Source organism: Ursus arctos, unplaced genomic scaffold (genome assembly GCF_023065955.2).
Source record: "Ursus arctos isolate Adak ecotype North America unplaced genomic scaffold, UrsArc2.0 scaffold_11, whole genome shotgun sequence".
In the NCBI taxonomy this organism is placed as follows: Eukaryota; Metazoa; Chordata; class Mammalia; order Carnivora; family Ursidae; genus Ursus; species Ursus arctos.
In genome coordinates, this window is record NW_026622775.1 from 69254572 (window position 1) to 69326388 (window position 71817).

The 71817-nt window shown below is 43.1% G+C and overlaps 2 protein-coding genes across 3 annotated transcripts; both read left to right on the forward strand.

The window, feature by feature from the left end:
* Window positions 1-20911: 20911 nt before the first annotated feature.
* On the forward strand, window positions 20912-57395 carry ENTPD4 (ectonucleoside triphosphate diphosphohydrolase 4). Of its 2 annotated transcripts, none has more exons than XM_026518985.4 (13): window positions 20912-21114; window positions 29297-29396; window positions 30574-30771; window positions 31281-31486; window positions 34578-34728; window positions 35277-35380; window positions 42366-42425; window positions 42901-43055; window positions 44901-45067; window positions 48435-48759; window positions 50731-50816; window positions 51719-51880; window positions 53035-57395. In XM_026518985.4, the coding sequence occupies exons 2-13, from the start codon at window positions 29389-29391 to the stop codon at window positions 53261-53263; spliced, it is 1851 nt and encodes a 616-aa protein (XP_026374770.3). In that variant the 5' UTR covers window positions 20912-21114; window positions 29297-29388; the 3' UTR covers window positions 53264-57395. The 2 variants fall into 2 exon arrangements, with proteins under 2 accessions (XP_026374770.3, XP_026374771.3); XM_026518986.4 differs by having other exon boundaries at window positions 20928-21114; window positions 42901-43031.
* LOC113269984 (ubiquinol-cytochrome-c reductase complex assembly factor 2-like) lies at window positions 45079-46684 on the forward strand. Its single transcript, XM_057310202.1, has one exon. It carries the CDS (start codon window positions 45624-45626, stop codon window positions 46011-46013), a length of 390 nt encoding a protein of 129 aa, XP_057166185.1. The 5' UTR covers window positions 45079-45623; the 3' UTR covers window positions 46014-46684.
* Window positions 57396-71817: the final 14422 nt, after the last annotated feature.

The following is a 71817-nucleotide window of genomic DNA, read 5'->3' on the forward strand; positions in this document are numbered from 1 at the left end:
GCTCGGCGCAGAGGCCTGGGACCAGCTCTCAGGGGGAACCACTCCTGGAGATTCAGGAGCACACTTTGCACGTGGCCTCTGCACTAAGGGGGCATACGGCACAATCCACTTGGGGAACTTAACAACAGAACGTCCTCTGAGACCTGGCATGCATCGGGCCTTGCTTCGCCCGTTCTCAGACCCCTACCAGGAGCCCAGGGGAACTCACTCTAGCCAACTGAGGCTTATTGACTCTACATCCGGTCTACGGACAGTGCACTGAGTGCTGGAGACACGCTAGGAATGCGATCCGTTCCCTGCCCTCCGGCAGCTCCCAACTCGTATCTATTTTACAGAGGAAGAACCTGAAACTATATGTGATAGCATGAACACGTCCACGTGTTCTTTCTCTCATTCATTTGTTCAGAAAACTTCTTGCGTTCACATGAGGTGTCAGGCCCTGTGCTAGGTGCTGCGGCTGATACAGAGAAAAGTCAGGCACATTCTGCCCCACGACGGACACCTAAGACGGTGACAAATAAACGGACACTCTGGAGTTTACATTTTGGTTGTGCACTGCAGCCTTGTGACTTACCTGTATCGCTTCAGTTTGGTCATATAAATGCCATTCAGAGGGGTAATGGGAGAATGCCATGGGGTGGGGGGGGGTACACGCAAAGGCCACTGAAATTGCTGCCTCGGATCTCAGGGAGCTGGGGGGAGAAGGATGACTGGAGGGTGATGTGGGAAAAGACAGCCCTAGCCAGTGATGGGGTCGTACCTGTAGGAGGAGGGGGAGACAGGACCGCCTGGAGCCGAGGCTGGGGACGCAACCTGCATCATGATGGTCCAGCGCGGACCAGGGATAGTCGATTAGATCCGCCGCTTACTAGCTGTGGGATCTCGAGGAAATGGCCTAATCTCTCTAAATCTCAGCTTCCTGATCTGTAAAACGGTGGAGGGTGAGTCTGCATATCTCTCAAGGGTGCACAGACTTCACTGTGAGGATTCATATCACTGGCATATTCTAGGAACTCAGTAAGCTATTCGTCAGCATCAGCATCGATATCCAAAGTGTCCCATGCGGAAGGAGTTAGGAGAAGGTACAATGAGTGAACAAGGGGCTTTTTCTGAGTGGATAGAAGGCGCCCTCCCTATCTCTCTGGGGGTTTCAAGCACCTGTGGGGGAGACCTACATTGCGGACCAGACCTTGGGGGCCCAGGCTGTGTGGGGCTGGGACAGAGAAGGCTGCATCTGACAATGAGTGAGTGACTGGGGCCCCGGAGCCCCCAGTCTGGGGTGCGGCGCTGGGGCCCTTGAATATTCAAGGACAGCAGTTATCAGTCCTGTCTCCCCACAACCCCACAAGGAGGCTCCTCAGAGAGAGATAAGCTCAACCCACCAGTCTCCCTCCCAGAAAGCAGGTACTTTTTAGTTTTAAATGTACATTTCTTTTCTATTTGCACAAACGCTCGTATTTGGAAAGTGTAGAAAAGTAGAAGTAACATTTCACAATGATCCTGAGCCTCGCCACCCAAAACAATCACTCTTCTATAGTCCAGATTATTTTTAGTGCTTTACTTTTTGCCTTTTTAAAAAAACAATAGAGTTGCAATCAGAATATAATTCTATTCTACTTTCTCACTTCATAAGCTTTTGTTGTTATAGACTTTACATACACAATTTCAAAAGTCTGCCTTTGTTTTAAGTAGATGATGTGTTTTTATCTTATCACTCCTGCATTGCTAGACTATTTCCAATGTTATACTTTTATAAATAACATCACATTCCCATCTTTGTAGGCCGCATATTCTGTAACTTGAATTATTTCTTTAGATTAAGTCCTCAAAATAACATTCATATAGTTAAAGGGCATAAACATTTATAAAGCTTTTCATGTTATAGGTATCTCCAAAAGTTTCCCAGGTTTTTAAAACTAGTATATGTAATATATACTCGTGTAAAGACGTCAAAACACAGAGCTAAATAAAATTAATGGAAAAAATTATAAATAATCCTACCATCCCAAAATAACCACTTTTGACAATTTCATCTACTTCCTTCCATATTGCTCAGGGATCATTTTTTAAATAAAATCATTATTTTCATTTATTTCTCCACATCATTAAGAATCTGTCTACCACATGAATTTTAATTACTGTGAAATAGCTCTTTATGTATGTATATCGTAATTTATATCCTATTGGTGGTTAATAGGGTTTCCTCCCAATGTCTAACTACTATAAATAACACTCAAGGGGATGACAAAAGACCACTACGTTCATGAGAAGGCCCCTACCTGGTGGGAGTCACAGAATTACAATCTCAAGCACTCGTGTACTTCAAGAGAGCCACTCATCCAGCGCCCTGCAACTAAATTCAAAACCACGATACCCTCGTTTTACAGACGGAAGATACTGCACACAGAGCACTGGAGTGGCCTGTGCGGGTTCATAGATCTAGTAAGTACCGAGATGAGAACTGAAACCTAATCTGTTGGGTCCTTCTTTTTTTTTTTTTTTTTCTAAAGATTATTTATTTATTTATTTGACAGAGATAGAGACAGGCAGCGAGAGAGGGAACACAAGCAGGGGGAGTGGGAGAGGAAGAAGCAGGCTCCCAGCAGAAGAGCCCGATGTGGGACTCGATCCCGGAATGCCGGGATCACGCCCTGAGCTGAAGGCAGACGCTTTAACGACTGCGCTACCCAGGCGCCCCTGTTGGGTCCTTCTATACATGAATCAATTTGATTATTTTCATTATTCTGAAACATTCTTTTTTGAGCAATTTGAGAGCAAGGTGTGCATAAGATGAGAATGTGCTAAGGGAAGTCTAAAGAGGATTGACTTCTATTCACATCAGCCTGAGGGAAGGTCTCTACCAGTGTGTCACAGATCTCTATCCTTGACTTTATCCTGTTCAGCACTTTTTTAAAGATTTTATTTATTTATTTGAGAGAGAGAGAGAGCATAAGTGGGTGGAGGGGCAGAGGGAGAGGGAGAAGCAGATTCCCCGCTAAGCAGGGAGCTGCTCAGGGACTCCGGGATCATGACCAGACACTCAACCGACTGAGCCACCCACGTCCCCTATCCCGTTCAGTGTTTTAATGAAAATGGAGAAAGCAGGCTTATCCAAATTTCAGGTAACCTGTAACTAAGGTGCTGAGTGACAAAAGCAAGATTCCAAACTCAGTGGACCTGAAGGATGGACCCAAACTCTTCTACGAAGAAGAAGTATAAAGATTTCTTTTCTATATAAAAAGGGGAGGGGGAATAGGAGAAGAGGAGAGGAGTAGGAGAAGAGGAGAAGAGGAAACTACACAGAGAAAGGAGGAAAACTGACTTAATAGCATGTCTATTAAAAATGTTTGAAAATGCATATAACTCCCCCTGCTTAGTGCTGGCCAACATGGGAGCCACCATGTTGCACAACTCCAGGGGGCCCCATTTACATGTACTTCAGTGAGGCAGCCTTAGATGTGGTTGCCAAAAATAGCAGTGGATTCAGGCTGTCTTAACAGAACTATAGGATCCTTAAAGAAATTTTCGTGATACTTGTTAAAGACTATATGGTCAGACTTTATTCAGCGAGGACATCTACAATGGAGTTTTGTAGTAAGGGAGAGAGCTTGGGCTCAACTCCAAATACAACAAGGACAAGTGAAGATTTATAGCCCAGGAGCAGAGGCAGTGGATGGAAAGTTACTAAGATGAAACATGAGGGGTAGAGGGGATTCCGGCTAAACCAACTTGACAGGATTTTTGCCGAAGGCAGGCCAGACTGGTGAGATATTGGGGAAGGGAGGGGTAAGAGGGTAAGGAATTTGCCCAGAAATCAAGGGTGGGAGTTTTGGCTCAATTGACCCAGAATTTTTGCTAAAACTTGACTAAGCAGAGACAAACACAGGAGCCCAAGAGTCAGGGCCTCGTTGAGAAGGGAGTTCAGAGTTGATGATAAAAGGCCTGAGAAACATGTCATGCTTATCTTTCAAAAGACACTGAGTACCTACTATGTGCCAGTTGAACAGTACAGACAACAAACTAAATTCCTGTCCCAAAGAATTTTACATTCTGGTGTGAATATAAGGAGATACTAAAAATAAGCTAGTATGTGAAAACAATAAGCAAGATAATTATAGTATGATAAATACTATGAAAGAAATAAAGGAGGGAAAATGGTGGAGTTGGATATCATCTCTAGAGCAATGAGTGAGGCAGAGGACAATGGAGTTTGGGGTGTCAGAGAGAGAGGAATCTCAGAAAATGGGGGAGGGGCTAATTGTGTTGAGTGCTGCTGGGAGCACACAAGAGCAGAACAGAGAAGTAGCCACAGAATTTGGCAACATGGAAGTCATTTGTGGCCATAATCCCAGAGCAGCTTTGGCTGGGATATTGAGAATGGAAGCCCAGTTGGAGTGGCTTGAAGACAGAATGGAAAGTGAGAAAGTAGAAACAACCTTTTCTAGATGTTTTGCTGTGATGGGGAGCAGAGAATGGGATGCACCCAGTGGAGGTTGTAGAGTCAAGGAAGGATGTACTTGAAAAGATGGAAGGTATGAGGACAAATGGGAAGGATCCAGAGAAGGGTAAGTGACGGTCAGGAGAGTAGAAGGAGAGGCATGTCATCTTTGAGCTGGCAAGCGGAGATGGGTCCAGAGCACAGAGGGTGGAGTCCACTGCCAGTAGGTTTGCAGGCTTGGCAGTAGGAAGATGTTACACGCTTCCATTTTCTGAATGAAGAATGAGCCTAAAGTTGGGTGGAGCAGAATGGAGGTATGAGAAGGGAAAGTTGTAAAATAAGTGCCTTGCAACTGACGGGGGAGGCACAGCAGGACTGCTGCGCGGAGCAGAGTGCCCATGTGAGTTTCCTGCAAGCCTCGGATATTGACTCTAGCTAAGTTAAGCAACAAATCTGTTGGAGGAATGGAGAGAGTTCACATGGTCCTAGGAAAAGCCAAAGGACCAGATTACCAGGGACTCCATAGCAAAAACTCATAGACAGCAGCTGTTGGGATGAGTGGGTTCCATCCCCCCCACATTCAGATTCCAAGGAGAGAGCATCTGATTGGCCAGATTGAGGCAATGGACAATGATTCTATTGTAAGACTCACCAAGCAATTCTATTGCTCAGTGGGAGGGGGATACTTCATCCAGCAAAACTGTGGTGTTATTACCTGAAGAAGATGGAAAGGATTCTGGACAGACAAAATCAGATGACTACTATGTAGTCATGAATTAAAGGATAACTAGTTAGTAGGATTGTGTGTTTTCTCCAGCAATACTTTTCTCTGGGGCAAGCTCAAAGAAAGTGTGTCATTGGGATTGAACTAAGTAAGCTTTCTGGAAAAAGGAGCTTATTATAGTAATTAGCACTTACACAATCTTGGGAGGAGCTGGGGAAGTAATAGTCCAAATTTGGAGCTGAGAGCTGAAGAATCAGAGAAAAGCCATGAACCAGCCCTAGCACTGGGGAATGAGTGGGCATCTGTAGGAATTCTGGAAGCTAGCCACATCTAGCTACTGCAGTAAGACCACAAAGGAGGCTGGTGTAGAAGTCCAAGGATGATTGTTGGTTCTCCACTGCTACTGTGTCTGTGAGTTCACACCGAAGTGTCTAGAGTGGGCCACCTGGTGTCACCTGATCAGCTATGCCAGCAGGTGGGAAAGGAGACCCAGACAGGGGAAGAGTCAGTACCACCTGGAACTTCTGGCACTTCTGTGTCTGCCTCTCACCAACAACAACTTTCAGGGCATGATGGCTGCTATTGCACTTTGCCTCCCAAATCTTGCACAACCTCACTTTTGACCAACTCTAACCCTGAGCCATTCAGCAAAAAGGATTCTGCCAGTGTAAATAAGTCATTAAAAAATACAACATGGTGAGTGTAATAGAAGAAAAGACAGCCAAGGAATTTAGGATTTTTTCGGGGGAGTGATTACAGTGATGGACCGTAGGATCCAGAATATGGGGGTGAATTTGTAGTCTTAAGGTCAAAGAATTTTGTACAGAGGTCTGCTGGTTAGGTGAGCTGTAAGGATAAAAGATGATAGGAAGTGGGATATGAATTTGAGATTTTTAGATGTGTTGTGGTTACGGTGATAAGGAGGTCTAGGGTGGCCCCAGTGATGAAGGCCCACGTGTTGGAAGAATCATTCGTGTGGCTGTTGAAGTTGCTGAGAATGACAGGGAGAGGGCCGGGGGGGGGGGGGGAGGTCAATGAGACAAGAGCTGAAGTCATCAGTGAGCAGTAAGGACAGGTGGACACCGAGCTCAAGCGAAGCTGGAGAGTTTGGAGTAGAAGGAAAAGCAGTGGTTTTTAAATGGCGGTAGAGAGCAAGACGAGCTCCTACCCACGTCCTGGCCCTGAGGGGTACACGTGAGGGGAAGGGAAATCAATCCGTCCTCCGAGAGTGCTGCAGGGAGCCAGTGTCCTGAAGGGGCGCCAGATTTCACTTAATGAAAGGGGGTGGGCGGGGCATTCAGGGAAGAGGTGAGAATATACCGGGGAATGTGGCAAGCTCTCAACATGTCTTCCAAGAGGGCGCAGTGAAATGTGCCCCCAGAGAAGAGAGCTGGGAGGGTGAGTCAGGTTAGGAATTATTTTAGGAGTTTTCAGTTTCAAATGTCAGAGATCCAACTCAAACTTAATTAAGCAAAAGAAAAGAGAAGTTATTTGCTCGCATACCTGAAGTCCAGCGGGACTGCTGGCTTTAGTCTCAGATGCATCAGGGACCCAAACAAGTGCTCAGGGGGCTTCCTCTGCGTTGGCTACATTCTCAGGCAGCTTCTCCCCACAGAGTAGTGGATGCTGTCCAACAGATAAACATGGTCTTCAGCCACTGCCTCTTCCCTTATCACACCAGTGAAATCCCAACCCCAACCATCCACTGTGGTTAGTGGGGAGGCATCTCTGATCGGCCAGGCCTGCATCCCGGGCCCGCTTATGGTGGACAGCACTCACCAGAACCACATGTTGGCAAGTAAGGAAATGGTTTTTCAAAGGAAAACTAATGCTGTCATCAAGAGAAGGAGGGCCGGTACTGGACAGGAATGTCCATGTCAGGTACATACAGACCAGGATTGTGATGAGAGCTAGGGTGGTCCTGAGTCACTGCAAATGCCTCTGGTGGCCACTGAGGAAAACGGATGCGACGCAAGATGGGGTTGGCACTGATAACTTCTTAGGGGAAGAGGGCAATCTTTATAGTAGTCTTAGAGGACCAGAGTGGGGCCTTGTCCTTAGCGCCATCTAGCGGTGCGCCATGGCATAGCCGGGAAGCTAAGGCGCAAGATGGCCTTCCGGCGATTGTTCGCTCGCTCTGCTCCAGATAGTTTGTGGTCTAAGAGAGGCAAGAGTCCTTTGAAAAAGTCTGAAAGCAGCGGGAACGTTAGGGGAGAAAAAGTTGAGAGAGATGTGATTGACAGGAGCTCTTCTCAATCTGAAGAACTGACTTCGGGAAGAGGGAGGAAACTTAATTTAAGGGTCTCCAGAGCAGAATCAGCACCAATGTGATCAAGGGAGGGACAAGTTTCCATCTCGTAATTACAATTCGAACTGTTTGACAAGAGGGGGGCTTTCTTCTGAGGTGGTGAGCTCCCTGTCCCTAAACGTACTTAAGCAGTGATTTGAATGCCCCTAGTCAGAGATATTATGTAAAGGCTTCTATTTTGGGTATGAGATCAAACCAGAACACTTTTAAAGTAGCTTCCAGATTTTTTTTTTAAAGATTTTATTTATTTATTTGACACAGAGAGAGACAGCCAGCGAGAGAGGGAACACAAGCAGGGGGAGTGGGAGAGGAAAAGTAGCTTCCAGATTTAAACTCTGTGACTTTATTCACACAAAGAAAGAGGGAAAAAAATCATCAGCCAAACGGTGCATTGGCTTAATGTTACCTTCAATATCTTCTCACTTCCCTTTTTTTTAATTCCTTTTTTCTGTCTCCAGGCACCTCCATCCCATCCCCAGAAGCTTCCTGCTCTCATGCTGTCTACTGGATTCCCACCCAAGTTGGCCCTGTAAGCACAGTGTCCCTGCTGCAAAATTAGTCTTCTTGTTTCTCATCAAAATGTCCAGCCTACTACCAACAGTACAGATGTAAACTAGCACTGTGAATGTCGGAATTTGAAAAGCTGAGCCCTGTTGGAGGAACTATAAACTGAATTATAAAGTCTGTACCATGCATTTTTAATCATTTTTAATTTATTGGCTTCTGCGCTCACTCTTTTTTTTTTTTTTTTTTTAAAGCAGGCTCCATGCCTAGTGAGGAATCCAGCACGAGGCTTGAACTCCGGACCCTGAGATCAAGACCTGAGCTGAAATCAAGAGTCAGCTGCTTCACCCACTGAGCCCCCCAGGTGCCCCTGTGCTTACTCTTAAATGTGCCTTGATTAATCTTGTCTCGTATAATCAGTCTATTAGAAACTTCAGGTAGGAGATACGATCTGCTGAGTCCTCTACAAAACTTGGTATTTCAGTAATAGGAGATTAGTCTAGTAAGGTGAGTGAGTTCTGTTCCTGAACTAGTTTGTTCATTTGTTCAAAGCACATGTGGAGGAGCGCCTACACGCCAGGCCCCAGGACCGCTGCGAGCGGACGCAGGTGCATGGGACAGAGCTCCTGCTCCATCTGGGGAAGAAGTGAGACAGAAAAGCGCCTGCCAAGTGCCGGGCACCGTGCTGAACACCTTGCGTCATTCTTCATTTTACTCTTTGCCAACCCCATCAGGCAGGGATGATTCATTTTAGAGGAAAACTGAGGCCCAGAAAGGACTGCCCAGAAGATGAGAGCCAAAGCTCAAACCCAAGTCAGTCTGGCTCCGTGTTGCCTATAAACAAATAAGCAAGACACAATTACAAAACAAATCGGTTTTCACACTTTCTTTCTGGAGCCCCAGGAATGAAAGGATCTTTTATTTATTTATTTATTTATTTATTTATTTATTTATTTATTTATTTATTTTAAGCCTATGATTGGATCCAGAGAATGAAGCAAAAACTGCCTCATTTGGTCCTGGTGGATACCAAAATGGAATTCAGCAAAACCAGGGACAGGAATTCAGCAAAACCAGGGACAGCAAAACTACTGTGTACGAAGTAGAACTTGGTGAGCGACCCTGTCTGTCCTGTAATGGGCCCTGCTCCACGGAGGGCATGGGCCTCAGACCACATGTTTCTGACCGCCTTGCTGCGCTGTGGGGGGAGAGCAGCAGATGGGGTGCCATCTAGTGGTGAGTCTGAAGTCTCGTTGCCGGGCTTGAGAAAGGATCTGGTGCCAACATGCCTTCAGGACAGGCGAGGAGCTAAGACTCGGTCAGCTGTACCGGCTGAGCCCTGAACCCCAGGCCCAGAGCCCATCATAGCATCCCCAGAGAAATTCACTGGCTGCTCATGTTGCCATCAGATCTATAACCCTGAACTCAGTGGCCTCTCTCAGCCCACACCTTGACCTTCCAGGCTTTCCAGAAAGAAATCTGAATGCCCTTCTATACTCTCCTTTGTACTTCCATTCATGTTAGTGACAAATGAAAAAAACAGGACTCAGTTAATCTCATCTTGCAGCTCCAACACACACACACACACACACACACACACACACACACACACACACACACGCTCGCACACCCGGGGTCATTCATCAGAGAGCCTCTCCAGGGGGCCATTTCCTAAACGTGAGATCCAGGTGGAAAAAATTCAGGAGCACGAGAAGGCCAAGGCATGAAGACCACCAAGGAAGAAAATGCTGTTCTTGCAAAAGGAGCCACCATAAACCAGAACCTAGCAAACAGGAGCCTCCTCAGCTCTCTCTCAAGGCTCCGGCTCCCTTCAGGTCCTCCCTCCAATTCTCCTGTCCTCTCTCTTTGCCTGGTGTGCCATGTTTCAGCTCCGGCCCCACCTTCCACGGGGCGGGCAGTAGTGCAGAGCCTGGACCTGGACAGGAGGGGAGACTGGCAGCTTCAATGGTCCAGAGCCGCGGGTTTGGAGAATCTACCTGGCGTCTGGAGGATTTTCTTGAATACAGCGGGGTGAGGAAGAGTTCTCCCTGCTCATGCTGACTTCGTACCTGATTCACCCAATTAATCATTCACGAATAATGTGATATATTCCGTGAATGCATGTATTTTAATTTAAAAATGTATTTCCATTTGAGGTCTTCTCAGTAGGCAGATTAACCCTCCCTCCAAAAATGTTCACATCTTTATTCCCAGGACATACGAATACATTACTTTGCATGTTGAATGAGACATTGCATATGTAATTAAGGTTAATGACCTTGAGATGGGGAGATTATCTTGGATGATTGAGGTGGGCCCAATCTAATCACATCAGCCCTTTAAAAGCAGAAACCCTTTCTAGACGATGGTCAGAGAGAGAGAGAGAGAACAATAGGAGATAAGTCTGAGAGATTTGACACACGGGATTTGAAGGCAGAGAAAGTGGGCCATGTATGAACCAAAGATTGTGGGCAGCCTCTAGAACCTGGAAGGAATGCAGCCCTGTGGACGTCTTGCTCTTAGCCCAGCGAGGCCATGCCAGACTTCTGCAGAGCTGGGAGATAATTTGCATTGTCGTCATTTGTGGCCACTTGTTAGAGGAGCCCTGCAAGCTAACGCAGGTCTCCTCCGGACTGGAGATCTCAGAGGCTCATTCGGCATCAAAGCAAGAATCGCCCGAAGCTATGCTTTGTCTCTCGGAGCCTTTGCTCTGATAGGGGCCAGGTTTGGGGATTTTATTTCAGGACCCGAGGGAAAGGCACCGTTTCTGTTCATAATCTGTTTTGTTATTCAGAAACCAAAACATTATTCAGCCCCACCTAGTGGGCCTCCAATAAATGTCTTCAGACTCTTCAAAGAGCTCTGAATTAGGGGGCTCTTGGGGATAGCTTCTGTGCCCCTCATCATCGACCTGGACACACTCCAGAAGTAGATATGTGGATATACACCGGAGAGCAGGCGTGAATGGATTGTCTCTACCAGAAAGCGCTGGCTCCCTAAGAAATCTTTATTGAATCATAAAGTTGTCCAAAGTTCCTAAACACACAGTAATTCCATTCTTGGGAATTTTTTGTTTGAAACAGATACCAAAAAAGCTAAATAAGATGTGCATTAAAAATTTCACGATAAGATTATCTGTAAGAGTAAAAGCAACGACAACAGAGGAAACCTCAAAATTCCGACATAAGGAAACCTTTAATAAATTCCTAGCCCATGCTATTGTGGAAGCATTAAAGACTGCAATTAGTCATGCTATGGAAACAAAGGGGAATGTTCTTATGATGCTAAATGGAAGCAGCATATTATAAAATAGTATTCATTCCATAACCCCTTATTGACCACACGCAATACACCAGGAATTGTACCAAGTGCCAAGCAATTAGGTGGAAGCAAAGTAGATACTACTCACGGCCTTTGTGGACTGAGGTATGCCATGATCGCAGAAATGTACAATGATCAATACACGTGGAAGGAGACGTGTCAAAAAAATGAAGCAAGGTGTTATGTTAGGGCATGGTAAATATTCTCCTTAACCTTCTCAAATTATCTTTCCAGTTAAAATCATTATATTAAAGGAGAGGAGAGGAAGAAATGTAAACCACTGGACCTAAGTCCCGATACGGAGCAGGAGTGGCAGCAGGCTCCTCGCAGAGGAAGCGGGGTTGGATCCACCATTTAAAAATACAACAAATGGGGGCACCTGGGTGGCTCAGTTGTTAAGCGTCTGCCTTGGGCTCAGGGTGTGATCCCAGCGTTCTGGGATCGAGCCCCACGTCGGGCTCCTCCTCTATGAGCCTGCTTCTTCCTCTCCCACTCCCCCTGCTTGTGTTCCCGCTCTCGCTGGCTGTCTCTCTCTCTCTCTGTCAAATAAATAAATAAAATCTTAAAAAAAAAAAAATACAACAAATGGGGATACCTGGGTGGCTCAGTGGGTTAAGCATCTGCCTTTGGCTCAGGTCATGATCCCAGGGTCCTGGGATCAAGCCCCGCATCGGGCTCCCTGCTCAGTGGGGAGCCTGCTTTTCCCTCTCCCTTTGCCCCTCCCCCTGCTCATGCTTGCTCACTCTCAAATAAATAAAGAAATCTTAAAAAAAAAAAAAAAAAACCACAGCAAACAGCAACCTGGCAGGTCAGGAGGCCAGGCTCTTTCCTGCCAGGGGAGCGGGAATCCAGCTGTACACACAGGTCCTTCCCAATGGCGTTAGCTCTGGGAGGCTGCACCTGAGCCTGACCTGAGCCTGACCTGAGCCTGACCTGAGCCTGACACCCTCAGTTCTGTGTTTGGGAAACTTCCACTACACTAGGCACGGCCCTGAGGGACACCACCTGTCTCTGCCCGTCTCCTCAGAGGCTGACATGTTAACTGTGAAAGCAGATGCTGCATTCATTACCCATCGCTTGTACGCTACTGTCTGTATCTGGCAGGCCACCTACACTGGGCCTGCCTCAGTTTCCCGGGGTGACCAAGGAAAGTCAGGGCTTGTTCACTTCTAAAGTGCCTTCTAAAGGCTGCAGCTGTGGGAGCTGTGCTGGGCTCTAGGCCAAGCGAAATGTATCCTAAGCAGGCACAGCCCTGACCATGAGCTTATAATCTGATGACACTTTTCTGATGGTGCAGGTCGGAAGACCACTTAGATGACTGAACCAGTGCAGAGCTCAGAACAAAAGTGAGAGAGAGAGAACTTGTTAGCGATGAACGTTAATTGCACAACGTGGATGTGTAGGGTAGGGTGTGGTTAGGAAAGGCGTTCACAGAGGTCTCAGCTTCTCTTTTGACTTGCCTTCTCCTATCAAGCCCGAAGTTGCTTTTAAGTAAAATGAAAATGACAAGTGTTGGCGAGGATGTGGAGAAAAATGGGACGCTTGTGCACTGTTGGTGGGAATGCAAACGTGCAGCCCTTACGGAACACAGTAGGGAGGTCCTCAAAAAAATTAACAGTAGACTTGCCATGTGATCCAGCAATCCAACTTCTGAGTATATATCCAAAAGAACAGAAAGCAGAGTCTCAAAGCAGTATCCGTACACTTGTGTTCGTAGCAGCATTATCCACCATGGCTAAAATGTGGTAGCATCCCAAGTGCCCCTCAATGGATGCGTGGATAGAGAAAATGTGGCCCATCCACACAAGGGGTATTACTCAGCCTGAAAAAGGAAGGACTTTCTGACACAGGCTACAACATGGATGAACTCTGAGGACATTACGCTAAGTGAAATAAACCAGTCGCAAACGAAAAACACCATAGGATTCCACTTATATGAGGTATTTAGTGTCGTCAGATCCACAGAAACAGGAAGTAGAGCGGTGGTTGCCAGGGGCTGGGGGAGGTGGGACTAGGGAGTTGTTATTTAATGGGTATAGAGTTTCAGTGTTGCAAGACAAAAATATTCTGGAGATTGGTTACACAACAACGTGAAGATATTTAACACTACTGAACGGTACACTGAAAAATGATTAAGATGGTAAATCTTACGTTGTATGTATTTTACCACAATAAAAAAAGAAAAAAGAGATCTTTCCTCTTCCTCGCCGTAATTGTTCCCTTTGTGTCCTCCATCCTATTTCATGCTACTTTTTTAAAGAGACTAATCCTTCTGTTTTCGCCCTTCCAGAATGGACACGAACATCTGTAGGACGGGCAGTAAGAGTACATGCATCTATTCAGAGATGCGGGAGATTACAAATCCAGATAACATACAAGTAAAGAGCGTGTTTGATCATCCTAACTTGAAAAATGTATCTTTATAACTACAAAATGGGAAAGTGTGTAAAGCTGTGGTTTCTAAAAGACTCTAAAAAAATAAGGCATGGATCTGAAACAGGGATGAATTTGGAGACCAGGCAAAGGTAGGATCATTGCAGCAGGAGTTGCGTGAAATCTCTTTCTGTCGTGGAAGGCAAGGTAGCTAGAGCCTTAGTTTTACAGGGCATGGGAGGAACACATCATGGACACACAAAATGTATTTGTTGAATTGAACTCATATTTGCTCCAGGCTAGGAATACACAGAGGAATAAGATATTAGCAAAGACCAACAGCAGTTATACCAAATGTTGGTGCTGAGCCATAAAGGAGAGAGAGTTTCTTGCCTGGGAGGTTAAGAACAACTTGACAATAACACAGCAGCAGAGGGGCAAGCTGAAGGATGAATAGATTTTTTTTCATAGGCAATCAAGAAAGAAGAAATTATTCCAGTCGTAGGAAATATGTGTAAAGACAGAGAGGCATGGAAATAAGGAACACTCTGGGAGCAAGCAACCAGTTAAGGATGTCAGAACCAGGGGATATGAAGAGACGTGTTAGCACTTGGCCTTAAAAGCTGGAGGGGACTCAGTCATGACCTTGGGGTGTCGTGCTCAGGAGGTAGCATGAGGCCAACCTGCCAATAACATCTAATCACCGACTGATTCCCAGAGATGATTCCCTACGAGTTACAACTCTACCCACAGCGTGATAAGGAATGAATGAAGGATGCGGAGGACAGTGGTATGTTAGCTGGAGTGAGGAAGGAACACAGAAGTGGTGAGATTCAGGGGGCCCAATAAATAACCCACTGCCTCCTGCCCAAGTCTGAACGGTTTGTGAAATGGAACAAAAACCACATGAAAACCACAATCTCATCCTTTCTGCAGATGGAGAAGGCGGCTTACGTTGATAAGAGTAGCGTGATGTTTCTGCCAATCACGGTGGTCAGGGGACGAAATTACTCTGCTTAATCAGGCCAGGGTCATGTGGTCTGACCCAAATGGACCCAGTGTGAGACGGGTGTATTCTTTCAGAAATGTGAGGTACCGTTCCCAAAAACAGAAGGTGGGTCCTGAGCAGCAACCATGTCCACTCACTCCCTACTTGTGTGTGTGTGTGTGTGTGTGTGTGTGTGTAATGACCCATATCTCACATGATCCCTTTATGTACAGTTGATCGTGCTGCTGTGAAGAGAAAAAGTTGAAGGAAACTCTGAATTGTGATGTTGCTTTAACTAAGTAACTTGCTCTTTCTGGAGCTCAAGCACTTTCTCTCCACAACAAAACACCATAAAATAAGAATTTTCTTGGCCGGTTCCCTGCCTTAGGAATGCTGAGCTTATAAATGAGGTCATGTCTGTCAAGTGCTATGATCTCCTTGAAGACAAATTCTGTACAAGGATATAGGATTATTAGCCAAGTTGCTCCAAAACTTGTCTGTGCGTGAATTATTAGAAGGCAAACATGACTAGGGGAGAACAATATGACTCAGCATTTCCAGGGGCCCCTTGGTTCCTTCGTTTCTGTGACACCCAACACCTCACAGTTACCTGCCCTGAACATCCACACTGCCTGGGGGGACCGTGTGGCCAACTTAGGCTCCCCGGAATGATGGGTTAAAACATTTGAAGAGCAAAGCCAGCAGGATGCCAAACAATTGCCGTGTTAAAGGGCTTTTTTTCGAGAGATAATTTAAAACAAATACTGTTTGGGTTTGAAATACTGATGGTTAAATACTGAGCCATTCATCAAGGTTCCCATATGCATAAATTGAAAGCAATCCAGAGTTCAATGAAAAGAGGAATGAGCTCTTTTATGTTTGATTTCATAGGGAGGGAGAGGAGGAGGAGGAGGAAGAGGAGGACCTTGTTCCTCGTCTTCTCTTTTGCCTCTTAGAAATTATGGATTTGAGACCTGAAAAGGACCTTAGAGGTCAGCCTAGCTACCTCCCCCCTCCCTTTTAAAAATAACATATTGATGGTGAGGACCAATGAGGTAAACTAAATTTTTCTGAGCTTACACGATCAACTGGCAGCATAGCAGGGGCTAGGGCTCACGTGTCCACCTCCCAGTTTCATATTCTCCACGTTCAACGATCCTGTCTCTTGGTCCTGGGATCTTGTGCAAGCTGCTTTGCCTCTGAGAGCCCAGCTGTCTCATCTATAAAATGTAAATAGACCCTACACTAACCAAAGAAAAGGCAGCTGGGAAATAAGACCTCTTGAAGGACCTTCTAGTTTTCAATCCACCAGTCCACAAATAGTTTTAAAGACCTTACAGCAAGTAATGCAATATCCAGCCAAAATTAATTTGAATAAATAAAGGCTTTTTTTCCCTCCCATTACAGGAAGTGAGGAGATAGACCCAGGAGCTGGTATTAGGGCAGTGGTTTCACGATGCCATGACAGACCCAAGCAACTCTTTCTATTTCATCATATTTAGTATTGCCTTCTTATCTGCATTACTGTTGCCTTATGGTTGCGAGATGGCTTCTGCAGTCCAGATGTCACATTCTTCTTCACTTTTAAAATACCAAACAGGTAATGAGGTATTTTGCTCTTGCAGCCATGTTAGCTATAGTTCTGTCGATGTATAGTTCTGTAGATTTTCCTATCAAACTGAGGAAGATCATTCCCTTTATAGTTGATGAGAGCTTTTTGGTTTAAATCATGAATGAGTGTTGAGCTTTGTCGAATGTTTTTTCTCCATTGACTGAGATCATGTGAATCATATGAATTGTCTCCTTTACACTGTTTAGGTAATGAATGACATTGACTGATTTTGAAAGGTTGAACCAGTCTTGCATTTCTTGAAGAAATTCCACTTAGGGGGCGTCTGGGTGGCACAGCGGTTGGGCGTCTGCCTTCGGCTCAGGGCATGATCCCGGCGTTATGGGATCGAGCCCCACATCAGGCTCCTCCGCTATGAGCCTGTCTCTTCCTCTCCCACTCCCCCTGTGTTCCCTCTCTCGCTGGCTGTCTCTATCTCTGTCAAATAAATATATAAAATCTTTAAAAAAAAAAAAAGAAATTCCACTTAGTTAAGCTATCTTACCCTTTTTTGGTTTTGCTGAATTTGACTTGCCAATATTTTATTAGAATTTTTGCATCTGTGTCCATAAAGGATATTGATGTGTAATTTTCTTTCCTTTTTGTTTGTTGGTATCAGGATCATTTTGACCTCCTCTTCTATTTCTCTGAATTTATATAAGATTGGCATAATTCCTTTCTTAAAAGGTTGATAAAATTTGCTTTTCTTATCCTAACTTCTCTCTTTTTGTGAGATTTTATTTATTTTAGAGAGAGAGAGTGAGGGAGCACATGAGCCAAGGGAGGAGCAAAGGAGAAAAGAATCTCAAGCAGACTCCCCGCTGAGCGTGGAGCCCATTGTGGGGCTTGATTCCATAATCCTGAGATCATGACCAGAGCCAAAACCAAGAGTCGGATGCTTAACTGACTGAGCCACCCAGGCACCCCTCTTATCCTAACTTCTTAAGATGGAAACTTAGAGAATTGATTTCAAACATTTTTTCATTACTAAAATAAACTTTTCAAGCTATACATTTCTTCCCCACTGCTACTTCAGCTGCATTCCATGAATTTTGATGTATTTTCATTATCATTCTATTTGAAATGTTTTCTAATACTCTAGAACTGTGCCTAGAATAAAGTACTCAGTAAATGTTATCTCCAGTTAGCTTAGTGGGTTTTTTTAAAGATTTTATTTATTTATTTGACAGAGAGAGAGACAGAGAGGGAACACAAGCAGGGGAGTGGGAGAGGGAGAAGCAGGCTTCCCGCTGAGCAGGGAGCCCAATGCAGGGCTCAATCGTAGGACCCCTGGAAGGGCTCGATCCCAGGACCCTGGGATCACGACCTGAGCCAAAGGCAGATGCTTAATGACTGAGCCACCCAGGCGCCCCTCTGGTTAGCTTAGTTTTTAGCTTCTTTTGTTAATAAGTGAGAATAAGTTGATGGATCACTCTGACAGTTGTGTTCCTTCCCCCTTCAGAGCATCTTTGCTGTTTCTACTGTACTACTTCTTCATATAGACCCAGATTTCATCCTTCTTCTAGTTAATTCCAGTTCATCTGACGGGTGTGACCTCAAATACCACTTCTTCAAAAAGGTCTTCCCTGACAAGACTGGGATGGTCCTCTCATGTACTGGCTGAATAGTGTCCCTCAAAAGTTCATATCCACCCAGAACCTGGGAATGTGACCTTATTTGGGAATAGTGTCTCTGCAGACGTAATTACATTAAGAAATCATATTGGATTATGTTGGGCCCTAAATCCGTTATGACTATAAGAAGAGGGGATACTGAGAGACACACAGGAGAACAGCACACAACAACAGAGACAGAGACTGGAGCGATGCATCTACAAACAGAAATGCCAAAGATAGCTGGGAACTACTAGGAACTAAGAAGAGGTAGGGAAACATCCTCTCCTAGAGTCTTCAGAGAGAGCATGGCCCTGCCAACACCTTGATTTCAGACCTCTGGCCTCTCGAACTGTGAAAGAAAAAAACTGCTGTCATTTTAGGCACCCAGTTTGGGGTAGTTTGTTAGGGAAGTTCTAGGAAATGAATACACCACATTACATGTTTTCATACGTTCTTTATACTTTTCTTTCCTAGCTTTTATGAGATCGTAATTACATATGAATTACCAAGAAATGCTAATAACACTAGTCTGTCATTTTAGTGGGGGCCTCCTTAAGAGAGACCACCGTAATCCAAATCAATATCTCAAATGCTAAGGACTTTGCAGGGCACATCATTTTGAGGGAGACTGGCCCTAAAATCACAACATGTTGGTAGCTAACTACTTCAGCTTCTAAAAACTATACTCCAGTATTACAGAGGTGTTTAATGTGTAAGCTATCCAAATGGGCATTTTTAAAATAGAAACAGATTGCCACAAATGAGCACTGATGTAGGAGTCAGAGCCATCGGTATAGCTTCACCCTTTGTGTCCAAGGATATTGGGCAAGTCGCTCAACCTCCCTGGGTCCAGGTTCCTCAGCAAAAGGAGGTCGTTTGGACCACAGTTTCTACAGTCCCTCTGGTTCGAACATTCTGTGGCTTTATGATTCTAATGTGGAGCAATAGTAAAAAGAAAGTATTTACCTTTTTTTTTTAAAGATTTATTTATTTATTTTAGAGAGAGCAGGAGGAGGGGCAGAGAGAGGTAGAGGGAGAGAGAGAATCCTAAGCAGACTCTCTGCTGAGCACAGAGCCCAACTCAGGACTCAATCCCAAGACCCTGAGATCATGACCTGAGCTGAAATCAAGTCAGATGCTTGACTGACTGAGCCACCCAGGCACCCCAAGACAGTATTTACCAGGCTCCCTGGTCACTACTGGCCTGCTTCCATGAACAGTATCAGAATCCAAGGATGAAACATTACTCCAAGGAGATGATCCAGGCTGGTGCTGGAACAAGAAGGATTCTGCTTGAAATATGTTAACTGTCCAAGTTTGTTTTACTTGACAGAAATAACGACGTAGATATTTCCAGGGCTTTCGTTTAAAAACAACAACAACAACAACAACAACATTTTAAAGTGGCTATGCTAGCTGGTCACTTCCTATCTTTGGACAGCCATGTATTCACCTGTAGAAAAAGAGGGAAAGGGGATGGAAGCTGTGATTTTCAATGCCTCTTCCAGCGCTGTGACTTCAAGGCAGTTTTTTGTCAAGCTAGATAGAGTGGCCTTGAACTAAGTACCAGGTCATCAGGTCAATCTCAGGAACTGGTGTTCACCCTACTATGTCTTCTCAGAACCACTGTGTGTGGGGGCAGTCTGTCTCCCCCAAAACATACTTTTGGCAAGGATGAAATCCTAACTCTTACCAATTATGCGGACCTTGACAGAGTCACTAGATGGTTTGAGCCTAGGCTTCCCCATCTGTAAAACAGGGATAGCTACTTATTTCGCTTAGCATAATACTCTCTAGCTCCATCCACCTTGTTGCAAGTGGCAAGATTTCATTCGTTCTTTATGGCTGAGAAATATTCCATCATATATATATGTATGTATCATATCTTCTTTATCCATTCACTTGGGCTGTTTCCGTAGTTTGGCTATTGTGAACATTGTTGCTATAAACATTGGGGTGGGTGTATCTGCTTGAATTAATATTTTTTTATTCTTTGGGTAAATACCTAGTTGTGCGATTGCTGGATCAGGCTAGTTCTATTTCTAAGTTTTAACAAACCTCCATACTGTTTTTCAGAGTGGCTGCACCACTTTGCATTGCCACCAATAGCACATGAGGGCTCCCCTTTCCCTACATCCTTGCTAACACCTGTTGTTTCTTGTGTCTTTGATTTTAGTCATTCTGACAGGTGGAGGTTGTATCTCATTGTGGTTTTGATTTGCATTTCCCTGATGATGAGTGATGTTGAGCATCTTTTCATGTGTCTGTTGGCCATCTGGATGTCTTCTTCGGAAAAATGTCTATTCATTTCTTCTGCCCCTTTTTAACTGGAATATTAGTTTTTTGGGTGTTGAGCTTTATAAGTTCTTTATAGAGTTTGGATACTGACCCTTTATCAGATACGCCATTTGCAAATATCTTCTCCCATTCCATAGGTTGCCTTTTAATTTGATTGTTTCCTTCACTGTGAAGAAGGTTTTATCTCGATGAAATCCAAATAGTTCATTTTTGCTTTTGTTTCCCCTGCCTCAGGAGACGTATCTAGTGACAAGTTGCTTTGGCTGATGTCAAAGATGTCACTGCCTGTGTTCTCTTCTTGGATTTTAATGGTTGAATCACTAAATTGTACATCTGAAACTAATATTACACTGTATGTTAATTAGAATTTAAATAAAGACTTAAAAAAAAAAACGGGGATAGCTACTGGTTAAGTTGTAAACATGACAAGAGTTGAGCTAAAATGCCTAGGTTTTCAAGTGTTATTTTCCATAATCCTTGGGGGCACAAAGGAAAGGTAACCGCGGTGTCGTGAGCACAGTGCGGCTCGCTGACTACCAAACCAGCTACGACTGGCGGTAACCAAGCCACACTACCCGTTACTCCTGCGCTACCCCTGTCACTTCTGACACTCACTGAGCCCAGCCGCGCTGGCATGATTACCCACAGCTCTGCACTCCACGTCACTCATCCCGGCTCAGGCCCCGCCCCTGGCTCAGGCCCTCTCCCGGAGCCGCGCTCCCCCGCCCCCCCGCCGGCGTGCGCGCTCCCTGTCCGGGCGGTGACGCGCACGGGTGGGCGCCGGGGCGGCGGTGCGGCTCCCGGAAAGGAGCGAAGCCTCCAGGAAGCCGGTTCCGTGTTGCCGCCGCCACCGCGTTGCGGTGGCCGTGATGCCCTCCGCTCACAGCTTTCCGCTGCCGGAAGCCCCGGCCGCCGAATCGAGCGCTGCCGAGCAGGTGAGGCGGCCTTACCGGCGCTGTGAGGGGAGGGCGGGGAAGCGGCCGGCGGACCTGGGACGGTTGAAGTGTGGGGCCCGGCGGGGCGGCGAGGGCCGCGGACGAACCCCTCTGTCCGGGGAGCCCTCCCCGCGCCTGCTGGCGGTCTTCCTGGCGTCCGCGCCGCCCCCGCCGCCCGGGCCGCGCGGCCACATCCGGGCGCCCCGGCGGTCAGCCCCCGTGACCCCCGGAGGCAGGTGCTGTCCCCCAGCCCCTGGCAGGAGAAACTGGCATGGTGCTGTCGCGCTTGCTTGGGTGACCACGCTGGATTTTCCCTCTCTCACGCGCAGTGTGGGCGGATCTGGCCCCCACTGGGGCGGGACCTGGTCAGGGAGAGGGGATGCTGCGCCTCTTGGCTGCAGCCTTGTCCTAGCACTGGTACTTTCAGCCTCGGTTTTGCTTTGCTCTGCTTTTACTAAGTTTTATGCTTTAGACTGCTCCTTGGAAAAATGGAACTAATTGAGCAATAAAGTGATAGCGAGAGCAGTGTTTTTCAAACTTGAGTGATGCGTGGACACCTTTTAAGGACACAGTTCTCATTCTGTAGAGTATGTCCCAGAACTTACAATGTTAGATGAACACTGGTGTAGAGGATTTTCAGAGAACATTTATCACTATTAGGAAAGAAAAGAGATGCTTTACAGTTCTGGAACTTCAATGCTAGAAGATAAACGAGAAATTATTAAAGAATTCAAAATTAGAGACTCAGATCCCTAGTTTGATTTCACATGGCAGCGTTTACCGTGTCTTGCTTTGCCTAATGAATTTTTTTCCAGCCTTGGAGGCTAAAACGAATCATATTCCTTGTGTTATCTTGTATTTGATGTTATCTTTTCTTTGTATTAGGTTTATTCAGTTTGACACATTAGCAGGATTTTAGAATGGGGTACTACTTTGCATAAGTGGTTTAATGATTTCTTTCTCTGTTTACCTTAACATTGATTAATCACTTGTGTCTGTTACATATTGAATCTATGGTTTTCATTCGTCCAGGTCTAATAGGAAGGCCTGATCCCAACTCTTGGTCTATAGTCTAGAAAGAAGAAAAAAAAAAAAGTTGATCTAAGGATTTATATTCTGTACGTTTTTATTCAATATGTTTATTTAAAATAAACTACACTTGGGGCGCCTGCCTGGCTCAGTCAGTAGAGCATGCGACTCTTGATCTCGGGGTCATCAGTTTAAGCCCCATGCTGGGCATGATCCCTACTTAAATAAATTAATTAACTAAAAAAAAAAACCAACTACACTTGAATTAAGAGAAGATTCAAAATGTGGGAAAACATTGGAAAGTAAAACAGGTTAAATCTTACCAAAGAAAAATATTGGACCAGTGCTTTGAAAGAAGTGTAATATTGAGAGTAGGACATACTAGGAGAAGTGATATTAGTAAAGGCCAGAGGCAAGAATTAGAAGAGTGTATGCGGGCAACAAGAAACCCACCTCACTACAGGAGAGCGGTGTTACCTGGGGCTGAGGAGAGAAGCTGATAAAATTAGATGGGACCAGTTGATGGATGTTAAGGTTTCAGATGCCACACAAGGAATTTGGTGTTGACCCATGGACTCCAGAATTTTCTTGAGCTGATCATATTTTGAAGGTAGCATTTTACACAGGTGTTTCTGAAGTGTGGTATTCAGCATAAAGGCAGAAGGTGGGTGATCTGCCTAGAATCTGCCTTGAGGTAGTGATGTCTGCTGTGGGGATTTTAGATGTGTGAACTAACTGATTTAGATGTGTGTTTGAAAAAGACTTGACAGGACCCAATGAACGATATAATATGTAGACACACAGATGAGTAGGATTCAAGGTTAAGAACCAGGTGACCCCAGTCAATAGTGATACCCACTTAGGCCTGGAGAATTTGGAAGGTGGTCTTAGTTTCTGCCAAACGATTGTGACCCCAGATTTGGACTAGACAAGTTGTAGTAACAGGGTGTCAGTAAGCTTACGATGTAGAATTGGAGCTTAAGGAAAGTCAGAGTTGCAGATTTCAGAAATTGCAGAGGTGATGCAGGAAAAGTGTGACCAGAAAAGGGTCATTTAAAATAGGGACCAGAATTTTGCAAATGAGTAGGAAGGGGTTTGATTAGGACTGGTTATTGAAAAATAAAATTTTTAACAATAAATATTGAAGAAACTAGATCATTAATGCAACTATGTGCATTCTTCTTGAAACAAAGGATGAATGAAGTTATTTTGATGTCTTTCCCCACAACCCAGTGAGGCACAGCATCCAGCACTTCACTTTGGCTTCTCACTCTCCCAAGGCAGTTGTTTCTTTTTCTTTTTTTAGTATTTTATTTTATTTGACAGAAAGAGAGTGCAAGCAGGGGGAACGGCAGAGAGAGGGAGAAGCAGGCTCCCTGCCGAGTAGGGTCCTGACGAGGGGCTCAATCCCAGGACGGAGGGATCAGGACCTGAGCCGAAGACAGATGCTTAATGAGCCACTCAGGTGCCCCCTGACCGTTGTTTCTTACAGAGTTCTGCCTAAGTGTTTGTGGGCCCTTTTGATTGTTCAGGGTCCTCCTAATCCTGTGATATTTATATCATTCTTTTCTTCATGTCATCTTACCTTTTCTTACGCAGGTCTAGCTCTTCCAGAGTCTCATTTGTCTATGATTTTGTTTGCTTGTGATTTGAGAATTTGCTAGTGTCTGTCTCATTGCATGCTGCATTTTTCACCAGAAGAGCCATTTCACTTTGCAACTGATTTATACTGTTTTCACTGTTTTCCTTAGGACTACCAGTGAGAAACTGACAGAGACATTGAACCATGACCTTATGGACTTTTTTCCAGTAGAGAATGTTCAGCTAAGGAGGGCCTTCCCACTAGCTGAAATCATGAATCAGTGTATCTCTCTGGTGGTAGGTCTAACACAATTTAGGTCTGTTAAAAACATGGCAGTTTTATGTAACATTAGAGTTTGCCTTCCTAAACTCTGGTGCCAAGATTCTTAGCCACAAATACAATTGGAGTTTACATTTTGAGATCAGATTACCATATTGCTGACTGCTGGGTAATACTCAGTCATACTTTTGTCCTAAATAAAAGTAATTACTTCAGCAGTTTATAAGCTGTCCTATTTTCCTCTCTCTTTAAGCACAAATTTTGTCATTTACAAAAATATCTATTTATCCTTTTTGTCAAAATCCTCGCGTATCTCAAAAAAAAGTTCTAAGACAAACACCAGATTAAATAACATTTACCAAGTTAGCTGTGATCATTCTAAACAGTGCAACTTCCTTGAAGTGTGTTCTCTTTTCCCTTCTCCCATTGAAAGTGTCCCTCTCACCTCCAAGAATCTTTTCCTGTTCCCTAGCCTCCTCTGTGCTCTTCTCCGAACTGTTATAGCAAGAGTCTGGGTAATTTAACATTGCCTTTCGTTATTTTCTTGATCATTTTATGGGTATTAGAATTTTCTCTGTAACCAATCTGCACACTCCTTGAAATCTGGAGCCAGGTTTGTTAATCCTCTGTGCCCTTCGTATCCCCTCCAAGTTCTCATCATTGAATCATTAAAGGTCTTTCTTCCCCGTAGGACCTTGACTTTAAGCTGTTAACTAGAATGTTCATACTTTCATTCTTAGTTCAGTTGTCACGTAATTATTGATTTTTTTAAAATGTTCAGATTCGAATTCCTATGTCATAGTTTTTGAGATAGGCTTTCTTGATATATCCAGAAGAGAATTTGATGCTGGAAACTGGAGATATCAGTTGAAGGTAGCTTGTTAAAAATAGTTGTGTTGTCTCTTCTGCTGAAAAAATTAATATATGCCCTTTAAGAAATAAAGGCAAACCTAGGGAAGAAATCCTAGAATCCGTTGTCTCACTACTTGGCAGTAACCAACCACTGTTAGCATTTTGGTTTTTGCCCTTCCATTCCTCTGCTCTATGCGTGATATGTTTTTTTCACTTAATATATCATGGATATCTGTCCATGTCAATAAATAAAGATTTGCATCATCACTTTTAATAATCATATCTTGTTCTACCACTGCAGAAATGGTCCATTGTAATCTACCCCATCCCCAAATGCACATCAGTAACCATTTTATGCTATTACACCCACTACTATCACAAATTTCTTTACACGTATTTTTTTTTAAATTTTATTTATTTGAGAGAGCCAGAGCAAGAGAGCACACAAGCAGGGGGAAGGGGCAGAGGGAGAGGGAAAAGCAGACTCCCTGCTGAGCAAGGAGCCCATTTCGGGACTTGATTCCAGGACCCTGGCATCATGACCTGAGCCCAAGGCAGACCCTTAACCAACTCAGCCACCCAGGCCTCCTACACATATTTTAGTGAATTTACCCTATTATCCTAAGATTGAATTTTTGTGTGATAGAGCACAGGGTAAGCATGTTTAAAATTTTCATATATGTTACCCATATGCCCATACCCCAGAAGGTTAGTAGCTGTTTAGATTCTCCGTGACAGTACTCCCCTTTGTTGGCAAAGTATTGTCAGACTTTAATATCCACCAATCTGATAGTGGCAAAGTCTTGTTTTTCTTTATGTTGCTCTAAATAAAAATGAAGTTATATCAGCCATTTGTATTTCTAATTTGGTTAATTTCCAATTACCCTTGCTCATTTTTCTATTTCAGTGTTTCTCTTATTTATTGAGAAGAACCTTTTATATGTCAGGGATATTTACCTTTTGTTATGTATGTTTCAAGTAATTTTCCCAAGCCTTGTGTATTTGGGAAGGGATTTTTTTTAAACACTCAGAAGTCTTAAACTCATATGGTCTGTTTTCTTGCACTTATGGATTAAGACATGATGTCAATTGTAGAAAAGTCTTACTCATTCTGAGTTGGGTACATTTTCATCTTACATTTTGTGCATATTTTTAACATTTGAATTTTTGAACCATTGGAATTGTCATAAAAGTTGTGATGTAGTAATCTCACCATATTTGAATGCTAAAAGATAGCTACTTTATAAAAACATATTAAAATTCATTTAAACATCTCAGTAATTGACATTTTTCTTCTTTTTTGTGTAAACTTTTAAATCACAAATATTGTTTGTCCCAAGTTTGTCCCAAAACTTTGTATCATGGCATGATACGAATATCATATTGAAACCTGAACGAATTAAAGTAATCTCCCCTTTTGTCAAGTAGGCATTATTAATACTTTTTACTCTAATATCTGTTTGCGTGTGTGTGTGTGTGTGTGTGTGTGTATGTGTTTTATCCCCTCTACTGCATTATAAATTATTTCAGGGCTGGGTCCATACTTGATTCATCTTTACTTCTCCCATTCTCAGCCATCCATGAAGCAGACAATGCTTCTGTGACAGGCTCTGGTCATTGGGGAAACAGAGGAGGCTGCCCCTGCCAATGAGAGTCTTCCCATGTCATGAGAAAGTCAACCACAAGTATAATACAATAGCCCACTGATGTGATGAGCAAATGCCCTGGGGATGTGAGGACTAGGGATGCTTTCACAGAGGAATCAGGCCTGACTTGTGTCACAGGGAATACATAGGAGCACCAACAGATGGACCCGAAAGAGAGAGGCATTCTGAAAAGGCGGAGGAATGTGGGGCATTTCAGTGACTTGCTGCTTGTGTTTAGTACGGCTAAAGCAGAGGGTACATATCTGTCTAGTCTGTTGGGATAGGACTAGAAAGACAGGGATGAGATAATGCAGCAGCTCCATGCGCCTGTTGAGCACTTGAAACGTGGCTAGTGCAACTGAGGAACTGCATTTTTCATTTTAATTACTTTAAATAGCCACACATGGCAATGGCTACCCTGTTGAACAGCACAAGACTAGGCCATGAGAGCCCTCCTTTACCATTCTAAGGAGTTAGGACTTCTTCCTGAGTGGGAGAGAAAAGCAGGGAGGTGGGGAAAAAATGGGGTGCCTGGGTGGCTCACTGGGTTAAGCATCTGACTTTTGATTTCGGCTCAAGTCATGATCTCGGTTGTGGGATTGAGCCCCGCGTCAGACTCGATGCTCAGTGCAGAGTCTGCTTGTCTTTCTCCCTCTGCCCCTCCCCCTGTTCATGCTCTCTCTCTCTTTCAAATAAATAAATAAAATCTTAAAAAAAAAAAGAAAGAAAAGTTGGTTGGTGGGGAGGTGTCAGGATAACCAGTTGTTTTGCACAGATCACTCTAGTGTGTAAGTTCATAACCTTTTTGGGTCCCAGTTGACTTTTTGCCAGGCACTTTCTTAGGGTTTTTCGGTACTGGGAACACAGCCGTCAACCAAGTTGACAGAAATCTGGCCCCTTGTGGAGCTTGATACACGAGCAAGAGAAATGCAAACACACACACAGCATGTTAGAGCACAAGGATAAGAGTGTGGGTTCTCATGCTGGAATCTCAGCTTTTTTGTATACGATCATCTTCTGTTAGCTGTGTGACCTTAGGCAAGTTACTTAGCCTTTCCGCCTCTCCTGTAAAATGTTACACAAATAGTGCCTACCTTGTGGGTTATAAAGAGGAATAAATTAATATTTGTAAGTCAGCACCTGGCACATAATAAGCTCTATATAACTATTTCATAAATAAGTAAAAGCTAAGGGAAAAAATAAAAGAGATGGGTGGAGAGGACAGCTTGATAGATTGGGTGGCCAGGGAAGGCCTCCCTGGGAAGGTGACACTGAGTGAAGACCTGGGAGGAGTGAGAAGGTGAGTTGCCCAGATGATTTCTAAGCAGAGGGAGCAGCACGTCCAGAGGCCCGGACACCAGACAGCACCCGGCATGTTTGAAGACAGCCGGGATGCCAGTATGGCTGGTATGGAGTGAAAAGGGAGAGCAGACGATGAAATCAGAGCAGTGACAGGTGGCGACGTCCCATGGACACGGATGTCAGAGTAAAGCCTTCGGCACTTACTCTGAGTGTGATGGGAGGCACTGGAGGATATCAAGTATGAGAGTAACAGGATCACAGGCCTGAGCAGGGACGGGGTGAATGTCAACTTCAGCTGAAGAATCTGTGCCTAAACGTCTTGGATGAAGTATTGGAGAGCCACTGGGTTGACACTGCAGGTAGGAGGCTAACTCGTTAGGCTGCTGTTCTGATAGACTGGGCAAGAGATGAGAAAATGAACAGATTTTAGATAAAGTGAGGTTAAAAAAATGGAGGGAGGAATCTAAGAAACTGGCTGTGCTTCAAGGTGAAGGAGAACAGGGGGTCAGGCCTGACTCCCTCGTTTCTGGTTTGAGCAGCTTGGAGGAATTGAGACTGAGGCTGCAGGGTGTGGCAGGTTAAGGGAGAAGGGAAGGAGGAATGCAGTACAAGCGTGGCGTTTCGAACTGTTTTTCATGGGCCCGTGCAGTGTTGGAAGCTGGAGGTATCCGTAGGTGCTTGAAGATCTCTGCATGTGTTGCTCGAAGAGAAGCTGGGGATGGAGAAAGAAGTGTTTGAGCGATCTACTGACTGACGCTGTCAATGAGGTTGAGCAGGAGCAGAGATCAGAGCTGGGGGACGGAGCCAAGCCAGGCAGAAGCCCAGCACATGGCGGAGCAGCCAGGCCTTTAGGAAGGAGACCTGGGGGCGTCCTGAGAAGGAGCTGCTCAAGAGCTAGGAAGCCGGGGGCGGGGGGGGGGGGGGACGGCTGTCTTGAGAGGCCTGGTAAAGCCACAGAACCAAGGAAGATGGATGGATCCAGTAGGTCAGAAGGAGGCCGTGGCTGTTAGCCCGGCTGGCCTTTGTTTTCCCTGTAAGTTGAGGCTTGGGGGCTGGAGGAGCGCAAGGCAGCGGCAGCGGAAGCGCCGGAAGGGACTAAGAGCACGGCGCCTTGGGTGCTGCTTTGTGCGTAAGCTCACCTCCTCTCCTGTGAGTCCGTAGTTCAGATTCCGGTCAGTGAATCATTCTGCCTCCCGCCTACCCCCACCCCGAATCTTCCTTAATTTCTACCTATTTGATGAGCTGGTATTTTGGGGTCACTGATTGGCTTTTCGATAGAGAGCACTAACTAGTGCCAGACTGTTACCATCTCTTAAATTAGGCCTACATCTCTGACAGCCTGAAACTGACTTAGAAGCGCGGTGCTCAGAATAAGACCTTCTCACGGCTTCAGTGCAAGGTTCCTGTACCAGATTATGTGTGGTTGGTAAAAGAACATAGATGTCTTCTTGGATTGTGCCATCTTTGTGACTTTTCTCACTTTCTGGAACAGGACGTCTCTAACTCCAGGAGGACCCCATTATTTCTGTAAAGGTTGTGTGAGGACTGACTCCTAGAACGTTGCCTGATCTCTCGTCCGTCAGCATGGGGAGGTGAGTGATGGTGTCTCATCACGAGCACTTGTAAAACCCGAGGTTCTGGTACCACAGGAACAGATCTTGAAAGGAAAAAAAATTCCAAATTCCAAGTGAAAAGTGTTCAGAGTGATGCTCCACTTCTGTTTCATGCCTTTGTTCTTGCCGGCCTCACTGGGCACCTGGTACAGAAAGTGTCATGCCAGGTGCATTCTGCAGGGGTTGGCGTAGCTTACTGGGAAGGACAGGGGTGTTGGAATCTGTGAGGGCTTGTATTAAGCATAGGATAACTGTCTGGAAGCCTCAGGGGAGTGGCAGGGGATGACACATTCTGTGGAGTGGCCCAAGGGCCCACATGGAGACTAGATACTGCAGGTGGAAAACTGCATTGGGTTAGCAGCATATCTCCCCCTTCTGTGAGGTATTTTAGTCCAGGAAGCACTCTTTAAAGGGAAGAGTGTAGAAATTAACCACAAAACAATAACATTTATTCTAAAAGCAGGTTGTTTTAAGCCTAATAATAATAATCTCTTATTCCTAACATAAATGGAGAAGAAAAGAGTTTATTTGCAAAAATATCTCAGAAATAATTCTAAAAACACAGGACATACAAAACTCATTTATTGACTTTATTATGGAGACGTTAAAGATACTGCTTTTCTCCCATTTTCTCACTCATCAGGGAGTTGCCTTGGGATTCAGGGTTAAGAAAATCCTCCTCCTGAGCTGTTTTTATGTTTCTAATCTAATGGGCAAGGTTTTGGCCTCTAGGCCACCTTTACAGGCCTATCTTATTACATGTATTTCTTTGTACGGAGTTGTTTTTTGGCCTCATCATCCTTAAACCTGAGTTCATTACAGATTTATATATTTATCATATCGAACTTACTCTTGTCTCTGATTTTTTTTTTTTTTTGGAACAAAGCAGGGTACAAATAATAATCTACATAATATTGTCAAGAAAGGTTAAAAAATACAGATGTGTCATAACCATCAGGGTGTAATTCTCATTCATGTTGTTTTATAATAATGAGTAAAACAGCAGAATAGCAATAGGAAAGATGCTGGCATACAGCTACCTCCCAGCAGAACGGGGGTGGCTTTAGCCAAATGTCTTAACCTTCAGATCAGTTTAGGTGAGGAGAGGCCTCTTTGGAGCAGATTTGCTTTAAAATCAGTTTTTCTGGAATTTTAGGATCGGCATCTCCTGTCTTTTTCCTGCTTCCTGGCATTTTAGCATCTCTCCAGTGGGGTGTCCTCGAATTCTGAATACCAATTTACGCCAGATTATGGTCATTAGCATCCTGGCTGCTGCTGTTTCACTTATATACTTTTCTGTTGTTATAATCCGAAATAAGTATGGGCGGCTATCCAGAGACAAGAAGTTTCAAAGGTAAGAGAAAAAAACATTTCTAGATGGGGTGCTTCATTTCACAGCTTCAAGACTTTGGGGAGTAGGTTGCAATTGAAGGAGCGTGTGGCTGTAGGAAACAGAATCTGTACTGAATACAGCATGGCAGGAAAAGTTCAACTGTTGGAAACTGTTTAATCATTAACCACCAAATCCACATCGTAAGAGGATTTAAACATAAGCTTCTTCCGTGATATCTTTTAAGCTGATTTTTCAGTTAATGTCAATAGTTTGGGAATAGTTTTGCTTCTCAGAACTTGTTTGAACTTCTTAAAAGGAGTAGTGACTGTGAATCTGATTTAGATTATCTTTATCACTATCACTCGTTTTGTTTTCTTTTGACTCTCTAATCGTTTGGCAGTTGTAAAAATGCCACTGTGAATCAGCTCAGAATTCACGGACTTGGTGTGTATTTATTGCATTTGCTCTGCTAAGGTTCAGGATGATAGTCTCTGTCTCAGTAAAAGCATGTGTTCATTTTTCTGAACAAGGTACTTGGCACGAGTTACTGACATTGAAGCTACAGACACCAATAACCCCAATGTGAACTACGGTATCGTGGTGGACTGTGGTAGCAGTGGATCTCGAATATTCGTCTATTGCTGGCCAAGGCACAATGGCAATCCTCATGATCTGTTGGATATCAGACAAATGAGGGATAAAAACCGAAAGCCAGTGGTTATGAAAATAAAACCCGGTACGTAAAACATAAATATCTGATTGGTAACCAGGTTCTGTCTTTTATTCTCTGTGAGGTCTTTCATGTTCTTCACTCCTCTTCCCGAAATCATCGCCCTGGTTCAGAGCTCACACCGGGACCTGATTGTTTCACTTTCTTTCCCCTCTTCTGTCTGTCCCACATGAGGTGACTAACTCCTTGATAAAATACCCAAACCATGTCTTTCTTGTGTCTCCTGCAGCATTTATCACAGTTTCTTACTCATGTGTCTACTCAAGTGTTTGCTAGTTGACATTAATTATGGAGGGATTTTTTTTTCCTATTTGGTAGCCATTGGTCTCTATCCCTAAAAACAGGGTAATTTTAGATAACTCGTGGATATCTGTACTCTAATACATTGGCATATATTTCTCTTTTTTCCCCTCATTTTTAAAAAGTGACCCAATATATTTCTTTTTTTTTTAAGATTTTATTTATTTATTTGAGAGAGAGAGCACGTGCGCACACATGTGGGTGGGTGGAGGGGCAGAGGGAGAGAGAGAATCTCAAGCAGGCTCTGCTGAGTGCAGAGGGAGCCCTGAGATCATGACCTGAACCCAAAACAAGAGTCATATGCTTAACTGACTGATCCACCCGGGTGCGTCCCCCAATATATTTCTAATCGTCTAGATTATTTAATAAGAGTGACTATAGAACTTTGAAGAACTGATGTTATAATGTCCAGTTTTTAAAGATATCACAGTTTCTAAGTGTGTTATGTAAAAATTGGGATTTGCTTTCTCCATTAAACAATTTAAATCAGGCGTTCTCAACCTTTTTCTGTATGTTCACCGTTTCCATGGGGATTGCCCTTCTGTTAGAAGTATTAGGAATGGAAGATGTCCAGGAGTACCTTGCAATAGGCAGTTTATGTCTTGATAGTTGATAATCACTGATCTAAACAGTGGACCACGGGATGCCTGGCTGGCTCGGTTGGAAGAACATGTGACTCTTGATCTTAGGATCATGCATTCGAGCCCCATGTTGGATGTAGAGATTACTAAAACAATAAAGTAAACTTAAAAAAATAAGACAGTGGACCACAGATCTTAATTGAGATTCAGCACTTTTATTTCATCTTGCTAGTGTGTTAAATAGTAAAATATTAAACCCAAATAATCCAAGGAACTTATCTTGTAAAATATTAGAGAATGTTGATAAAAAAATAATTAGCTTAGCTTATTTTCTTCTTTTTCAAATATGAAAATGTAAAGGAGGTTCAGTTTTAATGATAAAATACCTTTCCTCATAAAATGGTTCCTAATGACATAGACTGTGGCTCTATTATTCTTCATTGATTAATTTAGGCCCCACTTCCTTCTTCAGTCAACCCTGAACAAGTTGATCATTCTTTGATGTTTGGGCAGGTGGGCACCAGCATATTGCTCAGAAAATCCAAAATGTCTACCTCGTTTCTTAGGTTAAAGAGAGGGAACTTAATCTCAGCCTCTCATATAAGCATGATTTTGATAACAAAGTACATTTCCATGAACAAAAATCATCTTTTTTTAATAAGTCTTAATGAATGACTATGAATTTTTAGTTTTCTGTTATCCCATTCCTTAAATTTTTTTTTTTTTTAAGATTTTATTTATTTATTTGACAGAGACAGCCCACGAGAGAGGGAACACAAGCAGGGGGAGTGGGAGAGGAAGAAGCAGGCTCCCAGCGGAAGAGCCTGATGTAGGGCTCGATCCCAGAATGCTGGGTTCACGCCCTGAGCCGAAGGCAGGTGCTTAACGACTGCACCACTCAGGCGCCCCCCATTCCTTAAATTTTGATGTACTCCTAATGTAGAAACATTTTCAGGGTTAAAGTAATGTTGATCAAATAAAAAATTCACCAGAAGATTGAAAAATAAAGCTCTGTAAAGCACACTGCATTTCATCTAGCTTCACTTACCAGGTTCCATCAGTGATTAAACTGCTCACTTGAAATAAGATAAAATCTTTCATGCCTTGGAGTCGTCCTTTGGGACATCATCCCAAGCTTAACATGGTTCTTTCTGATGCTACAGAAAGTGTTGGAAGTAGAAATTCAAGTACCTTTTTATGGCACTTCTCGGTCCTGAAGCAGGGACTCTCACGTACAGCATTTCATCAAAGTTCTCGAAATTTTCTTACTTAATAGATTATGGGTATGTTGGGGCTTGGTGTCTGTCGAAGCAGCATTGTATGTGGAGTTAAAAAAAAAATCTGGCTTTTGGTCTGTTCTTTGCTGATTGCTCTGACAAATCACTTAATCTTTCTGGATCCACAGTTTCCTAATCTGTGAAATGAGAAATTTTTGGACTAAAATTTAAAGCCAGGGAGATACCCTTTGCATAGGGAGTGGTCGAGGGATCGCCAAGACTGGACGTAGGATGTGCTGCATCAGGCTGCCAGAGGGATGAGGAGAAGTGAAATAATGTGAAAGGAAGCAGGGAGAGGTGATCCATGACACCCAGAACACACATTGGGAGAGGGAGAGGGGTTTTATCCAGAATCCTGGCTTGGGCTGCTGGTTGGCTAATGATGGTGGTCACTGGAGTCGGTAACAAGCAGTAAGAGTAGATTTGTAGTGGAAGTTGAGTTCAGGTTTGTATATGTATATATGTTGAGTTTGGGGGTCTGTGAGGAAAATCACCTGGCCGTGTCTAGGGGACAGTTCCCTCTTACTGATCTGGAGGTTGGGAACGCAATCTGGTGGCTGCTGGTGAGATTTGGAGATTGGAGACACAGAGATGGTGGTGGTAGCCAAAGGAGTGAGTGAGCTTGCCTGAACAAAGTGGGAACACGTTCTGGCGGGCAGGTGTGTGAGCTCACGTGCTGTCGATCCCAGCGTCTGACACATAGTAGTTGCGCAATTGGGCCTCAGTGTTTTGGAAACTGAGAAGAGAGCGTAAGACTGAACATTTGGTACCACCAGCACATAAGGAAGAGAGACTGTGGAAGTTGTCGCTAGAGGGCTAGGGAAAAACTAGGAGAGTGTGGTGTATAGCCAGAATTTCTCTCAAATGAGCCACATTGAAGAAACATAACTTAATAGTTAACTATCAGCTTGTTAACAGAAGTATCCTTTTTTCCTGTAGGCATTTCAGAATTTGCTACCTCTCCAGAGAAAGTCAGTGATTACATTTCCCCACTCTTGAACTTTGCTGCAGAGCATGTCCCACGGGCAAAACACAAAGAGACGCCTCTCTACATTCTCTGCACAGCTGGAATGAGAATCCTTCCTGAAAGGTGATCTTCCTCTTGGGGGCCGGGGAGGCCAGGCCAGGGCGGGGGGTCCATGGTGGTGGCGGTGGTGGTGGTGTATTCCCCCCCCTTCCTGTCCCTTTGCCTTCTCTTCCTCCTCTTCCATTACCATCACCAAAAGGAAGACAGTAAAAATTCTTTATTCAAATTTGGAATAGTACCAGAACTATTCCCTTAGCCCTAACTCACCAAAAATCTTTTCATGTTGTTTATTACTTTAAATAGTAAACTATAACATAAACAGTAAACTATAACCTATAAAGTGGTCATAAAAAACCCTGATTTTCTATGTTATTAATTTAAGGATTGCAGTTGTAGTTTTACATCTGGGAATCACGGAATTCACACAACTCATGAAATTCCTTCCTTAAATAGTTTTATTCAGTGAATTACTTTGGCTTTAAAGTTTACTGTTTTCATACAAGATATACCAGAGCCATAGTTTTTGTTTTGTTTTGTTTTGCTTTTTCTCTTTTTAAAACAGAAAAATGTAGGGTCCATTTTGATGTGTCAATTTTGGGGTTGTCTTGCAGCCAGCAGAAAGCCATCCTGGAGGACCTGCTGACTGATATCCCTGTACACTTTGACTTTCTGTTTTCTGACTCTCATGCAGAAGTCATTTCAGGGAAACAAGAAGGTTGGTATATTGGTCTTCAACTTGAAATTTGGGAAGTTATTCCTTTAAATCCTCCCCATTTTTCCCAGTGTACACTTTATTAAATTACTTTTACTATCTTAAAATTTGGGAAATCATAGCCTTGAAATATTATTTTTAAATGGCAAGATTTTTCTTATATGACTGGTCGTTATTATCCAAACATTAAGCCATTAGAAAAATAGCTTCGTTTGTCTTTACTGCATCTAGGAAACATGCATTGGATTCATTTTGATAGAAAAGGTTTGTGTTCCTTGCCTGAGGTATACAGCTTTTTGGAATCATGATAGTTACTGTGTTATTGGAGCCTACTTTTGATTTATTTGCTACAAAGGGGAAATTATTCTTGACTTTGATACACTGAGAAAATATTAGTTCTGTTTTCAAGTAAATGATTCTGCTTGAGAATGAAGTGACAAATCAGTGAAATATTCTTTGGGGAGTAGTTTGCTAGAAATGGAGAACAAAAGCATTTATTTCAAAATCATCTATCATTTCAGCAGATACCTCCTCTATCAAAGGCACTGTAGAAAATACAAACTGGGTGAAATTCAGATATTGCCATTGAGCTGTTTACAGACAAGTGAGGTACACAGTTAGCTGTCATATGAGGTGGAGTCTTAGGTGCCATAAGGAAGGTAAGGAAAAAGTACCATGGGAGTTTGAAAAAGGGAGATTTTTTTTCTTGGCTAGGGACATCATGGAGCAAGTGGCAGTTTAAACTGTGCCCCAGGGGATAGTCAGTTATAAGCATGCTGGAGCATGGTAAGGGTGGGGCTCTGAGCGAGGGATAGGAAGTACATTCCAAGCAGAAGAAATGATTTGAGTCAGTGTAGGTTAGAAAAGCTGCACTGTGGACAGGGGAACAAAAGTAGTTTGAGTGGCTTATGGCCCCTTTGAAAGGTGGTAGTAATATGAAAAGTTGGACAGGTCTTGGTGATGTCAGTGTCATGGCAGCATGAGTTGTTCCTTTTTTCTCTCCCTTTTGATTTAAAACTAATCAGACATCCATAACTCAGAAAAAGCAGCTCTGCAGGGGATACCCAACAGATCTATCCATCTGCAAATGGGTGGCTTGAACCTCAGAGGAGCCTATGGAGCCAGGCAAGTGGCGGCAGTGGCACCAGTGGTCCAACAAGATTTTTCTAGCAGAGGAGGTGGAGGGTGAAGGTGGTGCATTAGGGGTTTACCCGACAGCGCATGCCAGTGATCTCTCCGAGCAGAGATCGCGGTGACTGAGAGGAGGGAAAGGAAGAGGAGGAAGGCACAGAGAACTGAAGGAATGTGTTTCCTGCTGTCTGCCCCCAGGATTCTGGCAAGAGGATCACCCATGGACCTCTGGGAACCCCCCCCCCCACTCCCACTTGATCCCCTAACAGGCTGTGGGCACATTCAAAGCCCCAAGTACTAAGCACTCACCTCCACCAACTCTGTGGTCACCCTTTTTTAAAATTACCAACGTATTGAACTGTTAGAATCAAAGTAAAAAAAGCCATACCTAAATAAGAAAGGTGTCCACGGCTTGAAATGCAGCAGAAAGAGCACTTTTTATCAAACACTGAAAGATCATGTTAATATGGTATCACAAAAAGAACATGGCAGTTTTCCAATAATTGAGCCCAAAGACATGGAATATTTAAATCTAACTGATAAAGAATTTAAAATACTGTTATAAAGAAATTCAATGAGCTATAAGAAAACTCAAGCAAATACAGTGATCTCAGGAATAGAATTAATGATCAGAAGGAGTACTTTACTGAAGAGATTAAACTTCTAAAAAACCAAACATTCTGGAGCTGAAGAATTCAATACATGAGATGAAGAATGCACTAGAATGCATTGGAAATAGAGCAGATGGAGGAGAGAATAAGCAAGCTTGAGGACAGGAATATAGAAATGTTTCCCGTAGAAAGAGGAGCAAGAACTAAGATTTTTAAAAAGTGAAGAAACCCTATGAGAACTATCAGACTCCTTTAGAAGAGCCAACATAAGATTAGAGGGTATCCCAGAAGGAGAAGAAAGCATATTTAAAGAGGTAATAGAGAACTTCCCAAACCCAGGGAAGGAACTGGATATGCAAGTCTATGAAGCTAATAGACCACCTTATTTAACTCAGTGCAAAAAGACCTTCTCTAAGACACATTACATTAAAACTGTCAACGGTCAGTGATAAATTATTTTGAAGGAAGCTAGGGTAAAAAAAGACAGTAACCTACAAAAGAAGTCCCGTCAGAGTATCAGCAGATTTCTTAGCGGAAACTCTACAGGCTAGGAGAGAGTGGAATGACACTTTAAAGTATTGAAAAATACAAATTGCCAGCTGAGAATACTCTATCTGACAAAGTTATCCTTCGGATATAAAGGCGAAACAAAGGCTTTCCCAGACGGAAGCCAAGGGGGTTCACCACCCCCATACAACTTAGAAGAAATGTTGAAATGAAAAGCTGAAATGAAATGAGGAAGGTACACAAAAGTCTCATTAAGGTGATAAATAGAAAAACTAACTTTTTTTTTGGAATAATATATATTAAACAAGTAAAAAGGCTAAAGGAAAAAGCATTAAAAGTAACTGTAGCTACTACAACTTGGTCACAACATCACAGCATAAAAAAATAATTTGTGACATCAAAAATATAAAAGGGGAAGAGTAAAAGGATGGAAACTTTATAGGCGAACAAAGATAAATTGGTATCAGTAGAAAAAGGACTGTTCTACCTATGAGATGTTTTATGTAAATCTCATGGTAACCACAGAGCAACATCAGAGCAGAGAGACACGGAACATAAAAAAAGGGGAAGCTAAGCAAACTGTGGAAACCTTGGAAAACCACAAACTTACAAACGTAGACATTAACAGAAGGAAGAAAACAAGGGAGAGACAAAATAACCAGAAGGCAAAACATAAAATGGCAGTAGTAAATCCTTACATATCAGTAATCACCCTAAATGTAAACAGATTGAACTTACTAATCAAAAGTCAGAATGGCTGGATAGATTAAAAAAAAACAAGACCCAACTATATGCCACCTATGGGAGACTCAGCTCTGAAGACACACATACACTCAAAGTAAAAGGATGGCAGACAGTATTCCAAGCAGTGAAAACCAAAAGAAGGCAGACATAGCCATATTTATATCAGACAAAGTGGACTGGAAGGCTAAAGGGGTAACAAGAGATAAAGAAGGTCATTTTATGATGATAAACAGGCCAATACATGAGGAAGATAAAACATAAGTATATATGCTCCCAACACCCTGCCATTGAGATGTATTAAGCAAATACAGGTCTTAAGGGAGAAATAGAGAACAATACAATAATAGTAGGGGACTTCAGAATCCCACTATCAGCAATGGATGAATCATCCAGACAGAAAATCAACAAGGAAAAACATTGGAATTGAACCACATGTTAGCACAAATGGACTTAACAGATAAATACAGGACATTCCATCCAATAGCAGAATACACATCTTTTCAAGTGTACATGGAACATTCTCCAGGTTAGATCATACGACAAGACACAGAGGAAGTCTTAGCAAGTTTAAGAAGATTGAAATCCTGGCAACCATCATTTCTGAACACAATGGTATGAAACTAGAAATCAAGAGGAAGGTGAGAAAATCTACAAATATTTGGAAATTAAATAGCACACTTCTAAGCCAGTGGGTCAAAGAAGAATTCAAAAGGAAATTAAAAAATTAAATGAAAATGGAAATAGAACATAGCAAATATTGCAGGATGTAGCAAGAGCGGTTCTAAGAAGAAAATTTATAGCAATAAAGGCATATATTAAGAAGTTAGATCTCAATTAAACAACGTAACATTATACCTCAAGGAACCAGAAGAACAAATGAAGCCCAAAGTTAGCAGAAGGAAGGAAATAATAAAGATCAGAGTGGACGACATAAAATAAAAATCATGTGATCATCTCAAAAAAAATCATAGAAAAAGAACTTGACAAAATATAACATCCTTTCATGTTAAAAATCCTTAACAGAGTGGGTGTAGAAGAAACATACCTCAACATAATAAAAGACATATATAACAAACTCACAACTAACATTAGATTCAATGGAGAGAAATTGAAAGCGTTTCCTTTAAGGTCAGGAATAAGACAAGGATGCCTACTTTCATCACTCCTATTCAATATGGTACTGGAAGTCTTAGCTAGAGTAATTAGGCAAGACAAAAGGCATCCAGATCAGAAAGGAAAAAGTAAAATTGTCATTATCTACTGATAATATAATCTTATGTATAGAAAATCCTAAAGAGTCAGTAAAAAAAGCTGTCAATCATTGAATTAATCAACAGTTTCAATAAAGTGGCAAGATACAAAATCCACATACAGAAATCAGTTGCATTCCTGTACACTAATGATGAAGCATCTGAAAAAGAAATAAAGAAAATTAGCTCATTCACAGTGGCATCAAAATCAATAAAATAAGAATGAACTTAACCAAGGAAGTGGAAGATCTTTACAATAAAAACTACAAGACTTGACTGAAAGAAATAGAGGAAGACAATTGAAAGACAACCCATGTTCATGGACCAGAAGAATTAATTTTGTTAAAATTGCCATACTACTCAAAGCCATCTACAGATTTAATGCAATCCCCATCAAAATACGAAAAGCATTCTTCATAGACATAGAAGAAACAGTCCTAAAATTTGTGTGGAATCACAAAAGACCCCTAATAGCCAAAACAATCCTGAGAAAAAAGGACAAAGCTGGAGGTATCATGCTTCAATTTCAAACCATTCTACAAATCAATGTTAATAAAAACAATATGGTACTGGCACAAAAAAGGACCCGTCGACCAGTGGAACAGAATAGAGAGCTAGAATTAAATCGCAGCTTATATCACCAACTAATACTCAACAAGGGAGACAAGAACACCCAATGGGGGAAAGATAGTCTCTTCAACAAATGGTGCTGGGAAAACCGAAGAAACACATGCTAAACAGTGAAACTGGACCCCTAACTCCCATCACTTGCAAAAACTAATTCAAAAAGGATCGGAGAGTAAACATAAGACCTGATACCGTAAACTCTTAAAAGAAAATATAGGGAGGAAGCTCATCAATATTAGTCATGACAATGATTTTTTTAGGCATGACACCAACAGCACAAATAACAAAAGCAAAAACCAACAAATAGGACTATGTCAAACTCAAAAGCTTCTGCACAGTAAAAGAAATAACAAAATGAAAAAACAGCCTACACAATGGGAGAAAATTTTTGTAAGCTGTATGTTGTATAAGGGGTTAATATCCAAAATATAAAAAGATCTCATATGACTTTAAAAAATTAAGAGACAATTTGATTAAAAACTGAATAGACATGGGGTGTCTGGGTGGCTCAGTCAGTTGAGCATCAGATCTTGAATTCAGCTCAGGTCATGATCTCAGGGTCTTGAGATCGAGCCCCACATTGGGCTCTGTGCTCAGCAGGAGTCTGCTTGAGATTCTCCCTTTCCCCCTCCCCCCACACTCGCTCACTCTCTCTCAAATAAATTAAAAAAAAAAAAACAACAGACATTTTCCAAAGACATCAAAATGGCCAACGCACATAAAAAGAAGCTCAGCTCCACTAATCATCAAGGAAATTTAAATCAAAACCACAATGAGGTTTTATCTCATACCTGTTAGAATGGCTGTCATCGAGAAGAGAAGATAGCAGGTGTGGCAAGAATGTGGTGGAAAGGCCTTATACATTGTAGGTGGGAATGTAAATTGGTCCAGGCACCATAGAAAACAATGGAGGTTCCTCAGAAAATTGGAAATAGGTGTACCATTCAGTCCAGTTATTCCATTTCTGGGTATATACCCAAAGAGAACAAAAGCAGGATTTCAACAGGACGTTTGCACTCCTATGTTTATCGAAGCATTACAAGAACCAAAATAAACAATCCAGATGCCCATCAATGGATGAATGGTTAAAAAAAAATGTAGTACATATACACAATGGAATATTATTAAGCCACGAGAAAGGAGGATATCCTGCCGCTAGTGAGGAGATGGGCACACCTTGAGCACATTATCCTAAGTGAGATAAGACCAACAGAGAAAAGATAGTACCGTTTGATGTCACTTACTTATGGAATCTGAAAAGGTCAGACCTATTTAAAAAAACAATAAATGGTGGTTATCAGGGAATGGGGGGGTAAGATTGATAGTGTTTAAGGGTGCAAGCTTAGAACAAGTAATAAATAAGCCATTGAGTTCTAATGGGCAGTATAATGAGTATAGACAGTAATATTGTACTCTATGTAATGTGGTAAGTATCACTATAAGGGCAATCATACTACAGTGGATAGACCTATCAAAGTAACACAGTGTACACCTTAAACTTATACAATGTTACATGTCCAATTTATTCAATAAAAACAAGTTGGAGAGGTCTTGGATTGTCAGGCTGTGGAGTTTGGCCTTGTTCTGGAGGTCAGGCCAGTAGCAGAGAATAGCGTGGGTTGGAGTGCAGGAGGAGAGCAGGAAGATTGACTAGGTCTCGTGACAGCTTAAATCAAGGTGGAAATGAAAGTGGGTAAAGACTGGATAGAGGAAATGTTGTAAAAGGGGAACGAGGCTCGGCAACTGAGTGAAAGCAAGAGATGAAGGAACTGGAAGAGTCAGAGTTAATTTGTTTTTTCAACCTTGCAGTTGATAAGTTTAACTCCATAAAGTAAATACTCCATTATTTCAGAACAATTTCAAATGAAAGCTGGCACTGAGGGAATTCTATTTTTATGTACATGATAGGAAACTATAAATTTTAAAGTTGGGAGTTCTTGGAAAGCCACTAGGAAAATATAAAATACATCAGTAGGAATGCATTATTTCAAATAATGTGTCCACAGGTTGTCAGGGAGTAAAGTAAATGAGTTGTTTGCACTAACTGCGTTGATAAGAGTTGTACAAAGTATCTTAAAATTTTATCCTTCTTATCTTCCCCCTGTGAAATGTCTATAGGTGTATATGCTTGGATTGGCATTAATTTTGTCCTTGGACGATTCGAACATATTGAGGATGGTAAGTATCATGTTTCCAACCAACGTGTCTGACTGGAAATGATGGCTGTTCTGTCTACTCCCAAAGGATGAAAAAGGAGCTAAGTTTTTGTTTGGTTTTGTTTTAAAGATTTTATTTATTTATTTGTGATAGCATGAGCAGGGGGCAGAGGGAGAGGAAGAAGCAGATTCCCTGCTGAGCAGGGAGCCCAATGTGGGACTCGATCCCAGGACCATGGGATCATGACCTGAGCCGAAGGCAGATGCTTAACCAACCGAGCCACCCAGGTGCCCCAGGAGCAAAGATTTGTGACAGCTAAGTGTATAGAGTAGAGAGAGGAGCTGCTCTTTCCCACCATGAACTTGGTTTTAGGTGGGAGGAGTAGGCTGAGTTTGCCCCAATGGGCGTGAAAATGCCAGAAAAACAAGAGGACTCATCAGAGGATCCCCTTCTCCAGACTGGTTCTGTTCCAATGGCTGTTTCCTGTTCTTTGCAGATGAGGAGGCAGTTGTGGAGGTCAACATTCCTGGTAGCGAAAGCAGGGAAGCTATTCTCCGTAAAAGGACAGCCGGTATTCTGGACATGGGAGGCGTGTCAACTCAGATAGCGTACGAAGTTCCCAAAACTGTAAGCTTTGCCTCCTCACAGCAGGTTACTATCTGTACAAATTTTCTTCTGTTTGGTTTGGTTTACCTTTAACATGTCTCCATCCATTTTTGTTTTGTTTTCTGAGTCTGAACACATCTTTACTATGCTTGCTGAGGCCCTACCTTCCCAACCCAGGAGAACGGAGTCAGGAGGAAGCCACGCAAACCTCCGCTAAGCTGTTTGTGTTTGTTCATTGAAGTCAGCTGGTTTGTTTTCTGAACTGAGTGTTTTTGATTGGTATAAATTTTAGTCACATGCTTGGATTTTTGTTTCTATTTTCTCTTCAGTCACTTCTTTTTCAACAAATACTGTAAAACTTAATGTACTGGCATCATATTTCTGAAGTTATATTTGGGGAATGTACTGCGGTTTCTTCTAAGGCTCAGACAGCTTTTGACTTTCCTAGAAAGGATTGAGGTTTGTGTGCACTGCTTGCACATTTCTGAACTTAGGGTTTCCTCTGTTTTCTCCCATGCCTCTCAGAGCTCGCAGTCACTGCCTGTATTTTCCCAGTAGGCCAGGCAGCCTTGTATAAAGAGCACCAGAAAGGTTTCCACATGCGTTCCTGAAGTGCTACATGTCTTTATGACTCTGTTTCCACCCAGCTATAAATTACTACCAAAGCCTGGTTTCCTACACTTTCCCCTAGCAGGGTGTAGTGATTAAAAAAGTCTGGCCTCCATGGTCATGCTGGCCTCACTAGTTGTGTGACCTTAAGCGCACGTCACTTAGCTTCTTTGAGCTAGGTTCTTCATCTGTGAATGAATGCAGGCACCTCTCACACAGGGTTTTTAGAAAGCTGAAATGAGATAGCGCATATAATATCTCTGACGTATTGCCAGCCACCCAATGTTCACTCACTGAATTGGTATATGTATTACGCTGTTTACAAAAATGCTTTGTAAATTCAAATATTACAATTTGTGTATCCTGCTTCTCGTCCAGGCATGCCTCTAGAACTCTTACGTTTTTTGTTAATAGTCATGTTTTCCCCCTCAAGACAAAGTAAAAGATACATAGAAAGTGAGTTTGGAAAAAATACTGAAAAATCAGGGTTAAAACTTTTCCATGGGTGCATCATCCAAAAAAATCATTGTTAGCATTTTGGTGTATTTCTTTTCATTCATTTTTCCATATTTATAGTTTTTTTTCCAAATATGGTTGTTGTAATCTTATTGTTTATACAATTTTGTGTCCCTTGTTTAACAGTGCATAAGCATGTTCCTCCATAAACTATTGATTACCATAATTAACTAAATCTTCCTTGGAGTTGTAGATTTACTTTAAAAAAATTTTTTTCAAAGATTTTATTTATGAGAGAGAGTGCGCAGGAGCAGGGGGGAGGGGCAGAGGGAGAGGGAGAAGCAGACTGTGGGCTAAACAGGGAACCCAACGCGGGGCTCGATCCCAGGACCCTGGGACACTTAAGGCAGACACTTAACAACTGAGCCACCCAGGCATCCCACAGTGTAGATTTAGATCTCAGTTTTTTCTCTCACAGAACAGAGAGGTCATCTTTGTATGTAGAGACTTTTCGATGTTTAGAATTATTTCTAAAGCATAGGCTTCCATAATTATGTAGGTTTACTAGATCGGAGGATATGAACTATATTGCTAACTTCCCTTTACAAAAAGCAACAGCATCACAGATGTGCATCACATCTGGAATTTCTTACGTCAGAATTATCATATTGAATTTGGAGGATGCTTAGAAGGGTCCTTGGGAAATGCAGAAGCAGAAATTTTTGCTGCTTTTAGATGAGAATCTTTTTAGATCCTTCTTTTTCACAGGGGGTAATTGTTTTTGTATTGCTTAAAATAGTAAAGTTTTTTATCCTTGTCCTGCAGGAAGAAGTAGCTAAGAACTTGTTAGCTGAATTTAACTTGGGTTGTGATGTTCACCAAACTGAGCATGTGTACCGAGTCTATGTGGCCACATTTCTTGGGTTTGGTGGCAATGCTGCTCGACAGAGATATGAAGACCGAATATTTGCCAGCACAGTTCAAAAGAACAGGTAAAGCACCTTGCACTTCTCAGCATTCACTTTCAAACCTAGAGCTCTTCTCATAGAAAACGTATCCAGGCAAAGCAGGGAGACCTCAAGCAGGAGAAGTATACCCACACCGTCAGCTTTCGTCCCCCTTGTCAGCTGAGAAATGAAAGAACAGCAGGATCCTAGCTTTGGCCCTGAATCCTTCCAGGCTCCAAAGGAAGATCTCTCAGACTCATACCTCCCTGGATTAGACTTTCACTGTTAATGTGTTGAAATAGTTCTGAGCCCTGGGTAGTGTATTTCACGTTGCACAGTCCTTGGGAAACTCAGCACCTGGGCCACTGCAGATGTCCTGGAGGCCTGCGGTAAGTGACGAGCAAACTGTCAGTAAGTGATGAGGGAAGTGAATGATGTGCTATTCTGCTGATGTTCTGGAAAACTAGCCTGTGCAGTCATTTAGTGGATAAGACCATAGAGAAATTATTCAAGAGAAAGAAGTGATCTAGAAGTCTAAGTTAGTGCTTTTAAACATTTTTAGCAGTGAAACTTTTAAAAATGAGTTTATGGGCAGCCCAAAATGGCAGCCAGCCACTACCAGGATTTCCTTAAGCTCTGGGAGGACTGGCCAGTGGATGAGCGCAAATGGGGCTGGGACTTGGGCGCTTACCTGCGGCAGCGAGTAACACAGGCCTTTCAGGAGGGAGAGAATACCCAGATTCCAGAGCCTAAGGCCTGTGGTCAGATATATGAGAGCTTAGCACGACTCCATTCAAACTATTACAAACACAAGTACCCTCGTCCCAGAGACATGGAAGAGTACAAGCTGATCCTGTCCACAGACACCTTGGAAGAGCTTAAGGAAATGAATAAAGGCATGTGGAAGACATTGCAGGAGAAGTTTGCCCCCAGGAATCCCCAGGAGAAGCAGAAGGCCTGGGCTCAGGCTTTATCTCGCCCATGCATCTAAGCATGGAGTCTTGTACCTTGTCATCATAAATAAAACTGCCCTGATTTTTACCAAAAAAACTGAGTTTACAAAAAATTCTGCTACAGAAAATATATACAAATAAATAAATAAAAGCACTTTATTTTTTTAAGATTTTGTTTATTTATTTGTCAGAGAGAGAGCGAGTACAAGCAGTGGGAGAGGCAGGCAGAGGGAGAAGCAGACTCCCCACCGAGCAAAGAGCCTGACACGGGACTCAATCCCAGGACCCTGGGATCATGACCTGAGCCACCCAGGTGTCCCTAAAAGCAACACTTTAATCAGTTTAAATTTATAAGTTTAAGTATATAGCAATTATTTATTTGAAATTGGTCCATAAGAAGAGCAAAGCTGTTTGGATGAATGTCTGAAATCTGGGGTTATATAAAATATCCTATTAATTACTGTGTTTAGTTTTCTTTGTTTTGATGATCAGTTTTGAGGGGGGAAAATATCCCAATTCATAGAGATAAGTGATAGTATATAGTTCCTTGATCAATTTAATCTTAATAAACCTGTGGAGGCCTGAACTTTAAGAAAGACCAAGGCAGAGCCATTCAGTACCACATTTTCCAGAAATTCACATATGTGAATAGGAAGAACAAAAAAAACTTGTTCTTTTTCTGCTCCAGACATTCATTGAATGGTATTAGTTAAGATAATGGTAGTTCCGTAGTTTCTTTTAAATGTGGTATATTTTGGTATAATTATTTTTTATAATAGTCTTAAATAGAAATATTTTGTGTTGATTCAATTAGAACTTTGGAGAAACACCTGCAATGCTAATTTTTACTAATTGGTTTCAATGTCGAGAAACTTGTATAATGGACAGTTCAGTGGTCCTTCTTAATTTAGATGTAGGGCAACTAAAAACAGTAGTGTTGAAGTACATTTGTCTAGTCTTGGACTTTTTTTTTTTTAAGATTTTATTTATTTTTGAGAGAGCGAATGCATGTGAGCAGGGGGATGGGCAGAAGGAGAGAGACTCTCAAGCAGACTCTGCACTGAGTGGGGCCTGATGTGGGGCTGGATCTCACAACCCTGAGATCATGACCTGAGCTGAAATCAGGAGTTGGACGCTTAACTGACCGAGCCACCCAGGCTCCCCATCTTGGACTTTTATAATAATTGTAAACATTAGTCATCATTTTTTACACATTTCATGAATCGAACCTTAAAATGCATAGTTATCTCTTTGCCATCAGTAGCAACTGAGCTTTAGAAACAAGACATTTTTAATTAATGGCAAAGACCTTAATTTATTACATTCAGGTGCATTTTGAGTTGTCTTGATCTTAGGAATAAATAACTTGTCCGTTGAGTGACTGATAGTAATATTTAAACACCTTTTAGGCCCACGTGATATCACGGTATCAGACACTAACGTAAGCCTAGTTGTTGTGAGCTCTTTTCTGTTCCTCAGTTGCTTAGCGGGGAGTAGCGGGGAGTACATGCAGTGGGATGACAGATCTTAGTGCGGAGAAACTGCATCGGGGAGTCAGTCATAAGCGCAGTGCATTTCAGCAGACAGTTAAGATTTCTTTTCCATGGGACTTCTTAGAACCTTGTATTACAATAGAAACTCTCTTACCTGCAGCAATTGGAATCAATAGTTGACTAATTTTTAAAAATCCGTTAAAACAGAGAGTCCAAAATAGAATCAGCCTGCAGGCATTTTGTCTTAACTAAGGTATTCACCTGCCCGTCTTTGCTCCGGACGGAGGTCTTTTCTTGGGCTACACCCGTCATAGCCCTGGCATGCACTGCACCTGCTCGTCTCAGGGTCATTTTGGCTTCTTTAAAGACTACCAAGGGCTTAACAGACATTTGTGAAGCAATTTGATACCAGTTCTCGATTTTCCCCATTTTTTTAGACCTTTCTAATACTGAATTTGACAGCAGTTTTCAAGCACCTTGCCCTTATCTAAGGCATGGAGCCTGGCTTAGACAGGGCCAGTGACTTCTTTCCACGGTCACATTTCATCTCCGTATACTGAAACCCACAAGCTCTAGTGTCAGAACAGGATTGGAAACAAGGCAGTTGCTGGGCATTCAGCTGCAGTGAACTTGAAACCGAGAGATGCGTAGGAACCACTGCTCGGGCTGAGAGCGCCAGGTCACGTTCCAGGGTACAGAAAGCACTGGTCATCTGACGAGATAGCTGTTTCACTGGACCCTGTTGCAGTGTCCACTGTACACACATGTGGATGGATGGTAAATCTCCGAGAGGGGCTCAAGAACCTCTTTCCCTAACCTCCTGATCCCAGAACCCTTTGTCATTCCCACACAACACTTCGCAGAGCTCGCGGTCCACAGAATGTCTTGAGAAACACTGACTTGCAGCTACTTCTTCCAAACACGGTTTTCTGTCAGTCTCAAATCAAGTTTCTCTTTGTCCTGTAGGCTCCTGGGGAAGCAGACTGGTCTGGCTCCTGATACTCCGTACCTGGACCCCTGCTTACCCCTCGACATTAAAGATGAAATCCAGCAAAACGGACAGACCATGTACCTCCGGGGAACAGGAGACTTTGACCTGTGTCGAGAGACCATCCAGCCTTTCATGAATAAAACGAATGAGACACAGACCTCCCTCAACGGGGTCTACCAGCCCCCGATTCACTTCCAGAACAGTGAATTCTATGGCTTTTCGGAGTTCTACTATTGCACTGAAGATGTGTTACGAATGGGGGGGGATTACAATGCTGCTACTTTTACTAAAGCTGCAAAGGTAACCTTCAAAGGAACGCTCTTCCCCCGCATGCTTTTGAGAGACTGGTGTGGACAGTGGCAGCTTCTGTCCCTCCTGCACTTTGAGAGGCCTGGGTCAAGAGAAGGGGAAGGTGGAGGACGGGAGGGTGTAGTACACCCTGTTGGGGATCCTGTTCCCTTGGTTGAGCAAGAGACATAGTCCCAGCAGGAGTCAGAAGTCCCCAGTGAGCTGACTTCGGCCCACCACTCCATGAACCGCTCTGATCATCAGTGGTTTCCAGATGGCAGACTTGTATACTTCGGCGTAATAATGTAGCCATGATCTGGCCACACTCCTGGCAGCCTTCCTGTCCCTTAGATGCCAGGACCCCTGTTCTCTTGTTGGCCCTTGCCTTTCTGACGGTTGCTTAGGCTCTTTCAAGGGTTCCCCTGACCAACCCTGGGTGATGCCCAACTTCTACCTTCAGCCCTTGGACTACAGGCTCTTAGATGGTCTCATCCATGCTCATGGGTCACTGCTACTGCCCATCAGGAAGAGGCTCCAGGGGCGCCTGGGTGGCTTAGTCGGTTAAGCATCCGTCTTTGGCTCAGGTCATGGTCCCAGGACTCTGAGATCGAGCCCTGCATCGGGCTCCCTGCTCAGCAGGGAGCTTGCTTCTCCCTCTCCCTCTGCCGCTCCCCCTGCTTGTGCTCTCTCACGCTCTCTCTCTCCCTCAAAAAATAAATTCTTAAAAAAAAAAAAAAGGCTCCAGTCCTGACCCCTGCCTACTAGATTTCATGTCCCAAAACAAACTCGCCATTCTCTCTCTATTCCCCTTGTTCTATGATGTTGTGTGGGTTAATGGCCATCCAATCCACCTTCCAAAGCTCAGGAGTTCTAGACTTCTCCCTGCCATTCATTCCCACCTCGCTGCATGCACCCCATAATCAGTCAACAAGCATATAGCTTTATGCATAATCATTTCTGAAAGCCTTACCCACTCTGTCTTGCTCTCACTGCCCTAGTGAGGCCTGCAGCTGTCACCTGCACTACTGCACGAGCCTCCCAGTTGGTCTTCTTGCCTCTGGTCTCCCTTCATCATTCATCCCTCACGCCACTCCCGGAGAGTTCTATCGAAGATACAAGTCAGTCTCCTTTCCTTTTTTACGGTCTTCAGCGGCTTCTTTTTGTACCAGGATAAATTGCAAATGCTTTCAAATGTCATCCCCCCCCACCCAGGAGCCTCCTCTCCCCACCTAGCACACCCTTCCTCTCATCACTGCAGACAGCTCTTTGTTCCCCTAACATCTAAGCTACCTCCCTTCTCGTCTTTGTTCACAGTGTTTCCTCTGCCCTAAATAACTGTCCTTGCCTCTCACCCCCGACCGAGTGCTGTTCTGTGTTCCCTGTGGCACGTTTCACCATCTCGCAGAGCCTCAGTTTCTTCATCCTTGAACTGAGGTTGGAATCCTAGCCATGCCAAGGAATGGCTTTAAGTATTACGTTCAGAAAAGGCACTTAGTGCTCAACAAATGTTAGCTATTAATATTATTACAAATAACTTCAGGAAAAGATGGCATCTCTTTTCCTTCTCCTAAGACAGGCCTTTTGTAATCATGTTGGTGTTCCCAGAGCCTTGCACCGAGGAGCACAGACATAGGTACCCACTCCGAACTAAAGTACAACTTCACTTTTCCAAAAGTTTATGACTGTCACAGGCAGTCACGCAGGGGGAAGCTTAAGCAGTTTTGAAGAGGTTGGTCATGGGCAGTAGAATTCTGTATAACAATAAGTAGCATTCGAAGACAGACCAGGCACTGTCTTTGCTCATCGGTAAGTATTTGCTGGAAGCTTGTGCATCTTGTCTTCATGTTACACATAGAAATTAAGCTTGTGTTGCCTAACTGGAAGGATCTGTTTGTCATGAATAGGTATTCAGTAAACTCTTTATAAAATGAAGAAACTGTTAAATCTTTGCCAATGACTGATTTGGGGTGAAATTTCTTCCAGGACTACTGTGCAACAAAGTGGTCAATCTTGCGGGAACGCTTTGACCGAGGACTCTACGCCTCCCATGCTGACCTCCACAGGCTAAAGTAAGCAGTTGGGGGGCTGAGCCCACGTGGTTTCGAGAGCCACAGCCTGGCTTGCTGTGCCTGGCCCCATCCTACTTTTGCATCCTCCTCAATCGCTGTTTCTCCTCATCTACCCTGGACTCCTTTCAAACGGGACAACAGAGACTTGTGTCCAAACATATCTGACAGTTTTTAACTCAGTTTTGCTCTTCCTTCCACCTGGAGTTCCCCTGTTCACCCCTTGCTTGTTGAAGTCCTGGCGAGACCTCAGAGTCAGGTCAGACTCTGTCCCTTTCGAGTCTCCCTCTGCCCATTCAATCAGACTCCATCTCTCTCGGTCTCCAGAGCACACATTATGTCTCCTTAGTGGTGTTTATCAGATTCTGCCTTATTTCATAATTATTTGTTGCTTTTTAAAAATCCTGTCATTATAAGTCATTTAACTACATGGGCCATCTTATTTGCTATCATATCTCATTACTAACTTAGTACTTTGCAATAAGTAAGCCTCCGATGAATATCTAGAATCATAGAATATCAGAGCTAAAAAGGACCCTTCTGCCTTCTCATTTTATAATAAAGAAACTGAGGTCCAAAGAAGTTGGAACTTGCTCCATATTTGTCAGAGAGTACATGATGGAAGGCCTGAGGAAAAAAATCTGTCATGGCAAAGATATAAAATCACACTGAGACCAAGTTTCATGCGTTAACCAGTTTTGGCAGGTGAACTGTTTCGGGTTGTGGGACAAGGGGTACAAACCAAGTCGATCAGCTGGAAGTGCACATGGTTGGTTTGGCTGCTCAGGGTGCTGGCCTGGTGAGGCCTTTGCAGCCACTGTGGCCGCGGGGGAAGGCCGTCTCGGTGTACGGTTCATTTTGACAAGTAAATGAATCCCACCTATGTTTGTGCTTGGTGTTTGTAGGTATCAGTGCTTCAAATCGGCCTGGATGTTCGAGGTGTTCCACAGGGGCTTTTCGTTTCCTGTCAACTATAAAAATTTAAAGACAGCCTTACAAGTTTATGACAAGGAGGTTCAGTGGACGCTCGGAGCAATCCTTTATAGGACCCGTTTTTTACCCTTAAGGTATGGCTATGAATTTGGTAACAAGAATCAAACAGAATAGGCTTTTCTGCATTACGATACAGCATAGCAGCTGTGGTTGCGGGTGTTTGGGGTGCGCGCTGGCCGTGGGCTGGACTATAGACCAAAGTTTGACTTTGGTTTTCCCCACCCATCCCATCACATGCAGCACAAAAGTGTTTGATTATTCTCAAGCGTCTTTCCCTAACCCCTGCACAGAAGGACTAATTCTGGGGTTCTTTACCTTTATGGCGTTGGACTCCTCCTCAAAATATTATTCTTAAGGTATAAAATAAATAACATAGGATACAGAGGAAACCACCGTATTGAAATATATTTATCAAAATAATACAGAAAACATGTCTGTAATATAGCAAGATGTGTTCTTTTTTGTTAACACGTGAAATAACCAATCTGGCAGCGGAGCTAGTACTTCTGTAATTTCAGTACAGTGACGTGTGTCGATATTTTGAGGCATCTGCAAACCACCACAGTGTGATCTAAAAGATCTTCGAGCTTCCCCACGATCAAAGTCACAAGTACTGCTGACACTACGGTAGTTGGTTGTCTGCATTCATGGTTAGTGGAAATGCCAGTCAGAGATTGGCCGATAAAGATGGACCTTTTCCCCAGTCACGTTCACAGACCTGGCTGTCCGCTGACCCCAACAAGAACCCCGGGGCCCTGATAAACGAGGAATCCGCTTTTGCGGTTTTCCCCCCTTCATGTAATTGAGCGTGTCCCAGCAGTCCGTTGAGCTGGGTTACCTGCAACCATTGTGAGTGGTGGGTATTGCTGCTCACAGACCGGTGCTCTCATTCCACACTGGCGTCCACGGGCTAGTGAAACTGTCACCGTTCTTTTACATTTCTCTGATGTTGCCCGTGTGACAGTGACGGTAAGGGCTGCAGACTCACGAGTGCACCGTCACGTGCTCTCTTGTTAGTACTTACAGCCAGCCTCTGTGAGGCCACGTAGCCTCCACCGTAGAGGTGAGGAGGCAGAGTGGCAGAGACGGCGGTGCCAGTTTCTGTCTGCAGCGCCGAGTCCTAGAGCAGCTCCCTGCGGCCCAGGTCCTGCGCACGTTGCGTCGCGCCGCTTGCCCGGTGAGTCCCGTTCTCTTACCGCGCTGTTTGCTTTTGTTTCCCTGCGGCCAGAGATATCCAGCAGGAGACCTTCCGGGCGAGTCACGCGCACTGGCGGGGCTTCTCCTTTGTCTACAATCACTACCTGTTCTCGGGCTGCTTCCTGGTGGTCGTGCTGTCCATCCTGCTCTACCTGCTGCGGCTCCGGCGCATTCACAGGCGGACGCTGCGCAGCACTTCCGCCGCCGCGCTCTGGCTGGAGGAGGGCCTTCCGGCCCAGAAGATGGCCGGGAGCCTGTGAGCGCAGGGAGACTGTCCGAAGGAAAAGCCATTTTGCCTCAGGGTTTCTCCTCTTTATTCTCATTTGGTGGTGTTTTTTCTTTCCCTTTTTGTTCCTTGAAACAAAAAGAAAATCCATGGTTTGTAAGCTCTGCTGTCCCAGAAGTATTGCGTGTAGCCGTCTGTCTACAGCTTTCAGTGGAGGAGCAGGGGGACGGGAGAATCACTGCGCTCCTGCTGCATAGGATAGCTACTAAGATTTTCTGTTGTTCTTGGAGGTACGTTAAATTTTAAACAGATGCACTTTGGTATTGGAGGGAGTGGCAGAGCTGTGTTCCATCAGAGGAGGTAGCGCTGACGAGTGATGCTTTCTGTGAACCGGAACCCGACTGGCTGAATCATAGTCCTCTTTTTGACTATCTCAAAAGCTCCGACCTGCACGGGGTGATGTGTAGTTTCTATTTATTGTTCAGGTCTGTCACTGTATGTTTTCTTCGTAGACTTAAAAAATCAAAACCATTCATATCCAAAATAGAAATATAGGTACAAGGAGGTAACTATTTTTAAAATCAATAGTCTTGGAAGATGTGAAATAATGACTAGAGCAGTGTGTGTGTGTGTGTGTGTGTGTGTAAAAGAGAGAAAGAATGTAGGTGTGAAAGAATGAATGTGTGTGAGAGAATGTGAGAGAATATGTGTGTGAGAGAGAGAATATGTGTGAGAGTATGTGTGAATATGTGTGTGAGAGAACGTGTGACATGTTTTTTTGTATGTGAGATGTTTGTGTCAGTGTGTGTGTGTGAGAGAGAAATGGTAAAGAGGATGAGAATGCAGCGCTCTTTCTTTTAAAAACACACACTTCAGAATTTATTGTTTCATTTCTTTTTATGTAGAAAAATCCCCATTACCATTGTCTTTCCTGACCACAGGTAATGAGTTTCTCAGTCCACCTTTCAGCAGCCCAAGAATATTATGTCTTTGAGTGAGTTGGAAAATCCATCAAGTTTCACTGGTTTCGATGTCATTGCAACGGGAGCTAGTGCCTACTGACAGGCAGACACGTCAGCGTTTCTTAGTGGTACATTTTTGCTGGTCTAATTGCGCTCCAGTTTCTTCCAACTTCAAGTCGCTGTTCCCCTCCTTAATGAAAAATGGTCTCAGCAGTTTTATCTTGGAGACCCCACACTTAATTTGACCAGTTGTCTTTCTTACAGTCATGGTTGAGGCTATGGGTGTAATGTCACTATAAATCCAAACTAAGAGAAGGGTCTGACTTTAATACAAGAAATAAACTCATATTTTGAGAGAACAAGTTCAACATTTTAAACAAAAACCTAAAGAGAGCAACTGGATTGGCTTATGTGAGATCAATTGTTTTTCACCTCTTCATTTAGTTTAGAGGCTTTGGGAATTCTCATACCTAGTTTTTTTAGATGAAGTTCTTTTTGTGAGTGTGTGTGTGCACACATGCTATTTCTTAATCCCAGAACAGTTAAATTCATCTGGTTGGTAGCAAATATGTATTTTGAGAACCAACAGCTGCTTCTCCAGACATCATTCATTAGAGAAAGGATTCAGATCTTGAAGCCCTTCTTTTACTTAAAAAATTGGATTTTTATCTTGTTTATTAACTATCTAAAGCAGGGCATACATCATAAGTGTATTGATGACTTGAAAAGACCACAAATATATAAAAGAAAGGCAAATTCTCTTTCTCTGCTCTTCAAAGTGAATATTCTAACAGAAAGTGATTGGCAGAATCTTTGTCTCTCGGATATCCAGAAGGTCGGAGGAGCTCGGTAGTGGTACAGCCTCTGATGTGTGCTCTTATGTTAGAGAGGAGAGAGGTAAATGTCCCTGTGGAAGATCCAGCTTCCAAACGCTGGTCTCCAGCTCTTGAAGGGCTTGGTCCCTGGTAAACACTGTTCCTTATCAAGACCCAGCCACAGATGAGCTGTGTTTTAGATACCCCAGGAGTAGAGTGAGCTGGCGTGCTTCCCCTTGAATCCTCGGACGGGGCTTGTTCTCTAGACTGGGTGGCATCAGTGGTGAAGAGGAAGTGTGTTTACACTTGAGCTTTTCTACCGCCATCCAGGTAGTAAGTAACCTGGAAATGAAACTTTTCAGGCACCTTGAGTATGTGATTTTGCCTTTAAAACAAGGCAAGGATTAGCCAGCTTAGCCCCAGATTTAAACGGGCCCAAATTAAGACTTCCTACCATAAGTAGCCACCTTTTAAATAAAGGGTGCCAGTTTGGTCCAGGTCTGTACCATTCGGGGAGCAGAATCGAGACAAATAGGAGTTCTGCTGTACTGGTCTAAGGATTCCTCGGCAAGGACCTACCTCACTGTCCAAAAGAAATCCCCAAAGCAGGGTTCCGAGGTCCAAACAGCATTATACTTTACATAGTTAAGTGCCCATGTTCTCCTGCCAAAGAACTCTTTGGCAAACTGTTGGCTACAGGGAAAATCTAGAAGACTCTTGAGCTGCGAGTCGTTTTTCAGTTTTGAAAGGGTTGTTAAAGAAAAAGAAGACTATGCAACAGAGACTATACGTGACCTGTAGAGCCTAAAATATTTACTAAACGTCCCTTTACAAGCAAACGTCCCTTTAAGATGTTCGCTGACCCCTGCACAAACAGCTCCATTCAAGAAAGAATATGTATTGGCATTCTCTTAATTCAGGAAGCTAGTTACCGTTTGTGGGCATGGAAAGACAGGCAAGAGAAGAGACCAAACTTTAATCTTAAAATATTTGAGTATGCACCAGAATTCCACTTCTTTATTTTTCCCTTTAGATTCTTTTTTCTTTTTTAAGATTTTATTTATTTATTTGACACAGAGATAGAGAGCACAAGTAGGCAGAGTGGCAGGCAGAGGGAGAGGAAGAAGCAGGCTCTCTGCTGAGCAGGGAGCCCGACACGGGCTGGGATCATGACCTGAGCCGAAGGCAGACGCTTAACAGACTGAACCACCCAGGCGCACCACCCCCCGCCCCTTTAGATTATTTTCAAGATCTGTTTTCTCATAAGCTGGCAAACATGCCCTACCCCACAGATTTAAAAAGTGCTGTTTGAGAGGGCCCACTATGTGATGCTGAGAGGGCTGTGTTCTTGAGAGGATCGCACATGGGTCTTTATGATGCTAGGGAGGGCCAGGCTGTGAGGCAAGTGTGGGAGGAGCTTAATTCAGGAGAAGAATTCATATCAATTAAGGGCTGGCCAAGAAGGCAGGGAACTGGGAATACTTGGAATAGGACACAAAAGAAATTGGACCAGTGGAAGCTTGCTAAGAGCCTTGTGGAAGAAAAGTGCTTTATGTTGAGCCTTGCTGGAATTGTGACAGAGGAAACACTGTTGTCCCATACTCCTACTGTGCGATGCTTCTTTCTAAACCTCCCGAGGACACTAGCAAGGATTTTATAGTCCATTGAAGGACATCACAGTAAAAGGACAAACATACCCATTTGTACTAGTGCTTTTTTGCATATTTTCGCACTAAACTGCTAGCATTAGGCCTGGGGGTAAGCTGGAGAGGCTGCCTGCGGCTAGGCCTGCCCCCCCATCCCCACCCCAGAGCCTGGGAAGGTCGCTCCTTGACCTCCCATTGTCCACATACCTGTGCACTCAGGTAGGCAAGCTCTAGATTGACAGATACTTAAATTTTAAATATCAGGCCTGCATAGTTTCCTTTAGAAGAAGCATGTGTCACTTAGCAAGAAACTCAAAAAGGCAAATGTGTTTTCTAAGCTTTAAAAAAAAAATCAGCTTTAGGATTTTGTGTGGTTATGTGCAATGCAGCAGAACTACCTACACACATAAATTATTTCGTTATTTATTTCTACTTCGGTGTTTTGTTTTTTATGATACTGATTTTCCTGTTCAGTAATGAATGATGTGACCAACCCAGGAGAATTCTTTGTTCTGTTACTGAGATGATATTTTACAGTTAGGAATTATAAAAACTAAGGGAGAACTTCTAAATGTTTGGGTTTTTTTTAATTTAAATGATGTTTTCCATCCAAGGTAAGAATAATTATTTTTGGGGTATTGTAGTGTCATATCATTTTCCATGTTCGGCCACCTCATGTTGCCACACTTAAATACAATGGGTGTCGAGAGCCAATAAAATCAAAGCTCATCTGCTGGCCCATAGACTCTGTGTGAGCTTGCTTTCTTATGACTGAAATAGATTTTTCTCTGCTGTTCGAATCTGGTTACCTGTTGAAATGCTTAGTTGAACTTGAATCTAAATTCAGTAAAATAAATCGTCTGAGTCTGACTTCACACACTTGCTATATTTATGTGCACATAACGAAGCCCTGCTGTCTGGGTTCTGGAGGGAATGTTCTCTGTGTCCTGCAGCACAAAAGCCAAGCATTACCCAAGGAGAAATATTTACCAAGGTGTAATATCCACCCGTGTGTCAACAGTAAAGGCCATGTGAGACAACTGTTGATAGGGTTATCATTTTAGAATACCTGTGAACTATGAATATAGCCCCAAAACTGAAATTAACCAACTTTTATGCATTTGTTCTTATAAAGAGCGATTACAATGCTAACTTTATATTACACAATTCTGCAGTTAGAGCTAGGCTTAAAGTCACTGGCTTACTTCCAGAGAAATGTGAATCTCACTCTTGTTAGTAGTAACTATTAGAAACTACAACTCTCTTTCAGCTACTTGAGAATATATAAAATAGAGGTTTTCCCTGGGGTGGGGGGGGATGGGCGTGAGGCATAACCCAAAAAACAGATGATAGAGACAGATGGAGAGGAAAGAGACCAGCTGTTAACAAAAAGAAGAGCCTAAGAAATATGTCTGGGAAGGGGTGAGGGACCAGCAGAGCAAAATGGGAGTGCCAGGTGAGCACAGAGTCACGGGGCTCGGAAGGCAGGAGGAATGGGATGATAATGTTGAAAGAGAACGGACTGAAATAATTTCTGAGGTAGTATAGTAAATGTAGGTCTTTAGGCCTGAGGGTAAATACACGAAATAGTCAAGCACATAAAGATGTCTTCAATTTTACTCCACTTGATTGAAGAGAAGTACCTGTTTCCGACCACCGCCATGTTACCAGGGCTGAAAGGCAGTGGTTTGGGATTTTTGTTTGTCTGTCACCTGTTCACATTTGTCCCATGAATCTGGAGTGTACCAGTAGCTCTTTTTTTTTTTTTGAGATCCTGAAATGCTGATGGTCTGCACAGGTTTTGACACTCACACTGGTCTGGGAGCAAAGACGCAAACGTCATCTCTATCACAGTCAGACTCTCTTCTTACGGAAGGGTCACCAGAGGACAGAGGAGTGTCCTTTTATCCCAGAGGCCTACATGGCAGATTGGGCCATTTGCCTGGAGCATCAGCGTCTGCATGAAACCAAATACCTTGAAGTGTCCTCCCAGCCCCACCTTGTCTGAGAGCCCAACGGCCTCACTGGGCCACCTCACCTCCTTGGAACAAAAGGAGAGGTGACCTGTTGAGGCATTTTCATTTGTTCTTCACAAGCTGTTCGTTCCTCCTGCCCGGTGCAGTGTTGCCTCCGTCTTGAATACGTCCATTAAGGCGGACTAAGCCCTTCCACAGCCCAGACGGGGCACTCTACCTTTCCCCATCACCCTTGATCCTGTTTGGCAGGTGAATTACCTCTGGGCTCCAGACTTCATGGCCACTTAAACATTTCTGTCAACAGCCTGTTGTGTGTCAGAGACCCAAATAAGAAGCCTAAACAAGAAAACCCAACCTTCAGAAGGATTTCTGCCCTGAGAAAAATACCAAAGGCTCCTCACAGAAGATAATGGTGATGGTCACAAAAAGACCGGCATCTTGTCTAAATACATATACTCAACTAAATGGAGGGAAAAGGAGACTTTTTTTTTTCTCCTGGAAAATGGAGAAGGGGGTAGAGTTGGTCTGTGGCCAACAGGAGACAGTCTCCTGCTCATTCCCCGTGTGGGATGAACTCTTTCACTGTATTATTTCTAGAAAGCACCCAGGCCGGCTCTTCTGGCCATTCTCACAGGCTTATAATTGGTAGTTTTGATAGCACCTTTCACCTTTTTTGGCCTCTATGGTCCTCAGGGTTTGAAGTGGGCAACTTTGGAAAGATGAATCATGCTTTCTGCCTGTGATTTCACAGCTTCAACTCCAAGAACCACACCCCACACTTTCTCCTAAAATGCCAGCTTTTCCACCAGCACAAGCTTTATTTATTACCTAGATCTAAGATTCAAAAAGGCCGAGACACGTAAATATTTAATGGGTTCTACTTAGCCTTGTGAAGTTTTTATTCGGTCATGGCAGCACAAGAGGATTTTCTGGAACTTCCTGGCCTTTCTCCATTCTGTTCAATTACATGTCTAAATCACTTTCAACCTTCTGTGGGCCCATGGTCCGTCAGTGTGTCTGCCGGCCCTGAAGCTCCTTGCACGTGGGGTCATGATGTGTTTACTTCCTGTATTTTTATATTTATAACTAAGGCGGTGAAGAAATACTTTGTAACATATAGTTCTTCCTAAATGTACTAATCAAAATCTGGTTTCTTTGTCACATCACCACTTTAGGTTCCCAGGGTTTGTGAAGCAGATCTTTTTACAAATCATTCATTCTCCATCTGCCTTCTTCTTTCAGGATCACTGAGCTTAGTGCAGGTTTAGCCCTGCACTCGGCATGATTCGCAGGGGGACACAGGCTCCAGCCTCTCAGCGACCCCTCCGCTTCCTCCTCCCAGCTCGAAGCTTACTAAGGGAGTGGTGCCTTTTAGAGCTCTGTTTACAAAAACTTAGGAAAATCAAAGTTACTTCAGGTGGCTTCCTTTCTTCTTAACCCATTCAGTCCTGAAGAGAGAAAGAAACCTCAGAATCAGGTAGAAGTGAGTAGGGGCAAAGTAAAAGATGGATGTTCTCCAAAGCCAGCTTAGAGGAAATAATTTCTGTATATTGATCTTACTCTAAGCATAACTTCAGCTTTTTTTTTTACTCAACCCTTAAAAGTCAGTCACTTTTTAACCCCGCCCCCCACCTCCTAAAGCACCAAATGTAAGGGAGAAAGGATGAATAAGGAAATATCAGAAGAGGGGCACCTGGGTGGTTCAGTAGGTTAAGCATCTGCCTTCGGCTCAAGTCATGATCTCAGGGTCCTGGGATCCAGCCCTGCGTCAGGGTCCCTGCTCAGCAGGGAGTCTACTTCTCCCTCTTCCTCTGCCCCTCCCCTGCTTGTGCTCTCTTCCTCTCAGACTCTCCCACTCAGGCTCTCACTCTCTCAAAAATTTTTCAAAAAAAAAGGGAAGAAAGAAAAAAACACCAGAAGTAAGGATTTCTGTTCAACAGCCACCATAGTCATAGCTAACAGATGGCAGACCAAGAAGGTATTTGCAGTGACTAAAATTGACAAGGGATTAATATATATTTATAAGGTTTCTTGCAAATCAACAAGAAAAAGGAAGAAGAAAAGTGGGCTATGGGTCTTAATAGGTGGCTCACAGAAGGGCAGGCCCAACTGGTTAACAAGAAGAGATCAATGAAGGAGCCAGAGAAATGCAAATGAAAATAAAGAGCCCCTCTAATGCCAAACTTTAAGGGTCAGCGGTGATGTGGGGACAGTCACTTCTGTATTGCTGGGAGTGAGGTAAACCGCTGCAGGCGCTCTAGAAAGCGAACTGGAGGCGCTTTAAAACTTGGCTGTGCCTATGTCCAAGGGCCAGTGCTCCCTGGAGAAATGTCTACTGGGCGCCGTAGGGCAGCTACAGAGGGATGCTCTCGGCAGTGTTCCTCAAGCTGCCGTGGCTGGAGGCAAGTGCGCGCTTGGGTCCGTAAGTGGCAGGTGCCTACAGTAGACTACTATACGGCTGTTACAAGCAAGTACAGCAACATGGGTGGATCTTGAAAACAGTGTTGAACACTTAACAAAGAAATGGGATTTGTAGCATATGCCGTTATGTAATTACGGCACACAACACTGTGTCATGCGGGTGTGAGATACACCCTCTGGGCATCTCTTGAACATTAAAATGGATGTTTTGAGGACACAGATTGGTTATGGCAGGAGGACAAAGGATAAAACTGGTCTCTGTTTTCGGCTGACCAACCACAGCTGTTTGCCCAGGTCTTTCCTGGTTTTAGTCCTAAGAGCCTGATGTCCCAGTGAAGCCTCAGTTCAGGGCCAACAGGGATGGTTGGTTACCCTAATCCCATCCCGTCCCTTCAGCGTGGCAGCCTTGAAAAACTTCATTCAGGTAATGACTTTTGTTCGGCAGCATCCAACCAGTTCGCTGTCTAAGTCACTCAAAGGAAGAACCGAAATTTTTGTAATGGTCTATGAGCATACAGAGTGTGCTTCCCCCAGCTGCACCCCTCTCTGACCACCTGTATTTTCTCTCCCCAACTCACTCTACTCCAGCCCCACTGGCCTTGGGACCTTCAATGACTTGCTGCCCCAAGAAGGCCCACCGACTACCTACTTAAAACTGATACTACTTCCTCTCCCCAGCACTTTCCATCCTCCTATCATTTCCCCCCCCATGGTACCACCTTCTAGCATACTCTACATTCATTATGCTCACTGTGAAGCTCTCTACTAGAATGTAATCCATGGGCACTGAGGGTTTCTGTGTTCATTCCGGTGTTCTATCCCCAGTGCCTGACCCAGGATCTGATACACAGTAAAGGCTCAATAAATATTTGTGGAATGAAAGAAAAAGAGATCCTTGTGGGAGGAGGTAACTGTGGGCTGAGAACTGAGGAATATTCTTAACTCCACCTTCTGCCCCCGGGGTGTGAGGCAGGAAGCAGGGCTCAGTCTTCTTCCTTTTCTGGGGAGAAAGAAAGTGCTTCCTGTACAGAATCATCCCAGCCGCATAATAGCGGTCTACAATGTGCCTGGCAGGCTGTTGAAACACGTTATGAATTTACGTGCTCTTGAAGACACCATGAGGAGGTGCGTGTAGGACGCCCATTTTATAGGTGGAGAAAGTGACACGGAGAGGTTACGTAACTTACCCATAGCTACGCAGCTAGTAAGATGGGGGCTTGGGTTTTGGAATCTGGCAGCCTGGTTCCTGTCTACTCGAGAGCTACACTGGCCAGTATGGCATATGCAATGTGGCCAGTCCTAGCTGAGATGGGCTATCAGCGCAAAATACACACCAGGTTTCAAAGACTCAGCACAAAAAATTAAGTAAAATATCTCAATTTGTTTTTATTGGTTATAAAAGACGTGATACTATTTTGGCTATATTGAATTAAATAAAAGATTATTGCCACCTATTTTTACTTTTTTAATATGGACACTAGAAACTTCAGTGACTTGTGCACTTACGTTTTTATTGGATGGCACTGCTCTAGGCCCTTCTCAAAGCACGGTCCCGGGACCAGTGGCATCAATATTACAGAAGCCTGATAGACATGCCCACTCAGGGCTGGTCTCAGACCTCCTGAACCAGACCTTTCATTTTACAAGGTCTCCAGGTCATTCGTAATGCACAGTGAAGGTGGAGAAGTGCTGTTCTAGCCCAGGAGTCAGCAAAATTTTTCACCAAAGGGCCAGCTAGTAAATACTGCAGCTTTGCAGACCATACGACTTCTGGCCAAAACTTACTTCACTGCTCTTGTAGTGTGAAATTGGTGATAAACCATACGTAAATGAATGGGTGTGGCTTTCTTCCAATAAAACTTTTTTTTTTCCTTCACAAAGAGCAGTGGTAGGCCAATTCTTCCCGTGGGCAGTAGTTTTCCAGCCCCTACTCTAGACCCTACACTATGCTGGGGCTAATTTTAAGAAAACATCCTGCCTCCAAGATCCCATCCTCTACCTTGTATTTCCTTCCAGACTTCTCTTGAGAGTTACAGACCCTGATTTCTGTTTCCTTCCAGACATTACTTAGGTGTCCCACAGGATCCTGAAACTCCTGTCCAAATATGAACCCCTCCTCCCCCATACCTCCTTTCTTTATGCACCAGCTGGTAACTCGGACCAGAAACCTGGAAACATTCTATTTGATTTGTTATCACACTCTCTCGCCATCAAATCAGTCACCGATCAAGTATCAGATCCACCATTTTTCCTGGATGTAAGTTTCCAGGTGCAGCTTCAGCCATCCCATCTGGAAAGTTTCCCCTAAGAGCCAGACCAGGGGCCTGAGTGGCAGGTGCCGAGGAGCCCCTGGTCAGGGATGGAGTCTGCCTGCGGACCAGCTACGGAAAGAGATGTCGCCACCTAGTGGCTGCTCTAACTCCCGCGCTCTCGTGCTCCCTGTGAGAACCTGAACTACCCTACTGAAGAAGCAATGTGGCCTTTGCAACATAATCCCAACCTAAAAGTGCTCATGTTATCGGTGGAAACCCAGAAATGTTGTGTGAATTGTACAAGGTGATAGCGATAGTGAATATGAAGGCTTCGAGGCTCTCACTTGGACTCCACCGTCATGGGGAACCAAAGAGAGGTGATAATGTGACCAGGTAGTTCGCACTGCTTGCTCCCCAGAGCAGAGCTTGGCCTGAGAAGACCTGGAGAGCTGAGCCTGAGCATGACAGACTCAGCCCGCACTCCCGCACAGAGGAGTTCTGAGCTGTGCCGGTGAGGTGTGAGCGGCAGGCTAGCAAGAAATCCACTTCAGGTCAGCCCATTGGAATAGCGGGCACATTAGATTCCAGTGGCTGCCCCAACAAATCACCACAAAATCGGGTGGCTTAAAACAACAGAAATGTACTGTCATGGTTCTGGAGGCTGAAAGCCCACGCTCTCCACCACGGCTCAGGAGAAGGGTCCCTCCTCACCTCTTCCCAGCTTCCGGGGTTTGCCTGAAAGCCTTGGTGCCCTTGGCTGTGACAGCATCACTCCGGCCCTGCCTCCATCTTCACATGGCCTTCTTCTCTGGGTCTCTTCCGTGTTTCAGATCTCTCCTTACAAGGACACTCATCATTTAGGGCCTACCCTAATCCAGTACAATCTCATTTTAAGTCCATTCCATCTGCCAAGACCTGATTTCCAAACAAGGTCAGGTTCACGGGTCCTGGTGTTAGGACCTCATCACATCTTTTTGGGGGACAGAACTTAACCCAGAACAGTGGGGGATCATTTGTTAAGTATCTTCTAGGAAGAAATGGTTCTTGAGATGACATGGTAAATTGGACAAATGTAGGGAATCCAGTGGGAGAAACGGGCAAATTCACTATGGCAGTAGATTTTAACAGTCCTCCTATTTATTAATAGATCAAGCAGTAAAAATCAGTTTACCGAGCTTGAATAACACGCCAAGCAAACTTAATACATGAACGTTTATAGAACACACACTTTTCAAGCCCATGTGGAACATTTACAAAATTTAAGCTTAGCAAATTTTGAGCAATTCATTTCATACCGGCCACGTTTTCTGACCACAATATCTTTATGTCAGAAATTAATAACAAAAGATAATTTTTAAACTCTTAATATTTGAAAAAGTAAAACACATTTTTTTAAAACATTTTATTTATTTATTTATTTGACAGAGACAGCCAGCAAGAGAAGGAACACAAGCAGGGGGAGTGGAAGAGGAAGAAGCAGGCTCATAGCGGAGGAGCCTGATGTGGGACTCGATCCCGGAGCGCCGGGATCATGCCCTGAGCCCAAGGCAGACGCTTAACAACTACGCTACCCAGGCACCCCGTAAAACACATTTCTAAGCAATCTGTGTACCAAAGAAGAAACCATACTGAGAATTAGAGAATAATTAGAGCTGACCATTAATGAAATACTACATCTAAAAACTTGCTGGGTGTGGCTAATGATCTGCTTAAGAAGAACATTTACAGCCTCAAAATGTATACGTTAGAAAGGCAGGAAAAAACTTAATAAGCTAAGTAGTAAAAAGGATAACAACGAAAAAATAGAATAAAGCAAACAAGCATAGAAATAGATCAGCAAAGCCAAAAGTTCATGCTTTGAAAAGACTGATGAACAAATCTTCAGCAAAATTGTTCAAGAAAAAAAGAGAAGGCACAAATAATTTTATGAATAAAAGAGAGCTGTAACTACAAATAAAGCAGATATTAAAAAGATCAGAGAAAATAGGAATATATTAATGCCACTATGTTTAAAAACTTAGATGAGGTGAACAAAATGCCATACAATTACAACTTTTTCAAAACTGATTCAAGAAGAAATAAGGAATTTGAATAGTCCTACATTCATAAACGAATGGATTGGTAATTGAAATCTTCTCACTGGGCCAGATACCTTTACAGGAAAATTCTACCAATATTCAAAGAACAGATAATTCCTGTCTTATGCAAACTTTTCCAGATAATATGAAATAGAGGGAACACTCCCCAACTCCTTCTGTGAGGCTAACCTAATGCTAAAAGTAGAAAAGGACAGTAGGAAAAGGAAAAACTAAGAAATGTATTTCTGTAATTCAATACCTTAATTAAAGACAAAGATCACATCAATAGGTACAAGAAATATATGTGACAAAATTCAACATACCTGTAATACTAAAATCTTCAGACAAACAAGAAACAGAAGGGAGTTCCCTGACCCTGTTAAAGGTTATGTACCCCAGCCTGCACCCAGCCCGATTTGTAACAGTGGAGAGTTACACATTCTCTCTACAATCAGAAACAAAACTAGAATTCCCACTACAGTCACCTCTACTCAGCCTCTTACTGAATGACCAGGTCTGTTTGTGAGGCCAAAGAAACAAACAAAATTATAAGAACTGGAAAGGAAGAAATAAAAGCATCATTTTCCACAAATAATATGCTTGCCTACATGGATTCTAATAAAAGGTTATTTGTTAGAATTAATAAGAGAGCTAGCAAGGTTTTCATATCCAAAGAACAATTGCATTTCTATACATTAGCAACAGAATTAGAAAATGTAATTTGAGGGTGCCTGAGTGGCTCAGTCGGTTAAGTGTCTGCCTTCAGCTCAGGTCGTGATCCTGGGGTCCTGGGATCGAGTCCCACGCTGGGTTCCCTGCTCCGCAGAGTCTGCTTCTCCCTCTGCCCCTCCTCCCACTCGTTCTATCTCTCTCTCAAATAAATAAAATCTTTAAAAAAAAGAAAAAGAAAAATGTTATTTGAAAAATGCCCATTTATAATAGCAATAAAAATGTAAAGTGCTTAGGATAAATGTTACAAAACATGAGCAAGACCTTTACAGAGAAAATTATACAATTTCAATGAGAAACCATAAGGAAGACCAAAAATCAAAAAATATACCCATTGGCAAAGATGCTTAAGATATCGATTATAAGAAATCGGTTCTCCCCAAATTGATCTATGGATTCAATGTAATTCCAACTAAAATTCTAAGAGGGTTTTAAATAGAAAAGCTGATTCTAAAATTTATATGGAGGAACCCGTGGTCAAGAAGAACCAAAATACTCTAAAAAAAACAAAGGTAAGACTTTTATCATAATGTCGTTGAGTCATATCATACATTACATGCTGTACGGTGCTCGTCTTAAGGGAGTTTGGAGGTGGTACTGCGTTCCAGCCTGGGCTCCTTTCCGCTTTCTCTTCCCATGGCTGTGACCACGTGGCCACGGGAGTGGTCTTCTGCTTCAGGGTCACTCTAAGGGGATCATTGAACCTGAAATACAGCCGGTTAACATGCCTAAATTTGAACACATCCAGCAGGATGGGCACATTAAGACAAACATTTAATTAATTAGGTTAAGTGATTGGTTTTTTTCTCATAGATTGGCAAATGTTCAAAACCAGTATCATCCAGTTCTGGCAAGGGCATGGCAAACTTGGCAGGTACTCTCATATGCCCTGCTTCCTGTGGGGGTATGAACTGCTGCAATCTTTGGGACGAGGAATCTGATAGTATCAACTCAAATTTAAAACACTCATCCCTTTTGGCTATGTCACCCCACTCCTAGAAATAAAATGTGTGTTGGGGCGCCGGGTGCAGGCGCCTAAGCATCAGACTCTTGGTTTCAGTTCAGGTCGTGATCTCAGGTCGTGAGATAGAGCCTGCATTGGGCTCTGCACCCAGCGGACTCCCTCTCGGGGCTCCTGGGTGGCTCAGTTGGTTAAGCATCTGCCTTCTGCTCAGGTCATGATCTCGGGGTCCTGAGATCCAGTCCCACATCGGGCTCCTTGCTCAGCGGGGAGCCTGCTTCTCCCTCTTCCTCTGCCCCTCCCCCTGCTTGTGCTCTCTCACGCGTGCTCTCTCTCTCTCAAATAAATAAAATCTTAAAAAAAAACCTCTCCCTCTGCTTTTCCCCTCTGTGTGTGCACATTTGCGTGCAAGCAGACTCTCTCTTGCTCTCTCTCTCTCTCTCTCAAATAAATAAACAAATCTTTTTAAAAATGTGTGTATAGGGGCGCCTGGGTGGCTCAGTCATTAAACGTCTGCCTCCGGCTCAGGTCATTATCTCAGGGTCCTGGGATCAAGCCCCGCATCAGGATCGCTGCTCCGCTGGGAGCCTGCTTCTTCCTCTCCCACTCCCCTTGCTTGTCTTCCCTCTCTCACTGGCTGTCTCTCTCTGTCAAATAAATAAAGTCTTTAAAAAAAAGTGTGTGTATATTACAGGATATATAGCTGACATTCCTGAGCTTTCGTGATGTAGCCAGACATGCCTCTACACTCCTCCTTCTGTGCATAACCTCATTTAATCCCTACAACAGTCCTACAAACAATGACAAGCAAGAGTTATTACTATCCCCATATTTCACATAAGGAATGAAACGTAAGTCTAGCGGCTTGGTAAAGCACATAGCTAGGGTGAAACTAGGATTCCAATGTAGGCAATCTGTCTCCATAGCAAACACTCCGAAACAGAATTGCTTGTGATCACAGAAATGGAATCTTCTGAGTGCTCGTCCACAGTGGAATGAATGGTTGAATAAATCATGAAACTACAAAATATTACAGTTACTAAAAGGAGTGAGTTAGGTTTAACTGTATTGTTTAGACCTTAGAAAGCTGTCTTTGATACATTTTTAAGTAGATGAGCAAGTTTCTGGTAATTCATATATTATTAAATGATTTCAAAAATATATGATCTATTTTTATGTATTTGTATAATAGATCAAACACTGAAGTTATTAATATTAGCATTTGGGAGCTATATTTGTTACAAATATCTTCTGGTTTGCAGGTTGTATTCTCACTTTCTTAAAGCTGTATTTTGATGGACAGAAATTCTTAATTTTAACACAATAAAATGTGGCTTATGCTTTCAGTTTTTAGTTTAAGAAATTCTTTCTCACCCCAAGGTTAGAAGGGTAATCCCCTTTACTGTCTTCTAAAAGTTTTTAACTTTTGACTTTGACCCTTATGTTATTAATACACTGGGACTGATTTTGTGTATGGTGATAACTGGGAATCTCATTCCATTTCTTCCATACAGATAACTAAATTTTCCAGCTTCATTCATTCATTCAATAGTCCCTTTCCCCTAGTCATCTGCTTGACTCTTTTCACAAATCAAAAACCTATACGTGAGTGGGATTGTTTGCAGGCTCTCTGTTCTGTTTCATTGTCAATTTGTCTACGCCTGTGCCAATACCACAATTCCTTAATAAATACACTTTACATTACAGCACATCTTTAAATCTGGTGAGTCAATTCTTCCCACTTCATTCATTTTGTTTGGAGGTATCTGCCCTATTCTTGATCAGTTGCTTTTCCATGTCATCTTCTAAAATTCCTGGTAGAATTTTTTACCCAAGTTGAAATAAACTTACAGAGCAACTTGGAGAGAATTAGCGTCTTTATGAGATTATCCTCTTAATTCATGAACATGGGACGTCTCAAAAATGACAAACAGCTCAGAGAAAATATGCGTCCAACAGTCCGAAGGGAAAAATGAATAGGCACAGGAGAAAAACCCATCTGGCGAATAAACATATGAAGAAATAAATACTCAGCCTCACTAGCAATCAGGGAAATGCAAACAAGATCACAATGAGATACCGTTCTACCCTCATTCAAATGGCAAAATTTAAGATGCCTGATAGATTTTGGTGAAGAAGTGGATTATTTCTAACTTACTGGTGGGAGGGAAACTGGTAAACATCCTGATATTATCATAGAAAGTTGATATTTCCACAATCTAGGACCCAGAAATGGCAGTCTAGGTCTCTATACACACTAGAGATAGGCACAAGCATGTTCCTGATAGCACTGTTTTTTCATTATATTAAACTGGAAACAATCCAGACCCATTGAAAGGCTAGAAAAATAAATTGTGGTGTAGGCACATAATTGAATATTATAGTACAGTGAGAATAAATGTACTTCAACTACACTCAACAGGATGAATTTCAGTAACATAAAATCGAATGAAAAAAGAAAGTTCCAGAAGATTGCATACAGTAGTATACCCTATTGAGAAACACAAAAACCAACCAGAATGATAGATAGATTGATGATAGATAGATAGATAATAGATAGATATTTAACAAGCAAAACAAGAATTATAAACTGACAAATACAGACTTCAGGATAGTGGTTGGCTCTGTGGAGGTATAGATCATAACAATATGAGAGAGCTGGGCTGTGTAGGTAAACGTAATTCATTGATAATGCTCCAGATCTTTGGCTGGTTGTTGTACTCATGAGTGTTCCTTTTATTAATAAATAATTAAACAAAAAAATAAGTAAATAAATACATAAATAAATGAAACAAAATAAACCTGGCCATGCACAATGGCCCAAGGATGTATGTCATGGTATGACGTCGTATGACCAGGGTATGTCATGAACCAGGGCTTATGAAGAGTTTGATTCTGGGCACCTGGAGTCCAAATTATAGCACACACATGGAAGGATACACAAATTTTACAGTGTTTACTTCAGGGAAGGATTTGGGGGGAAGAGGACTAATCTTTTTACCTATCTCCAAAAAGTTCAAACTGTTATAATGAGCTTGATGTGCCAATAAAATGCAGCACAGGGTCCATTAGGGTTCCTCCTGTCCCTTTGGGGGAAACTAAGCTACAGTGGTGAGGGTCTCTCACATCTGTCCTTCCTGGAGTGCCTTCCTATGCTCTTTTGTACAGCTTCTGATCCATTCCACACCATATCCAGATGCCAAGCCATGACCTTCAAAGTTCTTGTCGAGAAATCCAGTGTCCCCCAGCATTTTCATGGATCAGAGCTTCTTCTGAAGACATTGGGATACCCCCAGGGAGAGAGCCTACAGCTCTGTGTCATCTCCACAAATCCACCCTCTCACTCTGCACACCCTGCAAAGCCTGCACCTGAAGCATGACCCTCCCTGCCTCAGGCAGCCCCTGGAGAACTGTGGCCCCATCTCCCCCCCACTGCTGCTCTGATGTGGAGGAGCCCACCAAGCAGTTTTGGTATTTCCAAACCACACCTCCCTCCAGCTGAAACTTGGATGAATAAAAATTTCTCCATCTTGTTACATTTTGTTTGTAAAATGGGAATAATGAGACCTCTTTATTCTACACACCTTATGGACTTATTATGAGGATCCAATGGACCTCATGAGTTAATTGGCTGTATGTCTCCAAGAAGAAGCAAGAATGGATCTGAGGTTCACTCCTTTCCAATCAAGATCTGAGTAAGTTTATGTCTTCATTGGCACATGAGTAAAAGCTGCCAATTAAAAAAATAAATAGGGGCACCTGGGTGGCTCAGTCAGTTAAGCGTCTGCCTTTGGCTCAGGTCATGATCCCAGGGTCCTGGAATTGAACCCTGCATCAGGCTCCCTGCTCAGTGGGGAGTCTTCTTCTCCCTCTCCGCTGCTTCTCCACCCACTCATGCTTGCTCTTGCTCTTTCTCACTCTCTCTGTCAAATAAATAAATAAAATCTTTAAAATTAAAAATAAATAAGTTAATAAAAAGAAAATAAATTAATAGAATACAGTGTATCCCTGAGCAAAATTGGGAAGTGGCCACGCGGGCCCAGGGAAAGGGCCCACCCAGAAAAGACCTGAGAAGACCTTCACTTTACACCTTAGGAGGACCCCTGGCACAGAGGCAGCCTACGACAATCAAAAAAAAAGTAAACAATAACCATAGTAAAAATCCCCAGCAAACACAAGGAAAAGGTGAAAGTCTGATTCCCAGAGTTTCCTGAGCTCCAGACATTATTGGATTGAAATGTCCAGTTGTCAACAAAAAAATCAGAAGGCATACAAAGAAACAGGAAAGTATGGCCCATTCAAAGGGAAAAAATACATCAACAGAAACTTTCCCTAAAAAGGCCTGACGTCAGACCTACTAGACAAAGACTTTAAAACAGCTGTCTTAAAGATGCTCAAAGAACTAAAGGAAGACGTGGAGCTAGTCAAGAAAACAATGTATGAACAGAGTGGAAATATTAATAAAGAGAGAAAAACTAAAAGCGAAAAGAAAAGAAAATTCTGGAGCCAAAAATTACAATAACTGAAATAAAAAAATTCACCATCTTCCCTAGACTCACAAAGAATTTTTTGCCATGGAAGAAATGACACCAACACAGAGGGGAGCAGGGCTGATAGAGAGTAAGCCTCCAAACGTTTGGAATTCCCCCAGGTGCCACGGAATATGGGGGACATTCCAATGGTTTGGAGGCTTACTCTCCAGAACCAAGGACAAAGACCAGACAAATTCTTTCTTATACAACAACACC

What these genes read in the sequence shown, in the direction of transcription:
- ENTPD4 (XM_026518985.4), top strand. An exon ending in GCTTTGCCTCCTCACAGCAG is followed by an intron (nt 43,056 to 44,900) that starts GTTACTATCTGT and finishes CTTGTCCTGCAG; the next exon opens with GAAGAAGTAGCTAAGAACTT. An exon ending in AGCACAGTTCAAAAGAACAG is followed by an intron (nt 45,068 to 48,434) that starts GTAAAGCACCTT and finishes TTTGTCCTGTAG; the next exon opens with GCTCCTGGGGAAGCAGACTG.
- LOC113269984 (XM_057310202.1), top strand. Translation starts at nt 45,624, where the DNA reads ATGGCAGCCAGCCACTACCAGGATTTCCTTAAGCTCTGGGAGGACTGG.